We start from the raw sequence: 72,089 nt of genomic DNA on the forward strand, positions 1-72,089 counted from the left end.
TCATGCCTTTAAAAATAAAACAGTAAAAGGTGCAGTTTAGGCTTGTTAACTTTGTATTTTTTGATTTAGCATTTTGGTTCTGGTCCTTTTCATCTCTCAGATAACAATGGATTATTGAACAAAGCAACAGAATACATAGTTAAAGGTGTTCGTGGAAACCAGACAATATTCAGCTTTTTTAATTGCCTTCTGTTGTTTTTTTTTGTTGTTTTTTGGCTTGATTGGATTCAAACTACAGACCCATTATTCATCCCATCTGGAAAACACTTCAGAGGCTTTGGTGCACAATCACTGCAGACGTTTCCCCATCGGTCAGTCAATAGCGGTCGCATGCAATCTGCACTCAACATTTTAGCATGTGGCTCCCTTATTGGCATTCCCCTCAAAAGCAGCATGTGATTATGGGTGTTGACACTCAGAGGGATCAGCTATTACACCGATAATTAGTAACACTGTGCTGGATCAAATGATCCATCATGGCGATGCCTTGCAGATGAAGCTAGTGATTTATCATCATGTGCAATGTCTGATACCTGGTTTCTCAGGCTGCGGGCTGGGGACCCCAAATGAGACAGGACACTGATTGTGAAGCATTGGGGAAGGTGTGTATGTATTAATGAGATCTGACTACAGGGATGGAAAAACTGAATAACAGAACACAAACAAAACATAAATATAACATACAACATGTAACTTTGACACTAAATATAAAACACAAAACAAAACTACAATACCTCCTTGTCGTAGCAGAGTACGAAAGTACCAGACAGGGACACTGTGGAGTCTGTTCTTCTCCTGGTTTTGCAGCTGCAAAAACATCAACTGAACAGGATTGTGAAAGCAGCCAGCAAAGTCATTGGTGCCCTCTCCTCTAGAACAACAACCAACACCACATCATAAAGGACCCTCATCCTGGCCAGTTTTTACTCCTGCCATCTGGGAACTGGTATCAGAGCCTCCGTTACAGATCCAGCAGGATGCCAAACAGTTTTTTCCCCACAAGTAGTCAGGATTATAAATGGACTGTGTCCTCTCCCTGCCACGTCCCACCTCTGATCTGATCTCAGTCAACTAACTGTCTTGAACACACTATGCTCAGGCTGCAGCTTAATTGAATTAAACTATTTAATACACATCTTAGGGATAATTATGTAAATCTGATGCTTTTCACAATTTTCCAGCTCTAACATTAATTCGCTTGTAGGCCTACTATATTTTTGAAACACGGTACAGTGAATAAAACTGCCGTTGGGATTCTTTGGGGGGCTGCTGCCAAACTTTAGGCTTATTTAAACAGATTTGTTTGTTTCTGAAGAGCAGGATAAAAGTCAATCATTGAGCATCACATAGGGTTTGGAAGAGCTCCTGTGGGGTAAATGGCTGCAAGGCTTCAGATGGTCAGCTGTTTTACAGACAGCGACAGACACAGTAAGCAGAGAGCTTCAGGTCAATAGTGATAATAGCAGCAGCAGTCGGAGGTTTGTCTGTGGATGGCAGGACAGAGACAGATGTGGCTGCAGCTATAGATCCACGCTACATTATCTGCCAGGCCTCAGGCCAAACGACAGCCACTCAGGACACAATAGGAAGTACTACAGGTACACACACACACACACACAAACACACACACATTATTATTTTCAAAGTATTTATTGATTTCTTGAGTTAAAACATCCCATGAATACATTACAGGTTGAGTAGGCTATTGTGTAATTAGTGGGAAGAGAAACTATTATTTCTTTCAATTAGAATATGTTTGTACAGATTCAGCTCAAAGATAATGTGAAGATAGGCCTACGTACATAATAATAGGCTATAATAGCCTTTTTTTAAATTTACAATGTTTACTGTAAAATATTTTTTTGATTGAGATATTTTAACAAAGTTTCTGAGACATAGGCTATTACCAATAGCCTACCAGAGATGAGAGAATAAAAATCAACCCACAGTTAGACAGCCTTTAGACCCAACAACACTCAAGCATTACACTGTTTAAAGTAAGAATGAGGTTTACGCTGTTAATTAGCTGCTCCACAACCTTAATTATTTGCTTGCTCCTGTAACCATGACGATAACAGTAACAACCTTTATCATTTTTGAAAACCTTATTTTAATCTAAAACATTTTACTGGACCAAAATATGACTCTTCCAAAACACTAAATGAATTTTATCATTGTTACCATGGTGATAAAGGTCTGGGATTGTGCGAAGTCACCTTTAAATCTTTATCTGAAACATAAATACACTCCAATATGCACTAGCCCATGTCTCTATCTACACACACACAACAGAAGCTTTCACCTTTTTGAATCTCCCGCCAGGTTAACTGATAGCCTAAACACACACCTGAGTCTGTGTTTCGAGCCACGTGCCAAACAAAACAAAAACTGACAAGGGAATCAGAGGAGTGTGTCGGTTTGTGCGGTCTTAGTCTCTGTTGTCTTGAAAACAATGACAGAGCAGAGGAAGAAAGGATTTTTTTTCTTAGCAGTCCGCCCATGCCTGGAAGAAAAATCTTTTGTTTAGATTCAAAGAGATGAAGTGATTCGTCTGAAAGTTACAGATGGAGGATGAGGTGTTAACGGAAAAAGTGTTGGATTAGAGTTACGAGAAAACTGTCTCTCTTGGTGGTGGATGGATGGATGACCGACACTGTGAAGTAGGGTCTATAATCACCAAAAAAAACAGCCTGATTGAACATTTAATTATTCATTAAGAGGATTACAAGCATGATTGTGACAAAACAAGTTCAAAGGAAAAAGACATTTAACCCAGGAAAATATATTTCTTCTTTTTCTGAGTAGCCTACATCTGGTCACATGACTCAGCAGGTGATACTAAAAATGTAACTCTTAGGTTTGATCCCCATACATTATGCGTGTTAACCTCAGAGAGATGTTGCTGTGAAGGGCAGACACCCACCAGACCTGCACGCCCCTTCTGGACAATCTTTTACTGAAGAATTACAGAAACAGTTTGGCAATAAACAGTGTGTGTGTGTGTGTGTGTGTGTGTGTGTGTGTGTGTGTGTGTGTGTGTGTGTGTGTGTGTGTGTGTGTGTGTGTGTGTGTGTGTGTGTGTGTGCAGTGAACCCAGCTCTAAGAGGTCCAGACATGAGCGTATGGTAACACGGCCGACCCCTGGTGCTGTAACACTTGTAGAGCAGCGCGCTCTCCTGCAGGTCCTATTGTTCGGCTCAAATCAGGCCCGGTGGGGACCGGGCTGCAGGGGTCAGAGGGTGATATGGTCTTTAAAAACAAGAAGACCTTGTTTTCCAGATGACCCCCAATTAAATACCCCCCTCCTCCTTCTTGTTTCCTGCCCCAGCTGACCTGACAAGTCTTTGCTAAATGTGGGGGTATGAATATGCTATCACTGAGTAATAAGCTAATTAAAAATGTTCTTTTTTGTTTTAGCGTTATTTATGGTGAATTTATTTGACAGGGTGAAAAGATTATAAGCAGATAGCATACTGAAAAATATTTTTGAATGATTTTTATTTCCTTTTTCTGTGTTTATCAAAGGCTTGGGTGATTAGAATATAGGCAAAATTTTAAATAACATTACCAATATGTTCTTTTAAAAATCTTATCAGTTAGTAATGTGGTCCCTGTGAAGGATTTACCTGACTCATTTATCTGAAATGTTTGGTATAAAATATTGAATGTTATTTGGCAGAGTTTTGTAATATTGATCAAGTGAAGAAGGGGGAAAACAATGGTAATTTCTATAAGACAAAATCTCTTTGCAATTGAAAAAACAATTCTCTCTCTCTCTCTCTCTCTCTCTCTCTCTCTCTCTCTCTCTCTCTCTCTGTCTCTCTGTCTGTCTGTCTCTCTCTCTCTCTCTCTCTCTCTCTCTCTCTCTCTCTCTCTCTCACACACACACACACACACACACACACACACACACACACACACACACACACACACACACACACACACACACACACACACACACACACACACACCCTTTATCATGTCACCCATCATATGTCATGCCTGGAGGAAGAACTGAGGGGGCCTGAGGTGGAGCAGAGGAAGAGAGAGGAGTTATATGACAGCATCTATAAAAAAAAAACACAAAGTCACCATCAACCCCCATCCCCCCTCTCCTCTCCCACCCCTCAGGGGCTCAGAAACCCTGCCGCCCCACCAACCACCACCACCTCTGTCCTCTTTCTCTCTCTTAATCCCCACTCTGATCTTTGTGCTTCATCGTGCTGCTGTTTAATCCTCTGTCTGCTGCTCTCTTGTCCTCTGTGGGTCAAGGTGACAGCAGCCAACACTGGAATTTGTCTCCAGGTCCATTCAGAGTTACCTGAATGGCAGGCCAATATAGGAACTCTTAATTATTAATGTATCTTTTTCAAAATCACGGTCAGAGAACTATCTATCTTGCTAATTTATCAGCTGACTGACAAGTAGCAACACTGGCAAGTTTTGCGTGAATTTTTGGCTGAACTCTTTTGTTAGGCTTCAGTGTGAACATGAATTTTCTAACTTCTTGATGCATTAGAATATTTTCAGGTGGCCTTACATCATTAAGAGTTTGCCATTAAAGTGTTCTTAAAATATAAATAAACTTTATGAAAAAAAAGTTTCACCAAGTGCAACACATGAAGAATCAGCACAACCTCAGCTAATTATAAATTTCATTCAATCTAGTGTAATAGGAGTTAATAGCTCATAAAACCATAAATAGTGTAAGCCTAAATAGATTAAAATAAGTGAATAAAAAAAGTAGCCTATTTTTATACCCATATTCTTCAAAAGCTGCAAATTTCAACAAAAATAATCTGAAACATTTGTTTGGATTATTTCACATTTTGTTGTAGAATTTTTTGATAAGATAACTAGCCAAAGTTTATTGTTTAAAAGTAGCTCTACTTTTTCTCCTGACGCTTGCCCCCACCTGAGCCAATAGGGATGTCGAATTCAGTCATGTGACAAAGACGTAGGCCTATCCAGCAAAGAATGCGGAACAGACTGACCGTAAACACAGAGCTAAAGGAGCAGGAATGTCCCAGATACAAGGTAAGACTGCTCCAAATCTTTCACGACCACTAAAGTGCGTATATATCGGTCGAACACGCGGACGAACAGGGCTGTGTTAAACCCGCTGATTCTCTAGTTCAAGGAGAAAACGACGGCGCGTCTGTGCTCCAACAGTCGCAGAGTAATAGGCTACTACGCGGAATACACGTGTTTGGAAACGTACATGGTCCCATACATATCCTCCTTCAGGTAAAACAGGGCTCAGTGTCTTCTTTTTCTTTCGTAACCGTCGGAGTTTATCTTGTTTTTGCATTTTCCCACAGGCCCCCAGACCATTTATAACATAGCTACATGATAGAGAAGCTTCACTTCTTACATTGGCTGCAAAAGTCGCTACATCCCATCAGAGAACAGGAGGCCACCAGCAGGTAGGCTACAGTCAGGATTTCATCATGCTACATTTTTGTTTTGATGCTAATAACAAAACTGACTGTGGTGGAATTGTTGAAGTGTAGGCCTACACATGTAGCCTAGGCTACATTGCCTACCTGTGGTCAACCTGTGTGGCCACACCCACTTAACTGTAAATTACAATCAGATTATTTTTATTGCCCAGACACACGTGATTAAGCAACACTCAGATCTGCAACATAGAGACCCAGACAGTGAGGACGGTGCCGTGGCCTGTGGAATGGCCTGTTGAATGTGAGAATGTGTAATGAACGAGCAGCATTCATTATAGATCACACACATCATTTATTCATCTGCTCTGTCTGTCTGTCTGTAAACATGCCTGTGATCCACGGTGTGTGTATAGCTATGTCACTGTGTGGTTGCTTTTGTAGTTTATGTTCTTCTGTGTGTGCATTCACACATGGTCTTTCATGTCTATAAATGTATGTTGCAATCATAGGACACCACTATGTGTGTGTGCATGAAAAAAGTTATCCAGTGTGTGCAGCAGCATCTGAAAGTTGTAAATCATTTATTCAGATCTTTAAAGGTCCCATGTTGTATAAAGTGAGCTTTCCATGCTTTTTTAAAGTTATCAAATGGGTCTTGGTTCTATAATTAATACTAGTGAAGTAAAGTATTAAAGCCAGAGTCCACAGAGAAATGAACACAGCCTCTATTTAGAAACTGAGCCTTAAAACTGTAACACTGTAACTTTGTGATGTCACACGGAAGCGGTCGATGCAACTATCTGGCCTTAAAGGACAATACCAGGCAAATTCAACCTGGGGCTATAGTTTCTTAATATTTTAGGTCTTAAAGAATGAATCTGAAGATTTTATTTTCAATTTCTCCTGTTATTAAGTTGTTCTGTCTGTCTCTGCATCGCCAAACAGAGATGTAATATAAAGTCTTGCGTGAGAGTCAAGTTGACGCGCTCAGTAGGCTACTGTATGTTTACAGGTAGTCTGAAGCTCTCCTGTTTGTTTTATCAGCAAAGGAATACCAACGAAAACTTTGTGCTTCTGAGTTGATATTCCTTTGTTGATAAAACAAACTGGAGCAATCAAGAAGAAAATCTTCAGATTCATTATTTTAGTTCTAATATATTAGGAAACTATTAGCACCAGGTTGAATTTGCCTGGATTTGCCCTTTAAAGGATTTGGTTTTTCTAAGTGTTTACCTATATTTTTATTCGATCACTCAGCCAACAGACAGCCTCTCAGAAGACTCAGAGCCTCCTCTCCTCTGATTGGCTAACACAAACCTATAAGCATGAGAGAGGAGATAAAACTACACTGAGGTGGTTTTTGTTTCTTAAACCCACAAATGTGTCTTCTTATGGATCAGCACTTTAAGTGTAACCCCAGGGTGTGCAATTTGAGAACTTTAAACCTAGTTGATCTTGAATTAACCTTTTGTAGCCACCTCTTTTGGAAAGTCACTGACTGTCTCTGGACTTAATATAAAAGGAGTTTAATAATTTATGGTGAAGATTTAATTTGTTGCACAAGGGCAGATTTCTGCTGCATCTATATCAAGGATTTTGTTATTTTCTTTATTTCCAGGCTGCAGAAGCAGTTCCCTCAACAACTTGTGTTCCTACAACCTCGTGTGTATGTGTGAACTCCAGCCCCTAATGCAAACCACTGTCCATCAAAACATGAATGACTCACCATCAGGTAGGTCTCTAAGTTCTTGCGCTCTCTTGTCATACAATTCTTCTCTCAGGGCTCTCTGCTTGTCTTAATGGCCTCTAAAATGCTGATATCAACAAAACACATTAATGCTCCTGTGAGTGAGACAGCTTGATGAGTGCCGAGTGCAGATGATCTATGGATCAAATCTTAGGGAGTCTCTCACCAAGACGGCAGGATGGTAATTTGTTGTGTTCTGACATGTCCAGATATCAATATGGTGCATTATGTCTGTGCACTTCATTTCAGCCAAACACACCAGGGAGTATGAATTTGAAAAAAAAAAAAAAACCCCAAAAAAAAAACATAATTTGGAGACGGAACAGAGGTACTCAGGCATGTTTAATGGGATAATGTTGATCATATTTATTTAATAATGTTTGCATGCTAATATTTCTTAATTACCACAAAAAGTGTTTGGACATATACCAAAACGTTTACATTTATTTGAAGTCACAAAGAATCCTCAGCATTGAGTCCTCAGCCTATCAGGTGAAGGTTTGTTGCCCCAGTCATCCAGATGTGCCTGTGGGAAAGAACCATACAGACAGTTAGACATCAACTCAACGTGTAGAGTGCCACAGCTTCCAAAATGAGCATTAATATTAACACTTCAACCAGTGACAGGGTTTAGTGTGGTGCTTTCCAAAACTACAGTACTGCCTTACAAACAACAGCTTTAAAAATGACTTATGACTGAGAATAATATGAAAGTATATCAATTGAAATATTTGAAAAATGCTTTTTTGGTGATAAGACTCAAGAGACACCACTAACATCCATCACTGAATTGCTACAACCATTTGCCAGCTAGGTGTGCTGATTTTAAAACCTGGAAAAATCATCATCTAACCTCCATCCACCAACAATGCTGCTGATTACTGACAATATTCATATTTTTACTCTAGATGAAAAAGGCATCTATTGCTCAGATGAAAAAAGTTTAGTTCTAACAACAGCCCAGTACTCTAATTTATAGCATTATCAAACATATTAAAATGTTTTCACAGGAATTAAACTTGTTGAACCTGCTTACAGCTTTGATAAATGATGGTCGTAGCTTAAAGCTCAGAGAAGCAGGCACCTAAACTCATTTGCTGGCTGGTGACTGACAGGACCTGAAAAGCACCAAGTGCGGATGTTATGTACTTGACGTCAAGTCAGGGTCTTAGCTCTATAGCTTCCAAGATGGGATTGCAATTTGCTATGTTTTGACATGACAGATAACGATGTGGTGCATTATGCTCTTGCACTTAATTTTATCCGGGTGCATGTGGGAATAGAAGAAAACTGCTTAGAGCCTGTGATTGGAAAACTGATGGTGACCTGAAGGTTTGAGAAACTGGGCTGGAGAAGAAGAGAAAGAGGTCTGCTTGAGAAGGAAGTTATCATGAGACGTTATATTGTAGATGCATTTGTATGAAAAGGAGGATCAATTATGAGTCATATTTGTATGGAAATGTGTAGTAAATGGAGACTCATAAGGATCTTCAGTCAAACTGCATCCCGTCACTTTATTGCACCACATTACAAAGCAACTTTAAAACCAGGAGATTTCCTTTGTTCATTGATCCATAGTGTTTCGTGTACATTACTGTTAGGAGCCTGATTGTTGTGGTTTTTCAGGACCGCACTTCCTGGTACAGTAGTTGCTTGTTGATTAATTCTTACTTGCTCTATAGCCAAATCCTGCGATCTTTAATTCAAGACATACACGTTGTTCTGGCTTCAGAATCAAGCCTGGCACAAATGTGCCATTCATGCGCAGCAGCTGTCAGTGACAACAACTAGTTGTATGTCACCACAGAGTAACAAGATAGTATTCAGTGCTTTGCATAGCTGATCCTTTGGCCCATGTGCCATATGCTCTCCCATGGCTCCAGGTAAAGCTTAACCAGAAAGGCTGCTGTATGTGGCACAGGTTCTTGTTTCCAACACACTGTTTCCTGTCTGGAGAAGTTACTGAACCTGGGCTGTTAGACTAAAATTCTTTATTTAGAATAATAGGAATGATTGTGTACATTGTGTCTAAAGACTTACCACTAATACTTTTCTGCCATAAATCATGGTTGATATCCTACTGAAATATAACTTGTCTACTTGAAAAATAAAGAAAAGGTGTACATTTTCTTTGGTGGACTCAAGTCTGTTGGACTGAACGTCGGGCTCGGAGGAGGCAGGATGAGTGTTTTGCTGAAGTAGGCCCAGTAAACATAGAGTCTTGTAAATGAAAGCTTATTGCTTCCTTTCTTTCCTCTCCATTTTCAAGCAGGAACACGTTTTATTTTTTTAAACTGTCAAACCTGCGTTTCCTGAACTGATTACGAACAAATCCTGAACAATTGACAATGACAGTTTCTCATTTAGGAACAAAATTTCTTCTTAACTTTTCAAAATGTGGGGCGCGAGTGGCGCAGTAGGTTGAGCAGGCACCCCATGTATGTAGAGGCCATAGTCCTCACTGCAGGCGGCCCCGGTTGGAATCCCACATCGGACGGCCCCTTCCTGCATGTCATTCCCCCTCTCTCTGCCTCTCCATTTCCTGTCTCTCTCAACTGAACTATCTATCTATCTAATCTAATCTAATAAAGGCATAAAAAGCCCCCCCCCCCCCCCCCCCAAAAAAAAAAGGGTACCTACATGTTAAGCCCTAACCCACAATAAAAGCAGAAAATTGAATTGACATCATAATCACACCAAATAAAGGAAGTAGAGTGAATAATCATAGGGATGGAACGGAAAATAAATAGCTGTCTGTACAAACACACATTTTTAGAAAATGAGATGTAATATAATTATTTACAAGCACACAGTAAGAGGCAGTAAAACTGTCACACAAACAATCAATACCCTCTTATGTTCAATGATGAGCCTTCCATTAACGCCATAACAACCCTCATCACCATAACGACCCATCAACATCCAACCTCTTTCCCTCCTCTAATCAATGAGACTCCTCTCCACAGATCTCCCCCTGTCCTCTGTCATCTTTTCAATAAATAATTCAGAACGTTGATTGGCAGATGGGGATCAATTAACCAATTAAAGGCCTTGTGTGGCGTTCAGGGTTTTACCCTGTTTTCTGTCTTTCTCTGCAAGCTTTAGACACTGGGGCTGACTTTGACTGGCATGCCACAGTGTTGCCATCATCCCTGTCACCCCAGGGCACAAACTGAATGGTCCAGCAGATCAGAGACCTGTCTGCCAGTCAGCCATTTCAAATTCACTGTAATTGTGAGTCTGATTCGATCGGGTCAACAGGTGACAGAAGGTACATTTCGTAAATAATAGCAAGGATGCCCCTGCGGAGCAAAAAGCTAACAACTCTCAATTTCTTCATTCTCTCCTTTCTGTCTAAATCAAAGTTGAGCTCCATTCCAAGTTCTTGAAAAGTTGTGTAACTTGATTACATTTTTTCTCTGCTCTGGTCAACTCTGGCGGTAGAAGTCAACAAATACTTCAAAGTAAAAGCATGAATACCCAGGTGGAGCAGTCCTCAGCACAAACTTTTACTTCAGGGTAAAAGTTCTTTAAAAAGAGTCAGAGCAAAAAAAATAAGTGATCGAGTAAGAGAGAGACAGTGACCTTTGGCAGTCTGTTATAGACTTTTCGTGACCATATTCATAACTTGGAATACTTTTATGAAAATCATTTTACTTCTCCATTTGTGGACTCTTACAGACGAAAGAAATATGGACAATCAAGGACAGGAGTCGGACAGACAAGATAGGACTTTGAGACCTCTTCAAAGGTAAGGTGTCACCACTGCTTTGCTGTTTTGTATCTGATCTATAAGGCTGGTTAATTTGAAAGAGTCATTCTTATGTGCCTGATAGATTTTAAGAAGCTAACTGCGGGAGCTTGGAGGGTGTTTTCTCCCTTTGTCAAAGACCTTCTTCAATAAAGTCACGTTAAATCCTGAAACAGCCCAAAGAAAATGGAAGCTATGTGATCTGTCACTTATGCTAGCATGTTCATGGCTGGGTAGGTAGCATTAGCTCTCGGTCATCATGTACAACTGAGACACTGACACTGGAAGTGTACCTTAAGATTACTGATACACAGACCAGTTGCCCAAAATATACAACTATATTTCTGTTGCATAGCTTGGGGCAAATTACCTTTAACGATGTGTCCCGAACTGTCGTCCAACAGCAGTCTGCATTTTTATAGAAGCCAAATCTGTCTTCAGAAAGTGTTTGTATTCCAAACCCTAACTTACACAATCACCTCCCTAATCATGATATGAATTTAAAGTATTCTCCCAATCTCTCTAGTCTACTTTTCACTGTCTGTTTTAGACTTATCACTCTTATCACTCCATCAACCCAGGTTTCCATCTCTCATTCCTTGATTTTCCCTCTCTCTCTCCCTCCCTCCCTCCCTCCCTCCCTCCCTCTCTCCCTCTCTCTCTCTTTACCTTGCAGTGGATATCATTAAATATTCACAGCTCCATTCTGGCCTAATTGTCCTCAACATGGCAGAGAGCAGTGGAATGAAATTAACCCATTAGCCAGGAATCGCTTTCATCAGAGCACCATGCCCAGGAAGTGCGTACGTGTGTGTGCATGTGTACAGTTTTGTTTATGTGTGTGTGTGTGTGTGTGTGTGAGAGAGAGAGAGAGAAAGAGAGAGAGAGACGCTTTCTGTTCCAACATTGATTCATGCAAACATGTAGACATGTGCATCCACGTAAAGCATTTGAAACAAATGCATAGCGTGCAGCCGTCGTCAGTCAGACATGAATCAAGGCAGATGTGTTTTTTTCCTCTAGTTAGTTCTGTAGTATTTGTTCAGTGTCATGTGAATGCTCTCTATGCAGTGATCCCTACAATATCTGAACATAATGGAATATAGTACAAGTAAATGAACAAATCCAACTTTAACTTTTGTTTTAACAGGAGAGGTGTCAAACAGTATGTTTCCTAAATATAACACAGCTCCATTTAACTGCAAAGGGATTTGAATTTTTACAATTTCAGTGAAGTAATCTGATGTATTAGAAATACAATTTTACACATTGGCTCATGTTGCAAGTTTCACATGTAGTGCTGAAGCTGTCCACAAATAGTACCCTACAAAACAATGGAAATTAATGAATAATAGTACCTCGTTACCTTTCTTCCCTTTTTGATTCCTCCTTCTCCTTTCTGTCCATCCTCCTTGTTTCTCGGTCACCAGAAGCCTCCCACCCCATCCTCCTCACAGCTCAGGTCAATAGCCATCTATTGAATGTATTGACAGAGTAAAGTGGTCCTACTTAACAGCGCAAAGCGTCTCGCTGTCATGAGAGTCTCGAGAGGCGAAGGACGAGCGAGGACAAGGAGGAAGGGAGGGAGAGCGAGAGGGAGGGAGGGAGGAGAAGACATTCAAAGCAGATGGAGCAGATTTAGGAGGGTTGAACATGATATTAATTTGATACAGGGCCAAATTAAAAGTGGTGTGATAACAACAGCAACAGACAACTGTGTCAGCTGTAAGTTTAAGCAACTGTGGACCTTTTTTTTATTTTTTATAAATCAATATCATAGTGGCTTCTTGAATAATACCAATATTGATTTTGCTTATTTACAATTTTGACATAGTTTTTTCTGGATATTGTTACAGAACTGTTTGATTCTGTGTTAAATTATAGATTGATTGATTGATTGTCGACCTGTTTTGGAAGATAAATGGTCTAATAATTAGTTTGCCATAAAGTGACGATGTAGGAAAAGAGAAACTATGTTTATACACAAAATATTATACTTTAAATTAGACATAAAAGCAATAAGGCTGATGTGACTCACTGGGAAAATATGCTGAGTTAACTCCATCATGCCTCTGGGACTAAGCAGCTACCTGTCAGCTAATTAAGATGCCGCCTCATTTCTGCCTCATTAGTGGTAATTTCTCTTTGCCTCCCTCCTTTGTTTATTTCTCATTCTCCACCACCCTCCCTCCCCTCCCTTCCCCCCAAAAAGCCACCTCCTCCGTTTGTTTGTTTTCCTAGTTCCACTGTATCTGTTGTGGTGGAGAAATTAAATTTGATAAATGAGTCGATCTTTAAATATTAATTATGTATTAATTACATTCGCAAGGCAAAACAAACCTTGCTTAATGATTTATGAGGATCAGTCCCACTTTACTCCCGATTTCATTGTCCAATGAGAATCAGGAGAGAGGAGGGAAATGGAAGGGCTGGCAAATTAAAACAATGAAACAAAATGTGATTAGAGAATGTGCAAGAGATTGTGACTGTGTGTGTGTGTGTGTGTGTGTGTGTGTGTGTGTGTGTGTGTGTGTGTGTGTGTGTGTGTGTGTGTGTGTGTGTGTGTGTGTGTGTGTGTGTGTGTGTGTGTGTGTGTGTGTGTGCGTGCTTAAATTGTGCGAGAGCCATTTTCAGGCCACAGAAAAGCCTTGAGAAATCAAGAGAGAAAATCTTCAATTTGCAGGAGAAAAGAGAGTGACAATACACAAAGATGATGATGACTTTCTGGACAGGTTCGACCTTTGACCTGCCTCTAACATCATCTTCCTCGGGCTAATCAAGTTAAATAGTTTATGTACTCATAAGTATATCCACATTTTTCACAATCCACTGTCTATTAGTCAGTTAGTGTTTATGGAAGACTGGTCTCCTGTGAGCAGCTGATTATGACCTTTAGCTATGGTTTATTGTTAGGTGACCTCAGAGCAAAGGTGAAAGTCAGGTGTTGCGTGAAGCGTGATGGGTAGATGAAGTGGTTCACAAAATAAAAGCCTTTCACAAATATGTCAGATTTACAGTTACAGTACCTTTGCAAAAAACTGTGGCAGTAAGTAGGTGCAAGATTAGAGGAAGATAAATTATATGTAATATAACAAGCACTAAAACAAATGAGAACAAACAGTATCAAGAGCAAATTCCCCCAAACACAAGCTACACCGACAGAGCTGATGCTCATTTACAGGCTAACATAAGTCTCTCCTTCTCTCTCTCTCTCTCTCTCCCCCTTTCCCACCACCACCACACTTATCACCTGTTCCTCTGATAGTTGGCTGTCTCTTGGGTAACCTCCCACCTACACACACATACACACATACACACATACACACACTGAGCCTCCCAAAACTAATAAATATTTCAAAGGCGGAAAGTTTAGTAAACAAAGGTGTGTGTGCGTGTGTGTGTGTGTGTGCGTTGTATCGGGGCTTCTGAGGGATGCTGAGAAGAGGTGTCATCTTTGCCTTCTCCCTTCTCTTCCTCTCTGTGAAATCCGACCTCGTTGTTGTGCTGTTTTAACCAAACAAACACTGACCGCTGCTGTGTCCTGTTTCGGGCCAGCATGCAGCAGCAGCAGCAGTGGGAGGAGGAGGAGGAGGAGGAGGAGGATGAGGAGGGAGGCCTGACCCACAAACAAGAAAAAAAGAGCATCAGGAAGCCACACACTGTAGCTGTAGTAATTATGATGGAATAAAAAGGGGAGGGCTGGTGACGTCATGTAGCAACAAAGTCCACTTTAGGAATTTGTTCGGGTGTTTTGTTTTTTTTACTGTGCATGACAATGAGGATCTATGTCAATCATTTGAATTATTTAAATATGAGTAATCGCATGAGTGCCCATCGTTACTCACAATTTAGTGCAAATGAATCACATTTTATTATCTGTTCCAATTTAACCTTAAAGTGATATAAAATAAGTGTCTAGTAGTGGAAAAATATGCTGCTTTATGCAAGTAACTTGCAAAAATGATGACAACGTCCACAAACTCTCAAGGGCCTCACTGCATTTGGCATAAAAAAAATTAAAAAACTCCATCTGAGTGAGAACTGTCAGCAGAGACAGTTTATCGTGCACCTGCAGCTGATTCATTTCAGGCTACTGATTCAAACTATGAGTCTGTGAACCAAATAGATTTTGTTTGTCCCTCTCCCTAACCAAACCGTGTGTTTTGTTATTGTAACCATGACAACAAAGGTCCAGTTCGCCTCTAAGTTGAAACACTGCGACACTGTGACAACTGCTCACCTGCCAGTCTTTGAGAAAATCTTTGTCTCCCCTCCAGCAGTTTAGCAGTAATCCATTTATTAGTGGCTCATTAACACCCATGACCCTGATGATTTGGTTTCCCTTGACAACTGCAGACCTGATTGCCTTTTAATAGGTGAGAGAAACAAACAGATGATCAGCTAGGCTATATATTAACACTTGCAACCCTTTGTAAAGGGAAGAAGACACCACAACATTACATTAATCATAGACGGCTTTTGAAGGATATATTTTGTTATGTTGTATATTCAAAAGTAAAACTCCCAAGCCACAATATTATATATGCGTATTGAATTTATGTGTGTCTAAATCCATATTTATGTATTTTCCCTGGTGTTGGTGTAGCCTATATCAGTCCATATGTTCCTCTGTGTGTGTTTGTGTATGTGTGCTGCAACACTGCTCTGTCACACATTAAGTGTGTGACACAAGAAACCCCAACTCCCCACAGCAGAGGCAGAAATTATCATACCGCAGCTCAACCAGCTCCAAGTAAATAAAACATTAAAGACTCACAAATTTGGCTCACAAATTTGGAGAGTGGGAAAAATTTAAAGTGCTTAATACTTAATACACACTTTACAGTATGTTCTGCCGTATCAATATGTAATGAGGACTAACTGCCAGTCCGCTAATCCAGTTTCACTCCTCTATAGTGAAGATATGAAGCGTGACAACTTATTGTCCCAGTGTTTATTATTTTTTCACACAATTTTCAGACCAGTCATCAAAAAAAAAAGTCAGACAGGAAACACAGCAGCTCATTCCAATTCACTTGACGGGAATATGACGGGAAATCAGCCAAAAACAACAGAGAGCAGAGGTTTTCTTAGTTGGAGCATGTGTGCATGTATTGCATGTACTCAGTTTGACAGTATGAGTATATTTATAATTCTTACAAACCGTGGTTTGGTTTGTAGTTATTTCAAGTTTTAAATTAAATTGTGACAGGCCTCCTCTTACAGCAGCTCAGTCATTTTTGTGAATGAATGTGAATGAAGTGAATGATCAAATTCATTGTTTATCAGTGGAATAAAACTTCCAATTCAATAAGATATATTTCAGTACATTTATTAACTTTTAAATTTTCAATGTTTAATATAAAAAAAGAACATGTTTAAATTCTACAATAAAAAATAATGTACAGATGTAAACTACGTAGATACATATCATAAAATTGTGACAGTATTTATGAACTGTCCATATAAAATAGGGTCATTGTTCACCTTTAGTGTCATTCTTCTTAACAGCTGTTCATTCTAAAACAAATTTTAGTAATGCTAAATTTTCAGCATTTATCAGTGTAGCCTAATGTGTATTGTTCCATCATTTTTTAAACATTAAACTTCCACTTTATAAAAAATAAATAAAAATCTGAACAATATGTATCATCATTTTTCAGGCAAATTTATTACAGTTGCAGAAAATAAATAAATGTACAAAAAGACAAAGAAAATTGAAGGCAAAGGAAGGGGAGGATGAAACAGCAGCATCAGCGGTATGGCTATGTGGCTTGGTGTTTGTGTGTGTGTGTGTGTGTGTAGGGGGTCAGCTAAGTAGATAGGTGACAGCAGTGAGAGCAGGAATTGTGAAACAGTAGCCGATCCTGAACCGCTGACGGGGGCCCACACAGGATGAGAGAGACGGGGAGGGAGGGAGGGAGGGAGGGAGAGGGTTAGGGTGGAGTCCTAAAGGGGGGAGAGTGGGGGGTTTAAGGGGTCTATGAGGCTTGAGAAAAGCCTGGGGGTAAATGCTGAGAGGGAGGGTGAAGGGACACCGTATGTGGCTAAAATAGGTTGGAGGTGAAAAAGACACTGTTGATGGGTGTCCCTGCGCTGATCACAGTCACATTTACAGACTGATCAGTTAAAGAGAACGAGTCCTCCAAAGTTAACAACCACCGTGTTTCCAGCACCAAAGTGTGTTTTCTCAGTAACTGCCAAATGACAACCCTTATTGTGATGATGCTATGCTAAAGGTTTGCTTAGGTGTAAAGTCATGGCAACAATAATAACCACACTGCTCATTTTACATGTTTATGGTTTGGCTTCATGCAATAATTTGTCCACAAAAAGCAACACAAATTATCTTCAATGTTTTATTAAACACAGTAATAAACACACAACCCCCCCAATACATATACTTTTACTGTGAACATCATTCTACCCCTTGCTTTAGCACTCAATCAATTACGTACAGACACTCCTGTCTTACATCTGAACTGTCTCCAGTAGATTGTGAATTTTGCTGTAAGTGACAGACCGGAAACATTATATAAGAATGATGGACGATAATATTTATCTTTTTGTTTCCTGACAGTCACAATCACCTCTATTTAATATGAGTTTTCCATTGAGTTCATCATATCTGAAATAATTTCAGCAATGGCACAAGATCATAAAACAGATGAATATCATATACATTGATAACCAATAAGGTAAAAAAAAATGTATATAACCACCATCAAATGTGTACATAATGTTGAAGTAGATAAAAATGTATGAATAAAACTGGCATATTAGACACTTCTCATGAAAGGAAGTTACATGTCAATTTTAAAATGAATACTTTTTCTTCACTGATGACACTAGAATAGAAATATCCCACTGTGGTAACTTGTCATTGTTTTTGAATGCTAAGTGGCCAATTAATAATTAACCAGAAGAAAAAAAAAGTGATTAATAGATTAATACATTGTTAAATAACATTGCACAGGAGTCCTCCTCACACTTGCATGAGACATGTGCAGGAATCTTATCACTCAAGAAACAGAATATAAACAACAGTGAAAGGAGTGCACCCACAGAAAACAACATAACAAGTCCTCCAGACTAAACAACAAATACGTTGATTGTCATTTCTGGCAAGGGTTTTGTGATCTGATGTCGCTATCAGCACGACGTTGTCAGTGTGTCGTTTTTTGGTGAAGACGCTGTGACTGTGTAAACTGTTTATTTAAAAACATAGACTTGGTACTGTACTGTATGAATCGAGCTTGATGAAGGTCTATATAAAGAGCATACTCTGTTTTCTGTGCAACAGTAGTTGCGGTGAGGCCTGAAAGTGGTGAAGGTGGGGGTACGGCAGCGTTTTAGTAGTGGTGGTGGTGGTTTGGGGTTAGGGGGTGGGGTGGGGCTGCAGCACCGAGGATAATGGGAGCAATGGGAGCAGCCCAGGCAGCATATGGCCAGGCTGGGCTGCCTGCTGGTGCACCAGCTGTGGAACTGGTGGCCGAGATCACACAGCCACTAAAGAACCCATCATCCTTCCCTCCTCCCTCCCCGCTCCCCCTTCCTCCCTCCTCTCTCCATCTCTCTGTCACTCTCTTAGTCTCTCTCTCTTGTGAGTTCAGCTCTGTTTACTTTACGTCCATGAATAGTAACAAATACTTACAACCGAAATGGAAACAAAAATAACTGTAAATGCATCGTCCTGTTTGCATCGTATTACATAATAGATAATAAACTTTTTTTTCCTCAGTCTGTTCATACATTACTCATATTGAAACTTGGCTGACTCTATGGTTGTTTCTCCGTTTCATTTCATTTCCTGAGTTGTATTTTGCAGTTGATGAATTGTTGTGTTAAGTAAGGGTGCCACTGGAAAAAACGTTTTTCTGTTTTATGCGCCATGCCTATTTAATTGCTCTAAGGCGCTTCACATGTGACATTAACTGATCAGGACATTGACACTGAGTTCACTTAGAAGGTAGCCGCTCTCCATTAACATCCTCTTGTACTATGTATGTGTAGGTTAGTTTTGAGCTGCATGTGTCCTTCATTTGGTGGCAAAGTTGGAGAGAAACTCCAGTCATGCACTTTTTATTATATTCATACTGTCATTATTGTTTCTGTGGGATTTAATTGCTTTATAAATTCAATCAAAACTGAATAGAAATGTGTATTGTTTAATGCAGGAAACATGACTGATGAGGGGAATGAAACTATTGTACTTGTCACAATCCTCCCAAGAACAATAACAGTGTCTGTCATTCCAGCAAATCCCCCAACACTGACATTTTGTTTACATTGGAGAGGTGAAGCTCTGTTGTGATTATAAATATCCTCACACACTTCATCTTGTCAGTTGGGACAAAAAACGAAGTAAGCCGATGTTATCGTTAAGCCACAAAGTTGATAGTAGTTGTATGTTTTTCTAATATTTTAATTTGAAGAATTTGGTGATTGTATAGCTTTAGGACTCGTGACATCAATATTTGAAGTGCTGGCCTCAGACCAGCACTTGAAAAGTGGATCCCTGCCTGCAGATGAATGTTGGGTCGTTGCTGCCATGCTGAATGGAATTAGCCTCAGCTGCTAACTCCAAACTTTAGCATCTATACTGCCTGTGATAATTAAACTAAAGAATTATAATTTAATTATATAAATGAATCGGCTAAAAATACTTTTATTTAAATGACAGCTCTTAACAGTCTGACCCCACTCCACCACCCACCCACCTACCACTACTCTACCCTCTCTCAGTATCTCTCTGCCTCGCATGCCCCCAGGCAGCTCCTAATGCACAGGGACAGGAGGTTGATGGGAGAGAGAGAGAGAGAGTGTGGGTGAAGAGGGGGGTGGTTAGGGAAAGATGACTCAAGAGTCTGGTGTGTCATTTAGCATAAAAGCATCTCCCTCTCCTCTTCTGTTTCTGCATGTCCTATATTCCCAGTGTTATTTTTTTTAGTCCCCACTTCCTCCTTCACCCCCTTTCTTTTCCTCATTACTCCTCATTCATTCTCTCCCTCTCATCCTTTTCCCTGCAGTCTTCCCAATCCGTCCCTCCATCGTCTCCTCTATCCTTTTCGTTTCTGCTTCCCTTTCCCCTTCTCCTCCCTGTTTCTCCACCCTGCTCTCCTCACCCCACCCCTTCTCCCTCACTTCCTCTCTCTGTGCTCCTTTATGTCTCTATGAGGAGCGATCAGAGCTCATGGTAAAGACGATGTAATATGAATGAGGTCGTCTCTGAAGCTTCAAACCGGCAGCGGAGCGTCCCAGAAGGCCGAGGGACCGTCTTCACATGGAGAGAAAATGCTTAGAGACACTTAACGCTGGTTTCTTTTAACCCACCGCCCACCCCACCAATTATACATATTTTTACCTTTTCCTCTTTAAATAGCTATCTTTAATATTATAAATTAACCCCTATGACCGAGAAAGGCTCTAAAACATAGACCTTTCAATGTCAGTGACTATTACAACACAAAATGTGTTTCTTTAAATTAACAACAGCTATTTTTGGAGGAATCCTGCAAAGCTGCCGACAAATTCCTCCTCTGCAGTACCCACCACTTCCACAACTGGTAAATCATGAATGCAAACAACGTTAACTTTAAATATTTATAGTCTCTCAGGGGAAGTCATTGTCTTGTGGCGGCTGCAATGGGAGGGAAGGTGCCTTAATAGAGACGTGTCTATCACGACTCATATGCAAACAGCCACGGCACGATCATGTAGATTTTAATTACGGTACACAAACTGTTGTGCTCCAGATTAGCGTTTGTGAGCGTTAAATCGCGTCTGTTAATTTGGGATAAACAATTTTCATTTCAAAAATACCAGCTATCAGTCGTATGTATTATGTATCTCTACTGCTGCTTTGAGAAATGCTAACACTAGCTAACAAACAGACAGTTCTTCTGCAGTCTGAGGGGGAGCAGCTGTGGGGTTTCCCCCTGTGCAGTGTGATCAGTGCATTTTGAGAAATAAAACATTACATTTCCCAGTGAAAAGTCAGAATAACACTGGTGTTATCATTGGGAGGGGGGGGCTGCAGGGGATCCTGCCAGTGCATGAGCAGATCTCAACTGTAAGTTGGCAAATTTAAAATATTTTTCAGGGGTTGCTAAAATCAAAAGAAGCGATCACAGATGAGATATTTACCAGTGAGTGCATACAGTTTATATAAATTGAGTTCCCTAAATGGTTTGCACATCTGTTGATTTCCTCCAAACCTCGTAAATAAGAAATCGCCCTTGTACAACTTAAATTAAGGTCAAGTAAAAACATAAAAAATGCATTCCCTCTTCAATGGGAGACTGTCAGGGAGGCCGACAAAGGTGATAGTTTATTCTGGAAGGCAGGAGAATTATTTATGATGATGTTGCACTTCAAGCGGTCTGCCAATCAATAACATGTGGCCTTAATCACCCTGACAAAGTTGTATAAAACACCTCCATGCACACACACACACACACACACACATGCACCCAGACAGCTACACAGACACACATGGAGTGACATCTCCCCATAGTCTTAAGCATCCACCAAATGCTACTGTGCAAAGGATAGCTATCATTGCAGCATCAAGTATTAATCGTGTTTTAGAAAGGGAGAGAGAGGAGGAAGGAATCCCCGTCCAACTGCACCGTCCCACCAGAGAGACGGAGAGATGGAGAGATAGAGAAGGAGGAGTAGCCTACCAGTCCCACAGGCTTTCTCAGGGGCAATTTAGGAGAGTGTGTGGCTTATAAGGTGATCTGGGTTCAATTAAAGTAAAACAGTGATCATTTGACTGGCTGACTCATGTCCTAGTTTTCTTCTTCTGTGAGGTAGGATGAGAGAAGTGACAAATTGTAAAGCTGTGTGTAACAAAAAAAGGAGAAAAGAGGCAGAAATCTACCATTTGAATAATTGAAAAATAGGTGAGCGTTTAATAATTCACTGGTACAAATGAGGGGAGAAGGGGAGCAATGAATGTTTTAAACACAGGGAGGGAATCTCTGACTGACCGCTGACCTGCTAGATGGACCCACACACACACACACAGTTTCGGATATAAACAAACACATGCACAGATACTAAAACACACATTGATGACAGATCTCCAGAAGAAATAGCAATGGCGGCCCAACATCCCTCGCCCCCCAAAAAGTTTGAGCCTTGGTCAGAACCAAGCAGGAGGCCTTTCTCTCCCGTTTTCAGTCTTTATGCTAAGCTAATCTAATATCTCCCCAACTCCATGTAGGAATATCTTCTCATGGTCATGTTAGTGATTTGGCCCTTGAGCAGTGCAGTAAAGCCACAGAGAAAGTTGAATAGTTGATCTTCGTTAAAGATATATCATAATCTCACAGTAAAAGTGTTGCAGCCGTTAACAGAGTCCCTCAATCAGCAGGTTCAATTAGTTTTTTAAGTTTTTTAATTTTTACTGTTTACTGAAGCACTGTTCTGTTACCTCTGCACTGAGGTTTCTCTTTTATTTCTCTTTTCGCTGTTATTGTTTTATATGGGCACACATTCCTATCAACAACAATGCAACAGCTTTAAGACCTCAGTGTAGAGAATGAAACCGACAACACACTGCCATTATCCCTGCAGATAGCGAACTGATGCAAAGGTGATGTAAAGTTCAGATACCTGGGAAAACAGTTGCGTATCCACACACTCACTGTCACTGTCAATGCGTTGGGCTCAGTTACAGCTGCTGCTCTGTGTTTTTATGTTGCTCATTCAGATTATGCGGCGTTGCAATACACACTGTTTGTTATACAGGTGGTCCAGGAAAAACACACACACAAATGTCAGAAAGATGAGAACCCATGGGAGTCTGTCTCTCCTCGCTCTCTCTCTATTCGCTCTACTTTTTTTTAACATCCTCCACTTCGTCTTCCTTTTTTTTGCCTCCCTCTCTCTCTCCCTTTTCCTCGCTCCTCATTCACCCTTACTGCCTTCACTTATTTCTTTTCCTTCCCTCTCTCATTCACTCCCCTTCTCTCTCTCCCTCTATCTCATGTACGAACAGGATGCGAGCGCTGCACCCGTGGTTGCCAGGCAGTTACCACGGAAACATTCTGCATTATTGATGGAGAGAGCTCGTTGTGTCCCACCAAGCAGCACCCAAACTGTCCCAGCAGAGCTCACCAAGCAGCGCTGCTTTTCTTACTGACAGAGAGAGAGAGAGCATCCACCAGAGTGAAATAAATAAAACAAAAATATTAACTGTGATGTTTCTGCAGTGCTTCAGGAATCAGTCGACCAAAATGTCAATTTCACATTTTAAGCATTGTTTTTTTCTAAAACGGTCCTGTAAAAGAAATTTCAGCTTTTACTATTTGAAAAGAAATAAGAACTGATTCTGAATTATTGACAGAACTACACAGGTCAGTTCAGGTTAGCTGTAAAATAACTAAAATTACAACATGTACATTTTATATCACAGGATCACACAGAAAGTCAAAACTTTATTTCAAATCATAAACATGTTTATTTAACATGCACTTATTTATAATTTGCAATGAGAAAACAAAAAGTGAAGCAGAATAGACTAAAATTTTGCAATTAAAAAAAGGGTTATATAAATAATGACCAAACAGTGCAGATAATCAAAAAAATAGTCTCAAAAGCACATATACATAAAGAAACCGCCAATGAAAATAAGTTACCTGAGAAAATGTAAAAGACTATTTATTCTTGGAGTTGAAGTTCTGCAGGTTGAATAGAGCAGGGGAGCTCAGACACAGTGTGGGTCCAGAACATGAAGCACTTGCAAAGTAACGATCCAGAAGCAAGATCCTGAAATCAGTCCTTCTAAACAAGCTGGCAGACATTAAAAAGTAAAGACATAAGAGGGGAGTTATGTTTTTGGTTTTGGAGTTGCCACTTTACAATGTCCTGAATGTGCTGCAACAGTGCTGCAGATCATTTGTCTGTTTGTTGGCTGAGAAATTGTAGTTGGACTTTTTAAAGTTTGCTTTGATGATAGATTCTGAATTTAGATAAAAAAATGTGTTTATTTGTTATTTTGCCTAGAAAAACAGTTTCCATTGACATCGTTGAAACCAGTCAGACTGGTAGCACTTCTCGTTTCTGACACGCGGCGTGAGATGAAACGAGATCAGTTTGAACATGACACTCTGGGGGCCATGCGTGCAGCCGGAGCCTTTCAAGCCGAGCAGCCAATGGATCAGAGTCCGATAGTGGAGCAGTCGCAGTTCACAGTGAGGGAACATCACACCTGAGGGAAGTTGCCTCTCAGTTTATTTACAGATTCTTGTGACAAGAATAAGGTTCAGGGATCCTTCTCCTGGGCCTGGTAGAATGTAAAGGGTTCAAACTCTCAGCCTTTAGATGGTGAATTTTATTAATGTGACTGATAAACATTTAGGATAACCAGAGCAGGATTTTGTATGTGTTTGATGTTTAATGTGACCTGATGAAGCCAGGCATGTGTTACCTGCTCTCCTTCCTGTCACTGCTTTTAATCGTGTGCCAGTTAGTCATTTGTGAAGTGTATAGGCTTTATTCACAGAGCACGTCATCCACGCCAGCCAATCAGTAATAATTATCCATCGCTCAGTGCTTCCAGTCAACCAGCCGGACAGTCAGCCGGGCAGCAGCAGCATCACTCACCTGTTGTGCCCCAGGCGACGCCTCCCCCTGATCCCCATGATGCAGCTGTCATCCCAGCTACTCCACTGCTCACTCCCTCTCTCTCTCTCTCTCTCTTTATATCCGTCTTTGTTGTCCCCTGCACCACCTTCACATCCAACGCTCCCTCTGAATGAGGCCTATTGTGCAGCATCCATGCTGTTGCTGCAGCGTCGTCCTCCATGACCCTGTGTGCTCTGCAAACTGAAGTTTCTCTTCATAGTCCAACAGCAGCTTGTCTGGCTGTCGTGTTGTAGCACCAGAGGAGAAGTTCCTCTTTTTTTCTTTCTTCTGCCCTGATCTGAGCGAGATGTTAATCTGCATTAGAGAGCATGTGGAAAAAAAAGTGCTACATCCTTTGTATGCTGTACACATCTGGTCTTGGCAAAAGTCTGTGTCTGAAAACAGAGGATGCATCCCACAAATCCCAGTTATTTCTTGTTTGTAGTCCTTTGGTAAAGTTGAGTGAAAAAAAAGAACAACACACAAAAAAAAAGTAAAAACAACAGACGGCAAATAAAAAAATAAATATGAGGGCAAGTGTAGCGCGTCCGCAGCTGGCTGTGTTAAGGCCTCAGGGCTCCGATGGATGCTCCCTGCACGGCATCTCAGAAGAAAAAAAACAACAACAAAGAAAAAGAATGAAAAAAAGAAAAGAGAGAATGAAAGAAAGTGAGCAAGTGAGAGAGCAGGCACCTCTGCTTTGAGCAGCAAACAGGAGCTCGAGTGAGGAGGAGAGGAACGAGGCTGGAAGTTTATATGTGTTCTCTCCCCCTGAACCAGGGGACTGGCTGAATAAATAATACAATAGATATTGCTGTGATGAGGTCTCGGCGCGCCATTCATAATTATTTCATTGTAGCTGTAATGAGAGCGCCGGCCCTCCCGATGCTCCCTGTGCTGACAGGTAGGCCTCTCCAGAAACTAGGGGTGTGTATTGGCAAGGACTTCACGATACGATACGTATCACGATACTTGGGTCACGATACGATATATTGCGATATCCAAATTGTGCGATATATTGCGATATTACATAGTTCGCTGAAAAACTAAGAATGTATTATGCATCTTAAAATCCGAGTTGTAGGCCTATATTTACATTAAATGATAGTAGTAATTCATCACCAAATTAAAACTTTGTTAACATCTGTGTTTTCTAATAAGACAAACTTCTCAGTCTGTTTACCTCACTTCAATCTTTTTTGTATTGATGCAAAATGGGCAAATATATGCATCTGATAAATTGTTTGTATTTCATACTAGTTTAAATTAATTCAATACAAACATGTAGATTGCTGCACTCCTACAAATAAAAATAAAATTAAATATGTAGTTTTACATTTAAATAAAAATGTTAAATTGAAAATGAAATAACCTCATTATCTGAGACTGACATAACCTGCTGTATATTTACACTCCTGCGCTTCCACGTCCTGTCTGGCAATAAAGGCTGCAGTCACACAGACTGGCAGTGAGAGACACTCGTCCGTCACACAAACACAACAAACAGCTGTGGATTTCCCCGTGTGCTGAGCAGTGAGTGGAACCTACCGCGGCATCTCGCACCACAACAACACCAGCTCCCGTTAGCTTAGCGGCTAGCGGAGCCTGTCGGCTCTACAGTCTATGGTCAGCTCTGTAGCATTAGCTCCTCCAGCTGGGCTGCAGCGCTCGCGGTGCTCCGGTTCTACCTGGTTTCCGTGACAACGTGAACACAGCGGCTCCTCCGCTGCGCTGAGAAGCTGTGAACAGTCTGCAGTAATCCGTGTTGTTGACGAGGGAGCGGACGCTTGGTGGCATGAGTGCAGGCGCTGTTAGCGTGTGTGGATTAGCATGTAGCTCGGCACAGACGCAGCCTGGCTTGCCCCGTTTAGGTGATCTGACAAGCCGCCTGAGGTGACGCCTCAGTGGGGTTGCACCAGGTGCAGCCCCGGTCTCTCCTGGTCCTTCACGGCGTAGAAAGCCGAGCTCATCCAGCACACTGCACTGGGGTTTGCTTTGCTACGGACGAGTATCAGTCGGTGTCGGTCGCACTGTGGCACATTCTACACTTTATAAACCTGTGATTAAAACAATGATGGGGCTTTCCTGATCTCTTCCCCTGATCTCCAACAACGCCATCTACTGGGCTGAACAAGCAACTACAACTTTAGTACCCAAAAAAATAAATTCACCTTTTTTTTTCATCTCAATTTATATAATAAAATATCGATACTTGGCGTCCTTGTATCGATACAGTATCGCCGTTCAAAATATCGCGATATTGTGCCGTATCGATATTTTCTTACACCCCTACCAGAAACCAGGGCCCAGAGGCAAGATCCAGCAAACCTGCTTCACCAGTGTGGGGAAAGTACCTTGCACATTACGCCCCCTTTCCACAAATTAAAATAGTTCCCAGGTGTCAAAGAAAGTTAAAGACATATCTGATCATATACGTAAATGCACAATGCCATTTGTAAGGTTACACGTTTACGTTTTATATAATTTTATAAAATTTATGTCATATCATTATGTAAGATGCTGGACGATCTGAATTTCCCTCCTAGGGATTAATAAAGTATTTTCTATTCTATATCTGTGACATGCTTTGGTCAAAATACCCCAAGAATCAAACATCACAGCTCTCTTTTCATACTCTCGAAACAGCACTTCAGAACGGCTGGTTTTAGTGCCTGTCCCTTTAAATGCAAACAAACCACTGCTTGCCCTGCCCCACCCCTTCTACCGGTCCCATGTAGGGGTGGTATTATGCAAATTCGAGTCCTAGTTACTTCACTGGAAGACAACTGAGGGAATAGCTTGTAAAACCATGTGGATTTTAATTTAGGGAGCCTGCACATTACAGATTATTTTGTTAATTCTCACATTTTGGGGGTCGGAAGGCAACACAAACACCCAAATATACAGTGTGACAACCCCAAGTGGTTGTGTGTATGTTTGCGTGTGTGTGTGGCGCCCCTCTCTCTCTCCTGTCTGTTCCCTGCAGGTTGATTCCTCATGGGCCTCCGGTGTGCGTCCCGAGGGGTGGGCGTGGCCATGTCCGTAAAAGCCGGGTGGAGAACGCCGTCTCCCTCTCTCTCTTCCCATTCATGGCCTGGCGTCTTGCGGCTCCCCCGCTGTGGTCCTCTTGGTTTTAATGCACATACAACACCCATATCTCCAGCCATGCACCCACACGCACCACTGATATCCTTCACTACTGATACAGCTTGTATTTTGTCTTTGTTCGTGGTTATGAAATAAATATTATTGCCGGCATCTTTTCCCTCGTTGCGTTTGTTTGTCAGAAAACGGAGCCAGTTCTGACAAATGGGGGCTCGTCCGTCTTAGTTACGCTATTGTGTGTGGATTTAATGTTGCAGGTTAATAGACAGTCTTGGTTCGCCTGTGAAGGGTAGGTGATACACTGGATGCGCATTTTTTCTGGAGGTTCCCGGTAGGCAAATGTGACCGGCACTAGGATTACTTGTGTATGACAACGCCACTCTCTTTAAAGGGGAGAGACCCTGGACTACACGCAGTGTGACTAATTTACAGCAACCACTCCCCACTCAGGTTAATACCTATTAGGGCAAGGACAAGCAGAGGCTCTTGAAGTTGTACAAAAATAAAGTTTATTTTAACAATATCCCCTCAACAATAAAACCAATACTTTTGTATTTGATAAGGCATACCTAGAGTTGGACACACACATAACCAGGTGAATACTGTTATGTATTTAAAGGTTCGAAGGCACTGCACACTTCAAAGACACTGCACACTTAAAGGTTCAAAGGCACTGCACACTTAAACAGCTCAAAACACTGTATACTTAAAGGTTCAAAGGCACTGCACATTTAAACAGCTCAAAACCACTGTATACTTAAAGGTTCAAAGGCACTGCACACTTAAACAGCTCAAAACACTGTATACTTAAAGGTTCAAAGGCACTGCACATTTAAACAGCTCAAAACCACTGTATACTTAAAGGTTCGAAGGCACTGCACACTTCCAGAGCAAACATTAAATTCTACGACACCATGGAAAGGTGGATGGTCACAACTATCAAGATAAGCGCAACAAAACAAAAACAAAAGTGGAGACACTAATTATAAGGATTTCTGGGAGGAGAGAACAGTGGCTGCCCTGCCGACGTGTGTCGCCAGTTCAGCCTGCTTTGAGCTAAGCTGTAGCGCATCCAGGTAATACAGTAGATAGACTGGGACAGCTAATGCTGCTTGTCATAAAGTGCTGATGATTAATATCTTAAACTGCTACGAGGTAAGGCCTACAGGTACGAGGTACAATGCAGTTTAACCCTCATGGCACCAACAGACACACTAAAATGCACTTAAACTGCTACGAGGTAAGGCCTACAGGTACGAGGTACAATGCAGTTTAACCCTCATGGCACCAACCGACACACTCTTTTCTTCTCGGACCTGCGACGCCGGCAACAGGAGCATGGACGAGGGTGAGCTACGAGAACAAACGTGGACTTGCGAAGTCCCGCGAGATCCTAGTCTCATGTACTGTGAGGCTGCTGTTGCTAGGTTCCCCACCTGGTGACCTGGGTCCTAGCGTCCCATATGTTACATACACCCCCACTTTAAAAGGTCGCCGTCCCGGTGACATAACTCACTTTACTTAGCAGGAACATTAGTCTCGTGGCCTGTGTGCTAAAGGGTCTGGGGGCCGTTGGGCTAGGGGTTGGGGTAGACGGAATGGGTTTGAATGCTGCCCAGCTGTGGTTCGGTGGGAGCGTCGTATCATCTCTGGTCCCAACAAGAACTGGAGGGCTGTTTCTGGCCCTTCAGGAGAGGGTGGATTGCTCTCTGGGAGACCTGCAGGTTCTTCCATGGACACAAGGCCAGTCTCTGGGGGCTGGGGGTCTGGGGCTGGCTCCTGTTCGGCAATAGAGCTAACGTTACAGGGGGAGCTGATGAAACCTGACAGAAGGCTGCTGTTGCTGTCCTCATCCTCGCTAGCGTTTCCTAAGGGGGGGGTTTCATCCCTCTGTCTGGGGGGAGGGGGGGCCACTAGTGGTTCTGAGACCAGCACGCCTCTCTCAGTGATTGGTCTTAGTTCAGAGCGATGAACAGTTTTCTGCTGTTCTGGGTTGGATCGGGACTGGATCTTGTATACTGTACCGACATTATCCAGGCATTTCACCACTTGGTAGACTGTTGATTCCCAGACGTCTTGGATTTTTCTACGTCCTAGTACATGGTTCTTCCGATAGACCAGAGTGCCAACTGGAAGGATGGCTGTGGTTGTTGGAGGTTGGCGCTGCTCTCTGGCTGTGGCAGCTGCCTCCAAATGCTTTTTAGCTGCCACATACACAGAAGCCAAGTGATCTTGATGCTTGGTGACCCAGTCATCTGGTGTGATTGAAGCTGGCTCCTCATCCGCTTGCCCCAGTAGTAGGTCAACAGGTAGCTGGGGTTTCTGACCAAACATCAGTTCGTATGGTGAATGACCTGTTGACTGGTGGACTGTTGTATTGTAAGCAAACACCAGCTGGGGGAGCAATTGAGGCCATTTTCGCTTTTTCTCTCCTGGGAGGCAGCGCAAAAGATCAAAGAGGGTTCGATTAAACCTCTCGCATTGTCCATTTCCCTCCGGGTGGTAAGGGGTCGTCCTGCTTTTTGCAATCCCATACAGCTGGCAAAGGCGTTTGAGTAGTTCACCTTCAAAGTTGCGGCCTTGGTCCGAATGAATTCTTTTAGGCACTCCATAGGTGTAAAACCATTTTTCCGTGAGGATTTTAACAACAGTATGGGCCTTCTGGTCGGATGTTGGATATGCTTGAGTGAATTTGGAGAAAACGTCGGTCACGACCAGGACATGCTCTCTCCCATCACTGGCTCTTTCCAAGGTGGTAAAGTCAATGGCAACGACCTCTAAAGGTTTGGAGGCCGTCAGATGTCCCATGAACGTCCGGACTGAGGGCCGCACTGCTTTGGCAATGATGCAACGTTCACACTCTTTGCACCACTGGTCAATGTCTGAACGCATATTTGGCCAGTAGCATCTTTCTCTGACCAAGGCTGTCGTCCTTTCTGCCCCCTGGTGGCCGTGATTGTCATGTAAACTGGTCAGTACTTCTGCTTGTAATGCTTTTGGTAATAGCAGCTGGTGAACTGTCTGTCGGCTTGGGGGCATCTGTACCTCTCTGTAAAGCACATTGTCCTTTTCCTTGATTCTCCTCCATTGTCGGACAAGCTCCAAAACCTGGTTGGGTTCTCTAGACCGTTCTGCTCTGTTTGGGGGGCGTCCTCTCCTCCAGTAGGGGAGAAATGCTTTGACCACTGGGTCTGTGGCTTGCAGGGCCTGCAGATCAGCCTTCTCCCGCACCGGCGCTGCGTCCACTGCCATGACGTTACCAGTGAGCTGTGGTTGTGTGGGAGAGTACTTTTTGGGGCCAGTCATTTGTGATGGGATGTTAAAACCAGGCACGATGTCAGAAATGGAATGTACTGCTGGGGTGTTCGGTTGACGGGAAAGGGCATCAGCATTACGGTTGGCTGCTCCGGGGCGGTATTTAATGTCAAAGTTGAAACTGGCCAATTCGGATGCCCACCGTTGCTCTACAGCTGCTAGCTTGGCCGTCTGGAGGTAGCTCAGGGGGTTGTTGTCTGTGTACACGGTGAAAGCCGTCCCCAGAAGGTATTCCCTGAACTTTTCCGTGATGGCCCACTTCAAAGCAAGGAATTCTAATTTCATGGAGCTGTAGTTTGACATGTTTCGTTCACTTGGTCTAAGCCCCCGGCTGGCAAATGCGATTGGCCGACGGGCTCCATCCTGTTCTTGAGCAAGTACTGCACCCAGGCCCTGGTGGCTGGCATCCACTTCTAGGATAAAGGGCTTCTTGAAGTCGGCGTAGCCAAGGACAGGAGTAGTGACAAGCTTGTTTTTAAGTGTCTGAAATGCTTTTTCACATGACTCACTCCACTGTCCTTCCAACTTGGCACTGACCTTTGACCTTGGTTTTTTCTTGCTTCCTTCTAGCTCTCCAACCAGTCGATGAAGCGGGGCTGCATGCTTTGCGAACCCTTCTACAAAACGCCTGTAGAAGGAGGCAAAACCCAAGAAGCCGCGTAATTCAGTGACGGTGGATGGGCGCTTCCACTCTGCCACTGCTCTGGTCTTCTCTGGGTCGGTTGCCACACCAGCAGGGGAGATGATATGACCAAGGTATCGCACCTCCCGCTGAAAAAAATGGCATTTAGACATCTTCAGTTTCAGGTTATGCTGCTGGAGCCGACTCAGGACCATCTCCAACCGCTGCAGGTGTTGACTGAAGGATGTGGAGAAAATTATGATATCGTCCAAATACAGCAGCAATGACTGAAAACTCTGATCCCCGAAGATACGTTCCATTAGGCGCTGGAAAGTTCCTGGCGCATTACAAAGTCCAAATGGCATTCTGTTAAACTCGAAGAGGCCAAACGGGGTGCAGAATGCCGTCTTCTCTTTGTCTCTCTCTGACATTGGCACCTGGTTGTATCCACTTGCCAAGTCGAGCGTTGAGAACCATTTGGCACCAGTAAGAGCATCCAAAGATTCTTCAATGCGCGGCAGTGGATATGCGTCTTTCCTCGTCTTGGCGTTGAGTTGTCGATAATCGACACACAGCCGGATGTCACCACACTTTTTCTGGACAACTACGATGGGGGAGGAGTAAGGGCTGGAGCTCACTCTCACAATCCCTCGCTGTAACAGTTCTTGTATGTGGGACTTGACAAGTGAAAATTGAGATGGGGGGAGACGGCGGTACCGCTGACGAACAGGGGTGTCATCTATCAGCGGGATCTCGTGGTAGATCAGGTCAGTACAGCCCAAATCCCCATCATCCAGGCTGAATGCGTCTTGGTACTTTGTCAGCAAACTCTTGGCTGCTTGTGCATCATTAACAGGGAGATCGGGCCAATTCAGTTCACTCAGGCCAGGGAGGGGGTGGGGGGGGGAGGCCTCTACTGCCGTAGACTGGATGAATACCACCTGGCGGCCTTCGTCCTGTGTCTGCTCCTCCACCTGTACAGCCTGGGAAGAGGAATGCAGATCGGCCAAATGTAACGTCCCCAACACTGTTTTTGATCTCAGCCACTGGTCTTCCTCACCAACATTAACAACAGGGATGTTGACAGTTCCTCTGGAAACAGTGAGGAGGGCGTTAGATATGAGCAGGTTCATGGGTAACCGACCTTTTCCATAGGGCAAAGGCTCCAGCAATACAGTACCAAGGGCTGGGCCTGGGCCTTGGTTGCAGGTGGCCTGGACGAACTGTAGGGAGCCCGCTGGTATCCGGATTGCCGGTCCCGGTGGTGTCACAGCCTCCCCTACATGGCCGGTCTGCAAGAGGCGGTCCATCTGTTGGTACTCTGACAATGCACGCCCCCATTCCCTCTCAGCTTGTTTTACTAGAGGAGAAGAAAAGAGATTGTCACCATGTTCCCTGAATAATACAGAGTAGCAGCCACTGATAATGTTCATTCCCAACAGACCAGGTACTACAGTTTTCCTTTGTTGGGAAGCTGGATCAGGGGGGTCTTTTACCACCAGGATGCCCATCTGTGGGAGGGTGGTGCCGAGGACTTCAACATCTAACTCCACATACCCCAAATATGGAATATCTAATCCATTAGCTGCTGTTAATTGGAGCCAGGTACAAGATTTCAGTTGCTCATTTGTTTGTGGCATCAGATACTGTTCAAAGAAAGCCTGTGTTACAGTAGTTACCATTGATCCAGTATCAAGTAAGGACGGCACCTCTACCCCCCCTACTCTGATCTTTACTACTGGGCAGCGTCCAATTAGCCGGGATGCCAGACTTGCCTGTTTTGAACCCACAAATCCCCCTTCTGGTATCGGGTTCCCAACACCAGAGGGCGCTAGTTTTCCTGCTGCTCCACTGCATTCACTCTTACTCCCACCCATTGGCCCCGTCCCCGTGATCCCACCCCCCCAGGGAGCCCACCCATTTCAACCCGACAAAATCTAGCAATATGACCTGCCTTGTGACACCGCATGCATATTGGTTTTCCATCTGGCTGGAACTGGTATTGTTTTGGCCTGCTGCTACTGGGGGGATCCTGGGGGCTTGTATAATTAGGGGCATTGGAGGAAGAGCCTAAGTGTTTAAGAATGGCATCTAGCTGTACTTGCTGTTTACGTAAACACTCCTTCAATTCTGCCAGCTCATCACTGGACCTAGCAGCAATGGCGTTGGTGTCGACATCACCTTGACCTAATCCTGAAGCATTTGAATCACAGGAGTATGCTCGTGCTCTTTGTCCACAAGCAGGGGGCCCTCGTTTTTCCCATTTGATAGCTGCATTACGTACATCTTTGAAGGAATGGTTAGGATGTTGCCGAACCAAGTGGGCCAAGTCACGCTGTAATTTGGTGTCACGTACGTTTTCAATGAATGTGTCACGAATCACCAAATCTGAATTTGAAACCCCCCTTGGATCTTTACTTTCAAGTAGTTCCATCAAATGCAACAAAGCATGGGAAAACTCACGTATGGACTCATTATCCTGTTGCCGGCGTTGAAAAAATTGTCTCTGTAAGCTCACATATGTTTGATCACACCCAAAATTATCAAGCAGTATTGTGAAAATAGCCTCTGGTGTGGCTCTATCAGTTGGAGAGCTAAATTTTACCTCCCGCTTAGCTTCCCCATCTAGCAGATCACAAAGAAATGTTGCTTGTTCAACCAGTGTGTGCTGCACAAACAGTGACTTTCTTGCTTCTTCTACCCAGTCTTCTACAGTTAACCCATCCTGAGCTATATCTCCTGAAAACCGTGGACATTTCCTCTCTCTTGGTGCATACATGTACACCCGCCCTGTTGAATCACTACTGACATTATTAGTTACTACACGGCTAGATGGCCCAGGGGCCTCTACATTTACTGTTTCGTTTCCCCCATCTTTGAGTCTATTATTTTCTGCTTTTAGTTGCTGAACAAGTTCAGTCAAGGCTCTGATTTGTTCCTCTGATTCAGACATTTTAATTGAAAACAAAAAAAACCCAACAATCAATTCTTGGACATGGGTGAGCGAACCCCCCCAAGAATAATGTCTTTGTCCACTGTGTTTGTAAACGCTGGTGGTTCGGCGTTGCAGCTAGAGGGCGGTGTTGCAGCTAGAGTGCGGTGGATGTCCTCTGGATCTCCTCTTGGGCAACCACTGTCCTCCTCCTCCACCCCAACCCTTGCTACCTTAGTGCCTCCAAATAAATAAAAAAAACCAAAAACAAAACACACACAAAAAAAAAGCCTCCGCTATCCTGCCGACAACGCCAAATGCGACCGGCACTAGGATTACTTGTGTATGACAACGCCACTCTCTTTAAAGGGGAGAGACCCTGGACTACACGCAGTGTGACTAATTTACAGCAACCACTCCCCACTCAGGTTAATACCTATTAGGGCAAGGACAAGCAGAGGCTCTTGAAGTTGTACAAAAATAAAGTTTATTTTAACAATATCCCCTCAACAATAAAACCAATACTTTTGTATTTGATAAGGCTGATACCTAGAGTTGGACACACACATAACCAGGTGAATACTGTTATGTATTTAAAGGTTCGAAGGCACTGCACACTTCAAAGACACTGCACACTTAAAGGTTCAAAGGCACTGCACACTTAAACAGCTCAAAACACTGTATACTTAAAGGTTCAAAGGCACTGCACATTTAAACAGCTCAAAACCACTGTATACTTAAAGGTTCAAAGGCACTGCACACTTAAACAGCTCAAAACACTGTATACTTAAAGGTTCAAAGGCACTGCACATTTAAACAGCTCAAAACCACTGTATACTTAAAGGTTCGAAGGCACTGCACACTTCCAGAGCAAACATTAAATTCTACGACACCATGGAAAGGTGGATGGTCACAACTATCAAGATAAGCGCAACAAAACAAAAACAAAAGTGGAGACACTAATTATAAGGATTTCTGGGAGGAGAGAACAGTGGCTGCCCTGCCGACGTGTGTCGCCAGTTCAGCCTGCTTTGAGCTAAGCTGTAGCGCATCCAGGTAATACAGTAGATAGACTGGGACAGCTAATGCTGCTTGTCATAAAGTGCTGATGATTAATATCTTAAACTGCTACGAGGTAAGGCCTACAGGTACGAGGTACAATGCAGTTTAACCCTCATGGCACCAACAGACACACTAAAATGCACTTAAACTGCTACGAGGTAAGGCCTACAGGTACGAGGTACAATGCAGTTTAACCCTCATGGCACCAACCGACACACTCTTTTCTTCTCGGACCTGCGACGCCGGCAACAGGAGCATGGACGAGGGTGAGCTACGAGAACAAACGTGGACTTGCGAAGTCCCGCGAGATCCTAGTCTCATGTACTGTGAGGCTGCTGTTGCTAGGTTCCCCACCTGGTGACCTGGGTCCTAGCGTCCCATATGTTACACAAAGGATAGGTTTTTTTTTGTGAGTAGTGTTGTGGGGAGCGGCTAGCGTTGGTTGCGCAAGCAACCATCTCGGGGGCACTCCGTGGGGTCGCCTGTGGTGGTCCCCGCTGGTTTCGTGCTTAATCAGCCGAAGGAACAGAAAACGGAGCCAGTTCTGACAACCGTATGTTAAAAAGTGATATTTCCATAATATGTCCCCTTTTAAAAAAACAAAAAAACATTTAAGTAATTCACTTCATTACCTCCCAAAGCATTCATTTAGGTTCCACCATACATGATAACTTAGTTTACTCTTAAGTAAAAATAATTAAATCAAATTTCTCATGTTTACCTTTAAATTCAGTTCGATCAGGTGAGCTTGTTCAACACTTCTCCAGTACAGCAGGTCTTCCTCACCAGAAGCTGTTTGCCGTGTTGCCATTTAATGAAGACAACTGGGTGCGCAGGAGAAAGTTGTGCAACCTCTTTGATTTAAAGCAAAAGCAAAAGCAAACATGGATGTAATGTATCTAGGACCTCCACTCTACTGACTGTCCTTCCTGTGTTAGAGTTACTATTTGTAATTTTTGCTATCGCTTCATAGCCGATGTTAGCATTAACAGCTGTTTGCTTCCAAGTCACGAAGTGTGATGAGTTAAGCATCAAACCAAATTCTTTTACCTCACCATAGAGGTCCCTGGAAGTGGAGAGCAACAGCAATGTTAATCTTCATGTTTTTTTTCTGATGAAGTTAGCCTGCTAACCAGCTAGAATCTCTTGTCACTTTCTGATACTGAGTCAGTGGATTATAACCTCTGGAGGACTGAAGCTCTTGCTAAGACTGGTAGGTAGCTGGTCTTGCTAGTGATGGCCATGTGATGGCAAACCTTACACTGAAAGTTTCATGTCAGTTGGGTTGTGCAGAATATAATCCCCACAGAGAATGGAATGACAGGTGAAATATCGGGTCTCCACGAAAACAAACCTGGAGAAGGAGCCAGTGACAACATTGGTCAGTACAGAGAGATGTTTGGGCCCTGCAAGTGGACATGGAAAAACTGTTGCTAAGACTTGATGACTTGCTTTGCTTAGTTTGCACTGGCCTTGTCAGGCTTTGGTGTTTAGCTTGGACAAGTAAAAAGCATTGGAGGTAAAAGAAAAATACATTTCTTGTATTGTTTGTTTCTATCAGGCTCGACAGCTGGCTGTTTTCCCCTTAATAATCCACTATCTGTCACTATCTAAGCTTTGGTTGCAGACAAGCAAGAGCAACAGGTGACCTGAAACAAACAGTAGGTTGATATTGAGACAAGGTTCATGATGCACTCTGTCATTTCCCCTCATGAAAGATGTTCTAGTCAAAACATTTCCCCCATGAATCAGGCTATTGGTGCCAGAATGTCACCCACTGGAAATATCATACATACATCTCACCTTGAAAACATAAACTCAGTCACGCTGTTGTTGTTTGTGATGGCTGAAGAAGTGAAAACAAAGAATGTAGAGTTAGACCAACAGAAACGGCTGCTCTGACTGAAGGGGATGAAAGAGAAGAGGATGTTGAAGGTTCCTCAAGTTTGAAATGTATTTTCCCAGAAGTTGATGAAAGATGTGATCCTGGTACTGCATCCTGAGCAAAAGGCAAAAGTTCGCTGACAGGGGTGACTCACTATTACACTTAAAGGAGACATGCCCCCTTTCCACAAATTAAAATAGTTCCCAGGTGTCTACATATCTATGACATGCTGTGGTGGCCACACATGGTGACCACCTTTAAGTTGAGTTTGTTTTGCCTTTTCTTTGAAATAATGACACACATTTAGTTCTTTTCAAAATCACGTTTATTGGCAGGTGTTGATTAATTTGAGTGCACGCATTTTGATTGACATTCTGTTGATTTACATTCTCTTTGTTTGAGTTCGCTCACCTCACCATGTGTGTGTCCTGTTGCAGCTCCCCAGACCTGAAAGGAGGCGGCGCCATCCAAGGTGGCCTCTTATGGAAGCGGGGGCAGTGATTGGAAGAGGCCAACTTGGAGGTGCCAGCGGGGAGGCTGTTTTTTCGTTGAGATTTGAGTTAAATTATAACATATACTTAAGAACTCTAAATGTTCTCTTTGAGTGTTTATATTTAGTATGTTTAGGTTATTTCTTAGTAGTCTTTGTTTATATTATGTTTAATGGTATTATGAGTGTGATAGGTTGTTTGTCTTCCCCCACCTATTGTCTGTCGGCTAGCCATTGTCTATATAAGCCCTACCTAGTGTGTCATTTGTCAGGTCAGTTATGTTGAGTTAAGTTGCTGTTTGTTTAAGTTGACCTCAGTTTAAGTTATTAGGGCCCTCATTTAGAGTGATTATTTTTGTATTTTCATTATTATACTTTTGATGTTCTTTTGAATTGAGTTTGTTAATAAATTAACATCTTTTTGGACATTTACACCTTGAGTTCTCTGGTCTTTGCTGTTTGGTCCCTGACACATGCTTTGGACAAAATACCCAAAATCAAAGCTCTCAAAACAGCACTGTTCAGAACGGCCGCCGTACCTGTCCTTTTAGATACAAATGAACCACTGCTTGCCCCGCCCCACCCCTTCTACCAGTCCCAGGTAGGGGTGGTATTATGCAAATACAAATTCTATACATCACTGGAAGACAACTGAGGCAACAGCTCGTAAAACCATGTGGATTTCGACCTAGGGAGCCTGCACGTTACAGATTTTTTTTGTCAATTCTGACATTTTGGGGGCCGGAAGGCAACACAAACACCCAAATTTAAAGAGCCTTCAAAAAGTGATATTTCATAATATGTCCTCTTTAATGTATACTTTGTATGGCAGCCATTAATCACACATACAAAATACAAAAAGGAGAACATACTGTGCATCTGTATTTTGACAAGAACTTTTAATATTGTGCTGAGACAGTAACACTGGTATACAATATTTTAATATCACATGTGTATTTTATACTCGAAGACTGAAATGCATCTCATATTGCCATTATGTTTTTTTTTTTATTATTAATTTCGAGCACTTACCGTAGTTGGTTATTGGTATAATATCTAGTCAACATACTGTCCATGATATATTTCACCTTTGTACCAGTTTAGTTATGAATGGAACATTCATTATCTTTATTGAAATTAGCTTTGTTTTCTATTTCAGGATTTTAAGGAGGATTGTTTCTTCATAATTTACTGTGATGCATACTTCACATATATGGCCTTAGTTTTAATGACAATAGAATAAACAGTATGGGTGGGGAAAATGTGAGTCAGATAATTAAATGTACAAAATCATATACACTGTTTATTGAACAAAGATTTACACACAGCCTGCTCAGACACATGGCCAAACACAAAAACACACAGACTCCCAGTTGTGTCTCTTGTCCCTTGGGACCACTGTCTCAAGGCCTCTGGGGTCCCTGAGAGCTACATACACTTTCCCACTAAGCTCTATTCGCTCTCTCTCTCTTACTCACTACACACACACACACACACAAAGACACACAGACCACCACTATAGCTTGCCATCTCTCACATATGTATATCCTGAGGTCTGCCGAGCGAGCACCTTCCGTCCCTTAATCCTGTTAGTGGGATACGGGGGAGTCAAGGGGGACGGGGGCTTGAGGTAGTGTTAGTGTGTGCGTGAATAGTTTGGGTGTGGGGGGGGTGAAGACCAGAAATTGGGGGACAGTTATATGGGACACAAAGACCCCCACCGTCCCGCACCAGCTGGAGCCCCGTAGTATATGTGAGACCTGAATACCCCCCCTTACTACACGCACATGCAGTACATTCATTCATCCATATGTGTGTGTATATGTTAGCATATATGGTTCCATGTTGCTTAATGAGCAGGACGCTAACAAATCAAAGTTTTTGGTTCAATTCCCACAAGACCCATAGAAAAAAAGAGTCCTTCTTCCACTTTACCTGGATTTAAATGATGAGATGCAGCTCGACCTAGAAAAAACCTGTGAATTGGTCCAAAGCAAGATTTTAACATTTAAACATTATAACTCCCACAAAAACACTCGTGCACAAATGTGATATAATAGACGGTTACATTTGAATGGTGGAGGCATGGTCTAATGAAAAAGATCTAAAATGGCATTATGGTAACTCTGGGATGCAGTCTCAGTATCACCCTCTCTGTCTTGTCATTCATCCATTTGAAGGTTATTTACTTGTCGTCGTAGCGTGACTACATCAGGGAGTAGAGCTTCTTCAAATAACTTTGATTCTTCTGAGTATCACCGTCTCTCCTCCTGCTTCTCCCTCCAGTCCCAAACACCAGAGACATAAGTGAAAAAGAGACTAATTTTAATTTACAGACATACACCCGTCTAATCCTTGTTATTCCCCCCTTATCTCACTGACATGTACATACATCATTTTGTTTGTTTACCCCTTTTCCCTTTGTTTGACTGCTCTCTATTCTTGTAGTACAGCAGAGGATTTTGTTTGTATGGAAATTAGAGCTGTGGCTCTCAGGGGAAACGCTCTGAGGGCTGAGCTGTTTGATGCCTGGCCCTCCACGGCGTGTCGGGACGTCACTGTCGAGAAATGTTAAACTCAGGAGAAAGGGAAAAGCGGAGGGAGGAAGCAGCGGGCTGATGTGAAGACGCCCAGATGTTGCATTGAGAAGTCAAAGTTCATTCTGCTGCGCTGAACCATAGGAGAATAAAGTCTTTTTAGTCTATTTTATCGGCTCGGCAGCTCTCATTCTATCCCTGTCCTTCAGAGGATTATTGCCTCAGATTTTTATCTACATGAGATGAAGCTTGGTTTAATTATCAGACAGATGCGTAAAACATGAAGTGAAATTGCAGCTGGATCTTTGGTTTACAGTGATCATTTGTTGGGAAATCAGTAATGGAGGGGTTTTAAAAGTATTACCCACATTATGTGCTGGTATACGTTACAGGATCACTGGCTAATTTTAAACTCACCAGATATGATTTACATAGAAAAATCTTCTCATTGAGGAATTTTGGATCAGACACTGAGACATTGAAACTGGCAGCGGTTGGACTGATGCTGTACTGACACAGTTTAAGGTTTATTTAGCTCCACCCCCAGTCCCTCCAAACTGATGGGATTCTTTACTTTGGTTTGTGATGTTTGTGAGGTATGAAACCCCGACTGTAATCATTTCTTGAGACTGTTTGCTGCAGTTCAAGGTGGAAATCATTCAGTCATGGCATTGACTGATTATGTTGTTCATGTCCTGTATAATGTTGGACATGCTAACAAGGGGATTTATCATTTTCTTAAAGAAAACATACAGTTTTCACATTGTGAGTGAAAGATAAAAATCAACACAATATTTGTTATCATACTGAAGATCTGGAGATGGATTTCCCAAATTCAGCAATGTTTCTGATTTTCTTTTAAATGAATACTCAGCTCTTGCTAAGAGCACATATGATTTTGAAGTTTAATTTTAACCACAGGTCAGTCATGCAGCTGAGTTTCAATATTTCAGAGTCATCAACAGATTATTTGAAACCAATAGCCACTGTATAAAATAATTCAGACAACTCTACTTCTCCCAAGCTGCCTCTGACATTCGAGTTTTCAATATATTTTTTTTTTGCACATACCATGGGACATTTGGCAGTTGTTTGTGTTGAATTTGCTGCTGTATCCTACACAGTATTACCATGGGGGCAGATTCTGTGTTGTTTCCAGGCAGATCCTGTATCACCACAGTTCGTCTTTGCCTGGTTCGGTTTGGCATGACAGCGGTCCCATTGTACGCTCAGAGTAAACAGGCCAGCGGTTATAAAGCTTTTACACGCCAATCCTGCCCAACATTCCCTTTATGTGCAAGTGCTGCAGGGCTCAGATGCATAATACATGAGCACTCAGTTAATCTATTGATCCAAAATATGTCTTCCCTCTTTCTCTGTCTCATTTACTGTCTTTCTTTCTCTCATTCTGTCATATAGCCTCTATCTTTAGATGGTTTCCTCTTCTGCTCTTTTTCCATCAGCAGCGCACAAACAGGCATGACAACGGATCAGTAGACGAAGCGATGACAGGGAGAAACATACATGATGAGGTGGAGATAATGAAAGGTGTAACCATGAAAAATGCAGAAATGTTGAATAAGAGATAACCCTGTGAGAGAACAGTGGTTAGAATGAAAAGGGCACTCTGTGATGATGAACGTATACACAAGCAGGGGACAAAAACACCAGCGCCCTGCGAGAGCAGTCACAAATAAAGACCGCAAACAACCTGACATCCAAAAATGTCACAATTTATAAGATACACGCAGAGACGACATCAATGATCCTGTAAGCTACAGGCTGGACCCTTAAGAGATTCATTTGAGACAACTGATATAAAAATGGGGAAATTATTTAAAATATCTGTTAATCTTCATTAACCCACATCCTCTCTTTACTGCTTAAATAACTTTGATGGACCCAAGTTTGACTTAAAATGTTAGAATCAGTATTATATTTTCAGATGATTTTGGACATGTCCGTACAACCCAGTTGCCAGATGAGAACATTAGTATTGGAAATATTATTGCATTGTTCTGTAAAATACAAAGCTTACAGTTTTAAAATGCTCACTTCTCACAGTATTTGCACATGACACCAATAATATGGTTGAGGTGGTAGAGAGATTGTGGGTATCACCAGCGTAATATGGTTGAGGTACAGTTGGGTTTAGGCAAGTAATAGGACCGAGTTAATTAGGGAAAGATCACAGTTACAGCTGATGACCAGAGAATGTCATCGCTTCGATCGTCTCCCAAATTTGAGAGGACCTTCCTCAGCCTATTCCCCACCCTCCACCAAGTTTGCTGCAAATTAAGTGTCTGGTTCCCCTGAAGCAAGTGACAAATGATATTAGCAACTCACACAGTTGAAGCAGACACTTCTCATTCAAATGTTTCCCATAGCCACATTTTTCAATATACAATACAATATTCAATGGTCTTGTGGTACAAACACAAGTGCTTAGAAAAGGTTGTTCTCTGGTCCTTAGTGAACCTAAACTTATTAGCCGATGTGTTATTGATCAGTTGCATGGTATGGGATGTTGTGTACACAATTTTGTAATTGTGGCTTAATTATATATCAGTATGGCTTAATGAATTTAACTATACTCATATATTCTCTGAAACAGCCAGCTGCCCATGTTTATGTTCCTTTTTTGCAAACTGATATGTTAAGTTCTCCATCACCAAAAACAAGATAGTCCAGTCATTTTATGAAAAAAGGTTGAACAAATTGCAACAGAAGCAAACTCAACTGATTTTGTATCCTCAACATGTCCTGAGTGATGGAAAAAAAAGCCCTAAAGAATCCCATTAGGGGAAAGTTTCGAGCATATTTTGCTCATTGAGCGCTTAGATTGAACAACACTGACAATAGTCAGGCACAATAATAGACTTGTTTGTTCTCTCCATGGTTTCAGAGAGACAGACCTGTGAGTTAATGGATGGAACACACTCATATCCCACTGAGACTCATCCTCAGAAAACCCCTCAGTGTTCCCCAGCCATTTTACAACATGGCCGCATTGCTGAAGCCACACCAACACTGTAACATCCTGTCCTGGTTGCTCGGTTTACAGTACCACCTTCATGCATATTTTACTTTTCTCTCCACCTCTCTCTCTCTCTCTCTTTCTCTGTCGCTCTTTCTCACTCACTCCCTCTCCACAGATCCTGAAGCTGGATGACATCCCCCTGTGAAGAATATCTCAAAGCTTGAAGTCCTGACTGATACCCTAAGACCCTGGCATCTACCTGAAAACCCCCCTGGAAAAAAACAAAACATAGAAGCTTCATACCTGCAGGAAGACCTGATGAACTCACAGTAAGATGGACTCTGATCTGTAAAATTACATAACATGCTCCCTTGTCCCATGAATAATCAAAGCAACCACTGTGCACCAACAGTGATGATCCACTGATTCAGAAGCTAGTGTGTAGTGTCTATGACTGGGGCCACTTCATCAACCATGAAAACATTCTCCAACAATTACTTGTCAGGTGTTGCTCATGTTTGTGAGTGTATTATCTGCCTTGAATCAAGGCACACAATAGCAAACTAATATCATTTAGCACACTTCACAAAGAAAGAATGATGACATTTCCATCATATACTCTTTCAACACAAACTTGATTCTCCAGTGGTGGAAAATAAGTTGGATGTTTTGTTTCGACATGCTGACCAGTTGAGCTCTGGTCTGGTCAACCCATCACCCGTCACTTTCTCATATCGAGTCACTGTTGTGTCCTGTCTGCCCTGAAGAAGCAGCAACTGCTCAGAGAACATTTTATAACCTTTTGTACCGCAACCACAACAATGGCCGAAGCTCTCATCAAGACTGGTAAGTAGACAGCTCTTAATGCTGGCTATATAGCAATAGTAAAACTTTTAGATAGCTCACTGAAAGCTTAGTGCTACTAAAAGACATTAACTGATAAAGTTGTTTAAAGAGATATGAGAAGTCAAACAAATGAAATTGTTTTTCTGTACTACAACCCTTAATATTGATTTTAATAGCTACTGCAATTTACAGTATGTAAACACATGAATTTATAATGTCATTAGAAAGACTGTGGATGAAATTATTAATCTTATTGAAGCAAAAAATGAAATCATGTGTATTTAGTTGGTTGATGGTGCTAGCTGTCCATGATAACATTCTGCTAACAAAACTTGTATTGGAGATGATTGTCGGGTTTTTTAGCTTCTTCAAGTTCTTGTTTTCTTTCAGTTTCTAGGTTCTTCAGGTTCCTCTGCCATCGTGAAGATCTACTGATGATACATGGACGACTTTAGTGTCTACATGATCGTAAGTCAAGGCCCAGTCAAGCAGAAGGACAGTCTACCGCAGACTCCCGCTCCATTTCGTCTAAGTCGACAAAGAGATGAGAGGCGAAGCCCTTTTTCCAAACCTGCAGGCGCAGGTAAAGTGCTGAGGATCTCTCCCCGAGCAAACCAACTAACCTTTTCTTCCAGCCTCGTGTCTTTAATTTGTACTGGCAGACAATGAAATATTTACAAGGAACCCTACAGGCAATTACATTAAAAGTGTGCGGTTAGACACTGTCTACCCTTTGGCGGGCCCCCTCGGTGAGAAGCTGAGGCTGATTTGGTGAATGGTCGCAAAGTTTACAACGTCAGATTTTACTCACTATCAATAATTCAGAGCTGGAAGAAGCAGAGAGGGGGAGGAAAGGAGGACAAGAGTGAACGGAAAAAACAGGGGAAGGAGAGGAGGAGGTGAGGGCGGGAGAGAGGAGCGACGTGAGGAGGTGTGCGTTAAGATTGTGGTGGATGTCGGCGGAAGGCTGCACTTCAGTGTCCATTTGCTAAATGTGGCAGAAATACGCAGTGTGGCAGCCATGTTCTGCTCGCTGAAAGCTTCGCCGGACTTTGATCCCTCAGAGTCCACCCTGTTTTCTAAACACACACAGTTAGACATCCACCCATGCATAGCTTGACATAACCTACACACACATGCACATTTTGTTCACCATCTGTCTTTCATGTCCATCTAAAATACACTCAAGAACATACACCACTTTCCTGACAATACAAACATACACATAAAAAGAAAAAAAAACTTGTATCACTCCCCCTTATTGAGCACTTGTAAGAAAAAAACGAGGAAAACATTGGTTTGATGTTTAGAACCCAAAACAGTGACGTGAAAGCTCTGATGGATAGATTAAATACAACTAGCAAGATATGTACATATTTATAGAATAAACATGTCATGTGCAGAGGTGGACCAAGGACACAGCCCGAGTTGTAAAATATTGCTCCAATACAAGTTATGTATTGGATGTTAAAAAAATTAAAAAAGTATTGGTATAGTGTTGGAATGTCACTCCACTGCACTTTTATTCTCCAAATTATGAAATAAAAGTCTGTTTGACTGAAACGACCCACTGAAGTGACTAGAACTTGCAGAATAATGAGCTACTACTGTAGGATATCACACAAAGACTGTAGAGATGGACATAAAAACACAACTGTATCAACAAAAGAAGCTCACAATGACTTCAAGGGTCTGAAAGTTTACGTAGAATTACAGTAATCGAACATTTAAGTAAAACCTTCAAAACCTGGACTTCAGGTCATCTCATGATCTCATAATGTACAGTATCATGAATGACAGGTTCAAACATGGCTGACAGTGGAGGAATCATCTCACCTCTTATAATAAACACACTTTATAGCCTGTCACATTTTCAAAATAAAATACATTCACAAACTAAAAGTTTCAAAATAAGATATGTCCAAGAAATGCAACAGTTAAATGTAGGCTACAATATTTGTCTTTAAGTGTTGTAAAATAAAAGTAATAAGTTTCCCCCCACAAAAAAAATATAATACTTACTTATTTACTTAATACACTTGAGAACAGTGCTCAAGTAAATCTACTTTGTCAGTATCCACCTCTGGTCATGTGACATGTATAGTTTTGATGGTTTTCTCAAATTAGACTCATTTGTATTTTCTGTTTTAACCTGAAGTCATCAATAGCGTTGCCAAGTAAAGAAACCACACAGGTGCAACTGACTGTGAAGACAAATTTCTCAGCTGAAGGGTCAAGATGGAGTCAGGAAAAGGTCTAAGTGACTGTGTGAGAGGGTTCATTACGGGGCCACGGGTGGTGGATGTTTCAGTCATGACGACAAGTGTTAAGTGACATCAAATTTACATGCGTGTGAAAGGTAAAAGCCTGAATGTGTAATCCCAGCAGAGACAGGATCAAGTGGCTCTGATACATGAGTCTCCTTCACATGGTTTGAATGCACGCATGGCCTTACGGTGAAGACCATTTCATTTCTGTGCTTATGGTAGTGGGCTGTCCCAAGATGGCAAGGCTCACTGATGGACGGATGAGTATGAAAATGATGTGAATCAATCATTCTGCAGCTTTCAGTCATCCAATCTGACCCCAGTTCAACATCAGAGGAGATGTTGGAGTGGCATGTTGGCTAACTCCATTCCCCAAACACCAATCTAGGGAATATCTTACGCTGAAAATTAGAATCAATAAAGTGTAGTCTTTCTTACAGTGGACAGCAAGTCACACACAGTGCAATTCTGAGGAAACAGCACAAGTAATGCAATACGATGCAAATGATCAATTTAGCAAAATTAGAAGACTGAGGAAAATCCACTTCCTGTTCTCCTGATTGTTTCTTTCTCGCTCTCTATTGCTTCCTCTCCATCCTTTCATCCCGTCTCCTCCCTCCCACCCCAGCTGGACTCCCTCCGTCTTGCCCTGTCCGGTGTCGCCTTCCCAGAGGAGCGTCCCGCTTGCAGTCGTCCCAGTGGAGGTGGGTGATGTTTATTTGATGAGCGGGTGCTGGATGGAGGAGAGGGAGGGGGAAGAGGAGGAGGAGGAGGAGGAGGGACGGGGGGTGGACTTCTCTGGAGGGGCCGAGGTTACAGCAGGGACAATGGGCCTTGCTCAGGTTTCCTGCTGGCCGTCACCGACACTGCTGCTCTTTTTGTGGGCGAGTGCTGGTGATTGGAGGCTGGAGTTTCAGCCAGGACGGCAGAGCAGGGGGCAGAGTTACAGCAGGGACAGTCCACACTCAGGCCAATATATCCAATATATCATCACTCAGATAAACGATACTAAGCCGACCACCTCTTGAGTCATAATCGCACTGTGTGTGAAATGGAAGTTGAAACGATGATTTTAAGCTGCTGAAATAAGTTTGTTTTTTATAGACAGGAGAGTTTACTCCAATAATACCCTGATCTCAGGTTGGACGTCCTACGTCATATTTTCAAACATGACAAGTTAAGATGTAGACAGTAAACAACACAGAGGATTCCAGGGGTTTATTATAGCTAATAAACACAGACAAACAAGAGAGAAATGTGCCAGAAGACTATTTGATCTCTTGAAACTTGCTGTTCTCTTAACATTTATTAATATCTTTCTCAGTTTCTCTGTTGCTTTATATCTCTCTCTAAAAAAAAAGTCACCTCATTCATTTGCTCATAATCACCAGTTAAAACGTAGATAATTAAACCGTTTCATCAACATGAGATAAGTATTTGATTGGCAGCTCCCATTGCTTTAATTTGCTCCACAAAAAAGTCCATAAAGCTGCAAAAGAGCCAGTGTGAAGTGTGTTAATAATTTGTCTTTGATGATATACCTGCAGTGCTGACAAGACTCTGTCATAATTAAACTGTGGTGTGTTTATTTCATTAAATACACACAGTGAGCACATAGGGGTTTATGTCAGGGCCCAGCGATCAGGTGAGAGAACTCTTCAGTCACACGGTGTCGACTAAAAACACATCAAATCATTATTAAACTAATAAAAGATGGAAATTTGTTAAACTCTGTTGCAGGTTTGAATGGGACAGTATGGTTCAATTTACAAAGAGGCTTAACACTTTGAATGTCTCTTGCTAATTTATAATAATAGATTATTTTAGTAATATCTCAATGTTAGTGTCGTTCAGTTATTCAGTTCAAGGTAGAAATTGTATTTTTTTATATAATTACTTTGTGAATAGAGAAACAAAACTGTTTTCAAAAACAATTAAAACAAGATGCAAATGAACAGAGAATTTATTTAACACCGGAGTCTTTACAAATTATATTTACTCTATTAAGAGAAACTATCACTGCTTTTACCCCTGAGTTAATTATTAATATCACATTCACTTAACATATGAAGACGTGTTTCTTTATGTTAATGGAATATCAGGAAATAGGTGTTTTTTCATCTTTATTAATTATTCATATTTGATCTATTTAATATTCAACACATAGTTCTTCTGTTTTAACAAGATAGATATTAAATTAAAAAATAATACTGTTATTGGATCAGTATAACTTTATTGTTATGCAATACGTTTATTTTAATGATTTTTAAACAACTTTTATAAAGTAGGAGCTCTATTATTATTACAATAGTATTAAAAAAGTATTATGGACTATTATTATTCCTGCTGCCACGCAGTCTTATAAAAAGAGGAATTATTTTACTTGGAGACCTCGCGGCCTGTCAACCCCTCCATCACCCTTTGACCCTCCCCCTGCGTAAACGCCTTTAAGTGATTATCACGATAATTATTCGTCTTATCGCCTCATGTCTGCCCGCCGGAAATCCCCCCTGTGATGGACAAGCTGCTGCCCCGATGACCCCACGTGGTTGCTTTGTATTCCACCGTCCCCCTTGGTTCGTACCTGGACCCGTGTATCCTGTAATTGAGAGGTGTGTTTGTGTTTGTGTGTCTGGTGTGGCTGTGTGTGTGTGTGATGGGGGGCATCCTTGCTACATGCAGCCACAAAGTAAATGAAGCATGATTAATTAATGTATTAATTGCCGAGAAAGTGAATGGGGTTCATGCCGAGGAATTCCTGCGCATCTTACCACGTGCCATTAATTAGTAATCGGTACAACTGTGTGTATGTGTGCGTGTGTGCGCGATAGAACAGGTTCACATTCATAATCAAACCTCTGTTGTTGTCTTGTTACTCCGTGCAAAACCAAAAAACGAATAAACCGATTGATCATTTTATAAATGACCAGCCAATCAATTGATTATTAATTGATTTGCTGTTTGTAAATATGAAGGACTGAGTAGTGTGTGTGTGTGTGTGGGTGTGTCCCTGGTGAATTGAAAATAATATTCCGCACATCTGCTCTTCAGTATATGAGCTTATAGCAACATATTGCTATAATAATAATAAAAATGTGTGTGTGTGTGTGTTTGTTGTGTGTGTGCTCTGCAACACACTCTAAAAAAGCTGTGTTGACATCTCGGCTTATGATCCCGCCAGCGGCTGCAGAACAAAAAACAACCCAAAGCCTCAAATATCCCTTTAAATAAAGCTTTAAATAATTTATCTGCTCTGAGTGTTTGAAGATTAAACTCCATCATTTCCCTGTGAGACTCGTTGACATTTACATTTGACGGATTTCCAACCAGAAAATCTACAATTATTCACTGTTTACTGCTCATATTTTAGGGAAATAATAGTTAAGCAGCATTTAGATAATTACAGGAGTGAAACAAAGAAGGATGTGTCTGTGTCAGATTCTCAATGATACAGATTTATTAAGATTATTTTAATATCGAGCTCTTTCATTTCTTCTTCTTCTGCTGCTGCTGCTGTTGTCGTGGGTTCTTGGTGAATCTCATGCTGCAGGTGTAAGTTTTTTTTTTTTTTTTTTTTTTAACAGTGCAGCCAGACAGCATCCTCCTTCTTCGTTGCTCTTTTACAGTGAGCCCAGGCACGCTTAGGGGCGTGACCACAGAAGGCTCTCGCCATGTGATTGGAGGAGGCGTCCAGATGGATGGAGGGTGAATCCACCAATAAGGATGAGCCTGCGCGGCAGTGGCTCCAATATAGGCGCTGGAGGCAAGGAGCATCTTTATTATAGGATTTACAGGCGAAGAGGAGGCGAAGAACCGCAGGAGCGCAGGAGTTACCTCTCCACTTCTTCTCCTTCTTGTGTTTTTTTTTTAAAAATCCGACGCCACCTGCGACCCCGACTTTTCATCCAAAAACCTTCTGCGCGTGGCAGGTGTTTGTTGCCGTTTCCTCTCTGAGGCGTTTCTCTGTAGAAAACGACGAAGACGGAAAAAAACCAACTTCTGCAATCATGATGTCAATGAACAGCAAGCAGCCTTTCATGCACCCCATGCTGCACGAGCCCAAATACACTCCTCTGCACTCCAGTTCAGAGGCCATCCGCAGGGCCTGCCTGCCAACACCGTCGGTGAGTCCAACCAAATCATTCAGACTTCCTGAAGCCCTGTCGCTTCCCAGCAAAAAAAAAAAAAAAAAAAAAACTTCCACAACTTCACATTTCTGGAAACAGTGCAGGGAAAATTACACCGGATTTAGACACTTAACTTGGTTTTATTAGATCATTCTCATAACTTTTACAAAGACGAGCCTGGATATGAGAAGTTATATCGCAGCTATTGCGCACAGGCGCACAGGAATCATTGACTTTTAACTGAAACAAGAGATTTACTATATTCTATCTAGTTACTAAAATATTATGATTCAAACAGTACATTTTTGGATACACGTGAAAATAAAACGGTGTAACTCTTAAAATGACAGTGTTTAAAAAGAGACCAAGCAGCACAGAACACAAGACCCTCTGACTTGGATAACAAACTGCTCGTTAAGACGCTCAAATTTTGTCTTTGAGAATAAAAAACTCTCATGTATTCAGACAAGTGTGTGTGATGCTGTAAAATAAATAGTGAAGGAAGATAAAAGATGGAGGAGGAGGAGGAGGAGTAGAGGCGGGCTGTGGACTCTCTGAGCGCGTGTTATCTCATATTGTCCCATTCATATTCAAAACTCACACTCGTCTCATTTCATTGTCCGCAGAAATTATTCAAGAGATCGTAAATATTAATTTTAAATGAATATCCATCCGCGCCGACACACTTTCTCAGACGTTGGACAGAGGCAGAAATGTCCAAGTGGTGCTGGATTAAACAGTTTCAAATGTGTGAGAGAGTTTAAGTTTATTTCAAATTTTCCTAAAATAAAAGTACAATTGTGGCCTGCGTGTTGAAGCTGCAAAAAACACGTTTATCTGCTGAACGCATGCAGATGTAACCTGAAAATGTTTCTGATTTATATTCCAGTTTTTAAAAGTTTGACTGATGGTCCAACCTCCACATGAATCTTGGACTTTTGAATATGATGCAAAATAATACAACACAATGACACAACTTGGTGACAGATATGAATAACTCGACACAAATTCAATCTTAGTGAGAAAAGAAACTCCAATTCAGGAAATGAAAATTATTCGTTCTTGAGGATGATTATGTGAAACTGAAAGTCGTGATGAAAAATTAATTGGTTGATTTGGTGATTGGTGATTACATAAAAGTCAGTCGATCGATTCCTGTCAGATTTCCGCCTCTAACCGGCCTGACTCTGCTCCTCTCGCAGCTTCAGGGCAACATCTTCGCCGGCTTCGATGAGCAGCTGCTGCAGAGAGCCGAGGCTCTGGCCGCCGTGGACATCGTGGCCCAGAAGAGCCACCCGTTCAAACCAGACGCGACCTACCACACCATGACCACCATGACCAGTATGACCTGCACCCCGACCTCCTCCTCCGGGCACCTGCACCATCCGTCCGTGCTCACCTCCCACCACCACCCGGGCCACCACCAGCCGTCGCAGGGTCTGGAGGGCGACCTGCTGGACCACCTCACACCCGGCATCTCCCTGGGAGGCATGTCCGGCTCGGACGTCTGCTCCTCGGCCTCGCACACGGCTCACGCCCACATGTCGGCCATCAACCACATGCAGCACCACCACCACCACCCACAGTCCATGAACATGCACCCACACGCGCTGGGGTCCCACGGCTCCTTGGGGGTCACCGGCGGGGAGGCGGAGCCAGATCCCCGGGAACTGGAGTCGTTCGCCGAGAGGTTCAAACAAAGGCGGATCAAACTCGGAGTGACCCAGGCGGACGTGGGCTCGGCCCTGGCCAACCTTAAGATCCCCGGGGTCGGATGTCTGAGCCAGAGTACCATCTGCAGGTTCGAGTCCCTGACCCTGTCGCACAACAACATGGTGGCCCTGAAGCCGATCCTGGAGGCCTGGCTGGAGGAGGCGGAGCGGGCGCAGAGGGAGAAGATGTCCAAGCCGGAGATCTTCAACGCCGGCGACAAGAAGAGGAAACGCACGTCTATCGCGGCCCCGGAGAAGCGCTCCCTGGAGGCTTATTTCGCCGTGCAGCCGAGGCCCTCGTCGGAGAAGATCGCCGCCATCGCCGAGAAATTGGACCTGAAAAAGAACGTGGTCCGGGTTTGGTTTTGCAATCAGAGGCAAAAGCAGAAACGGATGAAGTTTTCTGCGACGCACTAAGACCAGCGGGGAGGGAGGGAGGGGGAACCAGCGGCTCTCTGCCCCGTTCACACAAAGACAAATCAGAGAAAAGCTGCTGCTACACACTGTCAGAAAATAAAGGTACACCGTTGTGCCTTTTGTTACTGGGGGCCCCCACAGTCAGGGGCCCAAAGGTGCGCACTTAGAAAAAAAAGAATCCAATTTAACAAGTCATTTAATCTCTTATCGAGTCTTATTCCTCATATAAAAGTTTCTGCATCCAACACTTCAGATTCTGCATCACCTCATTGGCTGAATTATAGTTCTTTCCTGAAGAATAAAATATGTCACATTACATCCTGACAGATGAGGGACTAAATGTCTTGTTAAGAGTCGTTGCAGTGTTGTCCACCTTGTAAAGGAGCAGCATTCACAGCCGTTTTTTTTTTTTTTTTTGCACCAGTGCCTGATTCCAGTTGTGGAAACGATGATTTCACAGAAAGTATTCGAAACACAGGCCGCGAGTTTGTTGTTTTTTTTTGTTTCTTTTGCTTGTGAAGCAGATGCAAAAAAAAAAAAAAAAAAAAAAAAAAACTCTTCCTCTGGGGGTGTTTCACTTGTATTGTAGAGACACTGATGTGGGACACCTGACGACCATCACTCAGTATAAACCGGAACTCTTTATTTTTTTGTCATCATTATTATGATTTTAAACTGTGTTGGGAAGGTTCAGCCTCACAGAAAACACAAAACAACTGGATTCAACGGTGTACCTTTTTTTTTTTTTTTGTTCTGACAGTGAAGATCAGAAGCACCGGGACTGGGAGAAAGACTGAGACCCTGTTCAAAAAAATGAAAAACTCTGTGCTTCTCCACAGTGTAGGGCCCATGATCTCTGAGGGGAGACGATGGTCACCATAGCGGGCAGGGAAAGAGGAGTGCCCAGTCCCATTCATTCATATGGCAATTATTGTACAAAAAAATAAGAATAATAATGACGGGAATCGAGGAATAATTGTTATCCTCTTTAGTTGGAATAGCTTTTTTATATTTATCATTGTACATATTTGTGAATACGTTGCACCTCCGTGTGTGGAAAAAGCTCATTGAAATGTATTGAATTCTCGCTGTCTTTCCTCCCAGGTGTTTGTTTCTGTAGGGAACTGGATGTTTGTTTTTTTTGTTTTTTTTTGTTTGTTTGTCTATTTGTTATTTTTAGGGGAGGGAGAGGGAGGGGTGGGGGTATTTACGGACCACACGTCGGTCTATGGCGAATATACGAGGCACAATAACTCTAGTGTAATCCATTGCATGGTTTACTCGTAAGGGGTGTGTGTGTGTGCGCGCGCGCGCGACGGGAGGGGGAGGGGCAGGGTGGGGAGGGGAGGGGTGTTTTCTGTGCGTCTTATCCCAAAATATCGAACTTACCCCCCTCCCCTCTACTCCCCCCTCCCGAGGTGAATGCATTGCAATAAGAATAAACACGAACACACGCACGAGTACACACATTCACACGGTATATAGCTGTGTGTCTACCTCATTACGCAAGTGTTGGCACGTTCATGGTGAAAAAAAAGAGATACACACAAACACGCTAAAAGAAGAAAAAACTAGAAAAAAGAGGAGTATGGTCATTTCTTTTTTTGTTTGTTTGTTTTTTGTTAGTTTGTTTTTAATTATTATTATTTTTTGTTTCTTCCTCCACTGGTTTAATGGTGAATTAGGCCTAGAAGACTCACTGATGTGTAAAACCTGTTGTATTTTCAAGTTCACTGCAATGATGCTTTGACAATCAAATTATTATTATTATTATTATTATTATTATTATAGGTTATTGATCTCCCCCTGTTGTGTCCTCATGAAAAGGAATCTTTTAGCATATTGTTATTATTATTGTTATTATTGTTCTGATCACTGACACCTTTGTGGAGCGCACTTTGTAGATATTCTGATGAAGGGAAATAGATCGGCCTTATTTATACATATTTTTTCACCACTTCTGAGAAAAAATACGTTAAGTTCCTTTTTGTTTTGTTTTGTTTTATTATCTCTTATTTATTTAAAATTAATTTATTTTGGAGAAGAAAAAAAAACATATTTCATTTGTGAAAGTGTGCTTTAAATGTGTCTGTAAAGCGACAGAAGCTGAAATAAACCGTGCACGTTTTACTTCATCCTCTGACAGCCTTTCTTTGGAGAGTTAAAAAAAACGAAATGGAAAAAAGAGACAAGGTTTATGAGTTAAGAGTTATTTTTAAACACAGTGAAAAAAAAAAATCTTTAAACTGCATTTTTAAAGGAACATGTCGTCAGATGAAAGCTGGTGTTTGTCGATAGAGGTGTTAATCGTCTTTAACGGAGATGAATTTAAAGGAGAGGTGGATTTAATGGAGAGGTGCAACATGAGCTGTGAGCAGCATCGTCTCTTTGGATACTGTGTGTGTGTGTGTGTGTGTGTGTGTGTGGAGCAGCTGCTGCTGTGTAACAGGAGAAGCCTGGAGGTGAAGGAGGTCCGTCTGAAAGCTGCTTCCCAGCGGTGATGAATAGGATTTGATACTTGAGTGACTCTCATATTGATCAACCTCGCCGGCTCTGAAGACTACACGGCTCTATAGCACATCAAGGCAGAACGCGGGGAGGCCTCGTATCTGATGCTTTTAGCTCCAACAAACGTTTCTCTGAGGCACAAAATACCGACTAGGCTCAGTGGGCGGAACCAGTGAAAACTGCCACTGTCTTTTTTTTCTTTCTTTTTTTTAAGTTAGAGAACTTGCGAAGTGAAGAAGAAGAAGAAAGTCTGACCCAATTAGTAATACAGAAAAACTCCAGTCAACTTCTGCATGTATAGAACACTTGATGTGGATGAGCAGAGTGAGTTGGACATGGTTACATCAGCTCCTCTGTCACAGCGGCTTTTACTCAAACAGCTGAAGTTTAGGACCTGAAGAAAAAAAAATATTAACACAAGACGGAAGCCTAACAGGGTCATCCTGGGGTCAAGGGTCACCCTGAGAAAATCTTGACCAAAAGCAAAAAACTTACTTTTTGTAAATTAACAATCTAAGTCTTGTTTAAAGTGAGCTTCACCCAGCCAGGAATATCATTTTGAAATACTTATTACTAACTTAATTATCTTAAACTAGACTAGAATCAACTTCTAAATCATTAGCGTGAGACTAATGGCAGAAATGAAAGGGCTCAAAGTAAATGTTTCTCACTGGCTGAATATTAATGTCAACTCCCTCTTCCCATCTTCTTTTTAACAAAGTCAGAGAATCAAACTTTTTCAGGTTAATACCCTGCACTGTTGTTTCAGTTACTAACCATTATACAGAAAACCTGAAACACGTGACTCCGACTGGATCTTCAGATGTTTCTACCCAAAAAAACAAACAAAAAAACAGTTAATGCACCTCTCACTTTCTGAAATTTTCAATTTCATTCATTCATTCATTTATTAACCGTCAGATCAAAGTTCAGTTGCACAACAGATGGCCTGAGTTTCTCTGGAAAATCTGTGAATTTCTAAAGAAACACAATATAAGTCCCAATTAACACAAATCAGTTAATTATACTAATAATAATGATAATGATTATAATTTAATTCATACAACACTTTTCAAGCCACTTTATGTTACAAATTAGGTAAAAACACAAAAGAAATGAGTGCTATGGAATATAAAGCTGAATCAAAAGTGTCTCACCTTCAGAGTAAAAGCATATCAGTAACTTTGCATGAATTTACTGCACAGCCCCAGACAAGAACTCTTATTTATAAAAAACACAAAACCCTGTGTTAACAACATGGCTTCGCTGAAAAGCTGACTGTACACATATTTCAATTTAAACATCAACCACTTTATTGTTGAGATAAAAAAAAAAAACTCTTTCTCTCCCTTTGCATCACAGGCAGCATCTGCATATTTCATATTTATGAGTATTAGTGTTTTCTTGCCTCTCTGCAGCTCAGCAGGTGGTTTGAACCCGTAAACTCGTCATTAATGAATAATAAATATCAGCTGTTATGATACTATTGATTTTGCCTGTGTTTGTTAAGAAGCTGCTTTTCTCTGTCGTACAACAGCAGCTTGGGCCCCGAGCCCCTGTGAGAAACCCAATAAAGACCTGTTAAGCAGCTTGGGGCCCGGGGACTACTGGTGGAGGACCCAGCAAAAAGTGTAACACTCAAATTTCAGGTTTTCTGACGTGATATTTGCACAATAAGGGGATATAGTGGTAATAATATAAATTTCTCTCTCTCTTCACAGTTGTGTTGTAACGAGCGCCTTTTACAGTTACAGTGCATTGACCCTTCAAAGAACTGTAATGCAAGAATTTCATCATTCCTGGTTTTAATGAAGAGCTTTAGGTCTCCTCCTGAAAGTGCTGTTTCCGGGATGCAGATAATAACTGTGTAAAAAGAAATACACTCCTCTTGATCTGTTAAAAGTAATGTTTAATAAGTAAACCTTCATGGTGTCCTTCAGTTGATCTGTTATGTTAATTCAGTTAAAATGACTAAGAGTCGTTTATAAGCCAATGAGGAATTCCTCAGTAAATAAACTAAAATACTAATAAGGTAAAATGAAGCAACATGTATGACAATACGTAATGATGACAACTTCAGTAGTAATGAAGGGCATAGTTTTGGTCCTTACATAACAACCTCACCATGGCTTTTCAAAGCTGTCAATTCAGTTCAATTCAACACTTTATTTCAGACACAGAGGCGGTCCATAAAACAATAAAAACACACAAAAATAAAAATAGACATATATTCAAAATATCAAATATTTACATAAGCTAAAACACCAATGCCTCCAAAGCCTTGAGGTGAACCTAACCTTACTCAGGGCAGGATTTGCCAGCGCAGAAATGATGCTGCAGGACATGTAGACGCACCGACACTCACAAACATTTGGCTAGCACTGCTCCCTATAGGCACGTTAAGCAGCATCCTCAAGCCATCATTAAATGCCACCTTGGGTCTCTGCATACTGCTCCGTTTGTGTCAGCTCACATTTACATTTAAATACAAACTATAACATACCAAAGACAAACAGAAAGTAAATTAAAAAGAGGAAAAACAGCCAACATTTTTGTGTATTTGCATCTAACATCAACATGTTTACATTCAGCAGGCCTAATAAGCAGTTCATATTTCCCCTTGACTCCCCTTGCATCAGTATTAACAATCTAATGATGAAAGGCTGGTGGATGTGAGATAATACACACTACAGGTGGCCACTATAACACTGTGTGTGATGAAAGAACTCCACGCGTCTCTCTACAATACAGAAAGTGACAGCATGCCAGTAATAAAAATTAGATAATTTTTTATGCACTGTTAAAAAATAAACCCAAAAACTTTAGTGTGTATTCTGAAAGTATTCGACTTAATTTAACAGACATTTGAAAAAATAACTTGAGTATATGAAATCCTCTAATCTGACTCTTCCCTGATGTCTAATGTGTTTTACCAGTTTATCGTTTTCACATTTTTAGTTCAGCGAGGTAAGAGATTATCAAAAAAACAACAACAACAAAAAAACACACTCCTGACTTGTGCGTTTGTCAATATTTACAGATATTTTTTTTCTTGCCCAGCAGACAGTGGCTGGCATGTTGGTCTATAACAAAGAATGTAGTACATGGCTTCATCAAAGTTTAATCTTGCAGCGGCTCTCCAGTTGAAGCCTATAAATTATATATAATTGACCGTGTAATCAATGTGAACAGTGTATCAAGTTTTCCTGAGACAAAGTGACTGAATGCAAATTATTACACTGAATAAAAAGGAAAGCCGAGCTTTAATATCACCACAGAGTTCTTCAGTGCTCAGGGTAGAAGTTAATTATCTATTATTTAAAGTCACTTTATTTTTATATTTTTTTTTTACATAGATATTTATTGTAATGAGATGTTGGTTTTATTTTGAAGATTGTATTATTTCCTGTGAGAAAAAAGTAAAACAAAAACAGATAGAATTTTATCAAGTTTTATCAAGTGTGATTGGTGTTGTGAACGATTTTGCTAGAGAAAGGGGGAAAAAAACAATGAAGTTGAAAGAGAAATAAGTGCATTATAATTTATAAAGCACCCAATCGGAAGTTATCTAATTCCCACCACCTTAAAGCACCTGTATAGTCTCAAACAGTTGGTTTAATAATTAAGCATTACAACCAAATGACTCTTTTGGTTGGTGTTTTCCATGTGATCCGTCCTCCTGCAGACTCCACCCCAGCTGCTGATGCTGTTGTTGTTGTGGATGAGCAGATAAAAGAGCTTCTCCCAGGACGACCGTAGTTAATTGTTTGATTTAAATAATTAAGAAACGGGAGGCCTCATTTTCCTCTGCTGTGTTTTTTTTTTCCTGTGTTGGATCCAAACAATCACAAATCAGATGTGCAGCTTTTCCATACACACACACACACACACACACACACACACACACACACACACACACACACACACACACACACACACACACACACACACACACACTGTCTCTTGTTTTCCCATCTTCAAACATTAGTCAGCCACCGTGCTCATGTCTTGATGGTTACCAAGGGGAAGTTATGCGATGTGTGCAGCAGCCTCTTACGTGCAGGACTACATTCAGCACACGACCAGTTACATGTCCATAACTATTGTTATAAACCAATGAAAACACTGGTGTTACTGGGTGTACGGTGCAGGTTGGCCATTACCGGAGTCATTCATGTGTCAGCAGCCTGATGGCCACAATCCAGACTGGCACTGACCTCTTTTCAACCATTTTCTGTTAAGTAGGGAGACGTGTTTTTCTGAAGCAGTTAGCGTGACTGATGTGTCCAACGTCTCAACATCCCCTTTCAAAATGACCCTGATGGTTTTCTGATCTGCTGCTTCTCTGGCTACAGCTCAGCTGAGTCTAGACAAACTGAAATGTGAAGACCACAGTCGTAACACAGATGGGACGTGGTCTCCAGTCTCCTTGTCAGACAGTTTGTACCGCCTCCCAGATGCTGTGGGAACATAATAACTGAGACATCAGTCACACTGTTTGGATCTAGTGTCCCTCAGTCAGCACAGGAGCTAGTGTCCCTGTGGGTCTCTCAAAGGTGTGGCGCTTCCTAACTGTCATGGTCTGGGAAGGCCAAATCGGATTGAGACAATCTCTTTTATGGAAGATTTTCATTGTACGTTATATTTCGGGAACCATCAAGGATCCGTTTGAATCCTTCTTTGACCTGGAAAAGAAGGACGCATTTGACAGATTCTTTGAAGCAAGATAGACAAGTCATCTTCAAATGCAGCCTCTAAACATGGCAGTTATTTTACCATGTTAAAGTAAAATGTGACACATGTCAGCCATCCATCCTGAACTTACTGTTTGACTGTTGCAGGTGGCACTGACTCATCCCTTAAGTGTCACAGGAGGCAGGAGATCTCTCTGTCTAATCATTGCAGCATCACAGTCTTTAATAGCAGCTGATTCGCAAGGATGTGTTTTATGGTTTCAGTTGTTGTAGTTGAGACCAGGGTTTGAAAGTCTAACATAGTCCATTCATTCTCTTCCTTCTTTTCCCCTTCATCATGAACTCTTCTCATTTCAGATCCTGCAGATCCCTCCTGTCCTGCAGCAACCTCAACCCCTCCCACTCACTCACCCACCCACCTATTCCTCATTCCCCAGTGTCACCCCCTTGGATATATTCTGGCCCATTTCCACCCAGTTTCTGCTAGATTTTCCGCCGTCAATACCAAGCACAGAGTCCTCTCTCACGTGCAACAGGAGAACCCAGATTAAACACAGATGTCCTGTTCTTGTCATAACCAAAAACATTAAAGTTACACGGTCCAAAAGATGATAAATATGTTTGAGCTTCAGGTGTAAGAGAAGCTGCAAGACTCCTCTTCAGATGTGAAGTGGACCAGTTTGGTGTTTGACTCATGAAGCAGCAGTGTAAGAAACCAGTCACCACCTGCAGCTCTGCAGTTAGGTGGGAATGAAGAAATTCTGCCGTATAGCAAATGTTGATCTCTCAAAACAGCAGGTGGACGACTCTAAGGTGTAACATTTTCACATGGAAAGAAAAAACAAGGAAATCTTATCCAGTTTTGGATCAGAACAGAAAATGGGATATGCTGTGATGGGATGTCTGTGGGTGATGTTTTTAAAGAGTGGTTTTGAAGCTCAGAGCGGGCTGCTCCACCGTCGCCATCTTGGCAGTGCTTGACTCTGCAGCCCTTGACTTCTATCTTATCCAGAAACAAGAGTTGAGGCATATTTAGGGCTGACACTTGGGTGGATGTCGGTTTGAGGGAACCCACCAGTCCTTCAAAGAAGCCACAGAACTTAAAGCATTAATAAAAATGTAAACAGGTGACTTATATAACCAGTCATCATGGAGGGTTAGGGTTTAAATTAGCCGCAGAGACCAACATGTTTTTAAATACCAGGCTGTAAACATGTTTATTTCTGCTGTGAGGATCCTGCTGGGTATTTTAACATGGGAGTCTATGGGGATCGACTCGCTTTTGGAGCCAGCGTCTAGTGGTCATCTGAAGAACTGCACTTCTTCACACCTGCATGTTGGAGGTGGAGGTTCAGGAAGTAGCAGCTTGGTTGCAAACAAAGGTCTCTTATGTCAGAGTCCTGGTCATCCTGTGCTCTGTCTGCCCAACCAATAACCAGGGAACATGACGTGATTGAGGTGTGTGAAGTGATTTGTTCATTGCTGGTGATTCCAGTTTTCTCTCTGTGAATCAATCATCTAAAGATGGAGTTTCTTCTGCATCTATATTTGAATTTGTCTCTTGTTGTTGGCAGATTCCCCACCGGTGTCTATACCAGGCAGCAGAGCTTCATTTGGACAAGTTGAATCTGCTCCATCTCTTCGTTTCTCTGCTCACTGGGCGCAAATACCTTCCAGGCACTGATACAGAAATAGAGTACACTGGCTTTAAAATGGGCTTCAATGCTACACTCCAGACCCACCACCATCCCCCTGTGCACAAACCATTCTGGTTTTGAAAACATGCAACTCAGTCTCATGCAGCACCAAGGGGAAGATATGAGAATCAAGTCAACTGGAAAGTGGTCTGCACGGTGTTTCTGGTCCCTCACCGGCTCATGGTGGAGCTGCCACTGCCATGGTGATAGTGCGCAGGCCGCCCCGAGGAGGGCTGAATCTATATAAATGAGCAGTGGATGCTGTTAATTCCACTCTCTTTCAGATTACTCCATCCACTCCTCTCCAGCTTGTGTTTTCCATGAAGCGAGGAAGCGCATTTTCATAAATAGACCTTGGCCGAGCGCTGCAGAGATGAAATTTTAATGAAGCTCCGAGTCTTGAGTGCAGCGCTGGGGCCTTGGAGAATCAGCCCTGTGTTACATTACTATGGCTTTCTCTCTCTCTCTCTCTCTCTCTCTCTCTCTCTCTCTCTCTCTCTCTCTCTCTCTCAAACACACACACTAATGCAAACATACCCCCCAACCCCCTCGCACCCCACCACTCACATACACACACACACACACACACAGCCCTGTTGCAGTGGTGCATGGGGCAGCCGGTTGCATCTTGACAGCATGGCTGGAACGGGATCAGACTGAGGGGAGGCTGTGGTGTGTTGGGGATTAAGAAAAAAAGTAGCTGTGTGTAGAAGGGAAAGGGGCTTATGTGGGGGTCTAATTTGTGTGTGTCTCTCTGTGTGTGTATGTGTGTTTGTTTCTTTTTTGGCCAGTTTTTTATTTTTATTTTTCATATCTTGAGAGGGATCGACCCCCGTTAGCGTTGGTTATGGAGTTAAAAACCAAGTTCATGCTGGCAGCCAAGAACACACACGCACACACACACACACACACACACGCACACACACTGCTGCTGTCGACACAGTGGAAGTGTTCAATTCTGTCGATGCAATATTTATCAGCGACGTTCGTAGATAAATCTTTCGTTTCAGCTCATCTGAAAGGGTGCTCATTTTTTTTAGAGACAGCGCACACACACACGCACGCACGCACGCACACACAAGTGTGTTCTTGCCCACACTTGTAAAACGCTGATCACATGAGCTACAAATGAAATCCAGAGTACATTAAGAATAACCCTACACTCCTTCACCCCAGGCTTGGAGAGGAGCACCTGTGAGGTCAAAGGTCAGACTGGCACAAAGCAGGTGGGGGGTCAGTCTCTGCTTCAAAGACACTACAGTGTCTCAATCCTAAAGTAAGTATATTTCCTAAAATACTTCCTCTAAGTAAAAGCTTGGAGGCCAGTGTGTGTGTGTGTGGAGGGGATGAGAGAGAGAGAGAGTGAGAGTGGTGTGGCTGACGACATTATGCATATGAGACGGTAATTAAAACATGGCGGTCGTAATTAGGAACATTGTATAACTAATCAGGCCTAATGAGCATCGGGGCGGGAAAGGCGGTGATCAAACGGCCCAGTTATGAGGCTTAATGGGCGGAGAGCAGGATGACAGTCCCACCGTTCACTCAGCAACAACCGCTCCACTCTTATTGTTGGAAAAATAACTAGTAACAAAAACACAGAGGGAGAAAAAACAGCTTCTAACAGAGCACTATTATTATTATTATTATTATTATTATTATTATAGGTGTATGTGATGGTGATGGAGACAAAACTGTTGAAGGGAACCGCTGAATAAATTCCAGACGCAATGAAAAATGCAATGGCATGAATTATAAAAGCCATAACAATATCGTAGCAGCGATATCAATATTTACACAACAGAAAGCCCAGATCTTGGGAAAACCCTTCCTCTTTACTGAAGAAGAGGAAGAAACAAGAGGAGGGTGACAGGTTTATAAAACCCAAAGGCCACTTCTCCCATATCTCTAAATTAGCCTAATAAATAATAATAATAATTCCGATCACAAATAGGCTAGACCTTACATTTACATGTGTATATGACCAGGCCTATATAATGAGATTATTTTGTTATTATTTATCATGAGTTGCTACCTGCGGGACGCTGTGACCGTTTGTCACTTGATATTCAGTAAGAAATTTAACTTGAGCTCTTATTTATGAGCAGGTATTTCCCGCTTTAGCCTCTGACTCGTTTGTGTCAAGCTTCACGTTAAATATGCGATTTCAATTCTTATCAATAATGTAGCGCACAGCCGCCATTTAAATATTCATTTGCGTTTACACTCAGTTTATAGAGACACTGGTCTGTATTTGCTGTGTGGAGTTAACATGAGTCATATATACGCTCCTAAAATAAAATAAAATAAATAATAACGATGAAAAAAAGCTGCTCTGCTGCAGACGTTTCATCTCCTCTCTCAACCTGTAACTGCATCTTTATTTAATGTGCGCGAGAGGAGTGCGGCCTCCGCGCTTTAGGTGCACGCGTGCACAACACACACAGCCTTTATGATAAATACAGTACACGCACTAATATAGCCTACGGCCTGCTGGGTATTACAGTATTGACAGGAAACACCAGAGGAATTAGATAGGATCAAATCAGATAAACATGATTATAATTAATTATTTTTAAGTGAAAAAAATATATTTAAAAAATGTTGATGAACGAGAAGCAAAAATATTTAGCCGCTTAGGCAACAAATAGAAATAAAACAATTAGCAAAGGCCATTTTAGAAAATAAATTAAAAACACACTTTAAATCAGCATCATAACATTTAATAATAATAAAACAATATTATTATGGTATTTATGTTCTAATCTTCATGGCCTCAACTGTAGTTAATATTTATTAATGTCTTGGTTTTCAGTCATTCAACATGTCCTGTTAGTCGTGCACAGAGAAATGTTTCCTCTTTCACGCACACTCGTGAACACGCACATGCACGCGCAAAGCGCACCCCGGAATTATTTATACTGCAGCCGCCGCCGCCGCTGGATGCTGGATGCTGATCATCAGCGCATCGATACACTAAACAGGAATCCGCGGGGAAAGTTAATGACAGAGCCCGCGGGGGCTGCGGCTCCGCGGAACCGTCAGAGCCGCTGCGGAAACACTAGAGCCGGGAGCCGGGGAAGAGAGGGCGAGCAGGCCCATGGAATATACAAATACTATGTAGGGTGGCCTACAACTCCAGATATGGATGTTTAGGAAAAGCGAACATCTGCAGGTGGTGATAGACTCGCTGAAGATGCTGATTTAACCATTCCATCAAGACTATGAAGCCAGAAAAGCTTTTGTTTGTTTTGATATCGATCAGATTTACTGTATGTTTAATGTATAGAATTTAAAATAAAAAACTGCCTTCTCCTCACCCTACATCTTCCTGGAACCCCCCACCCAAAAAGAAAAAAAAACCGTCCAGCTGCACCCATCCAACACGCTATTTTCAAAACTGACTGGAAGAAACAAGATATAAATACGAATTTCCACTTAATTCAGAGAAATGTGTTCAAAGAGACGCGCTGCTACGGGCTCCACTAATCATGTCTCATCAATAATGCATTTTAAAACTGACAGGATGCCCGAAACGCAGAGCGGCTACAACATGAAGCCCCGTTCCTCGGACGGACACCGGCTAAACTTCAGCGTTTAGTTACAGTACAATTTTAATGAAATTAAATTTATTGACGGCGGAGAGCAGAGTTCTGGTTTCAGCTTGATGAAAAGCTCTCATACTGTAAAAAGGTTTTAAGCCTGTGTTGCTGCAACATGCACATAGTTTATTTATAGTATAGAGTAAAAGAAATGCATCATCCTCACGGGGCAATGAGCCTCCAAATACAAGTGACAAGTGAAGGTGCCTATATGGGTTTTATAATAAATCTATTAGAAATAGATACGTCACTTTAATTAGTTTAGTTCTTTTCTGTCTTGTTAACATGTTTCAAATATGTGTCCAGGAAATTAAAATAAGACCTCCATGTATTTCACATCATTATTGACAGCTGGGGGATGCAGACGCTCTCAGGTAGGCCTGCAAGGTATGTGCATAATGAGCGTGTACAGTAAATATGAGCCGGTGAGGCGCAGGTTGCTCATATGGCATAATGCAAAAAGCAAATCATTACCAATGCAGACATCCTGGTAAATAAAGTTGTGTTATACGAGGGCAGAAAACATAAATTTGAAGTTGTTTTTGCGTTCATCTGTGGTTGTTTCAAATCCTTCCTTTGCCACTCCAGAGTATTGCTGCTGGACCTCTGCATTTTTCAGCACAAACACCACACACCAATGCAAAATAGGCTGGAGAAAAAATTATCAAATAAAAACTTGAATTGGGCTGCTGGGCCACTTTGATTAAAAAGCAAACTCATCTTCCCAGCAGTCCCTTTCAAATGAAGCAGACTGACAGAAACAAACTGACAGAGAAACCAATAATTGGTGTGTGTGGAGGCTGGATGGATATGTGGGTATGAGGGTGTGTGTGTATGGTTGGTTGGGGCTTGTGTTTGGGGATTCGCTCCTTGTGGACTGAGTTGCTTTATTTCTCTGCCCTATATATCTGTCCGCCTTCAATCTTTCTCCCTCTTCCCTCTCTGCTCTGGAGGCTGCTGCCGCTGCTGCTGCTGCAGCAGCTACTGCTGCTGAAGGGATGTATGAAGCGCTACTTTCTTGTCTAGGTGATGAATAATGCAGGGCTCGGAGGCCAGCAAGTTTCCAGTTAAATACCAATTTGCTTAACCAGTGTTTCCAGCTTCTGCCAGCTCCACTCAGTATAGCAGGGACCCACACCGGCCTTTGGTAATTAAAGAAAATATCTATATCTGTAGGTGGGGTGGGGGTGTTGGGTGGAAAAATCCGCGGGTCCCTGCATGTGGTCAGTGAAGGGTCGTCCTGCGTAAACTCTCCGCGCCTCATTTTATTCATGAGGCTGAAATGTAAAGAGGAGAAAATCACAGAGTAGCAGGTGGAAAGAAGCTGTACAGATGTTTGTTGTTTGAAGGTGTGAAAATGGTCCTCAGTGAAAAGTAGAGACTTTTTTTCATCCATAAATTACAAACAGAAAAAGTTCCTTCACATTTCAGCACCTTTTATTAGCAGATGCACTTTTCTTCTCAGACAGAATCTGATTCTAATTGAACTTAATCAGGATTTGAGCAACTGGAATAACAGAGCTATAGATCTAGACTTATGTAGACATGTGGAAGTATGTATTATGCATTATTTACTGTCATATTTGAAGTTTTGCTATTGACATGATTACTTTTTTGTAATGACAAATAACTCGTATTATTACCTCAGAATCAAAGGTGAGAGTTGTTCTTGTTAATTGGTTAAGGAGTTGCTAACAGTTCTTAATAAACAAACTGGTAACCTGTCTTGTATTATGTGCTTGACTCCTCCAGGCAGAATGTCCGCTGTGAGCAGCAGCTCTAATAGACTAAGGGAGGACTGGACTGATTTGACACCAGTAGAGCGACGATGGCGATGCTGAACCACACACATACAAACCTGAGAAAGGTAAACCGTTTGATTTGATCAGTTCTTAGACTTTGGTCAGGCCTACAAACTCACTATAGTTTTACCATCAGCCTTCCAAGAGAGCACTGCGTCCCATGAGGGTCCAGACACACACCGACTCCCCCAGGACCAGGGAGACATGAATACACTTGGGACGTCCTGATGCCAAACTTACCACATGGAAGACCAAACAGACTGCAGGGATGTTGCATGGCAGGTGGACTGTGTTGCTGCTGCAGCAACCTGATCATACGTAACCACCTCGTTCACTGAACAGAAAACATCTGAAATACACTTTAATGTATTAATTTCAACCCGTCTCCATCCTCAGCAACCATAAAGGTTGTTTCACAATCATCTATTAACACAATTAACATTAACGCAAAGGAGTATCTTCTGAAATGTCACACCTGCGTGACGAACTATGATTGTCATGGTTACCATTACTATCAACACATCTCTGTGCTGTTATACCGATGGTACTAAAATAACAGACATGGTTTCGTCAGATTAAGGCACAAAAGCTCCTTGGTTGGTTGGGTTTAAAAAAGGCTCAATATTTCGGTTAAAATAAGTACTGTACACAACATTTGACTGTCATGGTTGTCATGGTTACTATAACAATGACATCATTATTCAAAGCAATTACTCACATGCAGGTTTCATGGGGGATTCAAACCTGTTTTTGTCCACCCACTTAACGATTTTATCGTTACGTCAATACTGTTGTTCCTCTGCTTCTGTCATAAGTACTACACCCACTAGATGTTGCCTAAAAATAAAACGTAGCACTGGGTCATAATGTAAGCATAATAAGAGCACTGTCTCATTTATTTAGACACCAGATTCCTAACAGGCGGCCACTAGTATTCGTCACTTATTTTTCTCGACAAAGTAGCAAAATTGTGTTTGTGTTTAAATGTTTGTTTTTAATCATATGACACATGATGAGAGAGAGATGTAGCTGGAACACATCACTTTCCACCTCCCGTCAGAAGGAGGTAGAGGTTGGGTTTGGATTTGACTTGATATCTGTGGGTCCAGTTCGGATACCCCGGGCCACAGGAGGCTGCTTTTCTGTCAGTGTTGTTGTTGTTGTTGTTGTTGTTTTTTATGTCAACTCTCTCTGCAGAAGAGACGTCAATCTCAATCACACAACCAAAGTAAAATGGATTCCTTATACATAACAGGGAGGCCTCCACTCTCCATGTGACCTCACCTCATGTGACTCTACATGCGGATCAAACAGATGCCATTACAGGGGGCAGAGTGAGGTCAGCTTCCCCACAGCTACTGGTTCACAAACAAGCAGCGGGAGCCTGAGTGTCAGGTCGGACGTCAAGCGGAGTCCCCGCTGAGTCCCGAGCAGCTCCGCTTCCTTCCGGCTGAGGATTAGAGCTGGAACATGGCTCTGCACCACGAGTGACGACTGCCCGTGACCCCCAGGCCGTCCTGTCACCACCATCCCCTTCCCCCTCCCTCCCTTTTCAGTAATCAGCTCACTGGGGCAAGATGCAGAACAGATTCAGTCCTCCTCCTCGCCAACCTCCAGAAAGTAAACACTGCCTCTCCGTTCCCTCGCCAATTGTTATTCATAGAGCAGATAAATATTTAATTCCATCTAAGGATACCTTTTGTTAACAGAATTACCGTACAAGCCTTGCAGCCCATAAATCCCTCAATGAATTCAAATTCTGTTCGTTCTCCATTCGTGTGCGGGTTCAGTCCGTATGCTGCTCAACATGTGTGTGTGTGTGTGTGTGTGTGTGATGGTGGTGTTAGGAGGAAGAGGGGCAGCAGAAAGAAGATGAGGATGAGGTCGAGGGAGAAGAAGAAAAAGGTAGGATGAGGAGTTGGTGATGTGGTGAGGCAGCAATAATTTGATGAGGAGAAAGCTGGAGAAGGAGGAAGATGAGGCAGAGAAGGAAGTGGACTAGAGAAAGGTGGGAGAATGAAGATGAGGGGATGTGTGAAAGAGTTAAAGCGGGAGTTTTACAACATGAAGAAGAACAGCAGGAAAAAAAGTGATGAATGGGAACAGAAGATGAAGTAGGAAGTGGTGCAGAGGAGGAACATGTGGAAGAAGGAAAGGGGGATGAAGGAGAAAGGATGTAAGAAGGTGTGCATGAGGAGGAGCAAAAATAAAAAGAGAGGCGGAACTAAAGGAGGTGAAGAAGGAAGAAGAGGAAGTAATGAGAAAGAAGAAGGTAAAATAGTTTTGGGAGTTGAACAAGGAGGAAAGAAAAGGAGAAAAGGAAATATGAGAGGAGAGGGAGGGAGAAGAAGGAAGTAGGAGGAAAATGATAGAGAAGAATGATGAAAGCAAAAAATAAAAATTAGAAGGCAAAGAGAAGTGGGAAAAGGAAGGTAGAGCAAGAGGAGGATGAAGAGTTGGAGGAAGAGTTAAGTAATGCAAAGAGCTTGAAGAAGGGGAGGTAAAGGACGGACAGAAGGAAATGGAGGAAGATGAAGGTTTGGAATGATTGGAAGGTGTTGAGAAAAGGGAAGTTGGGAGGAGAAGTGAGGAGGAGAGATACAAAAAAGGGTAATCTGACAGGTGAGATTAGTGATGAGAAGGAAGGAGAAAACGAGAGTAGAGTTGAGGTAAATGACTAGAGGAAAGATGAAGGGGATGGAGGAATAAGAATGGGTCCCTGAAGAAGTGCAAGCGGAGGAGGTGAAATGAGAGAAATGTGAGGGAGGAATTGCACATACAGGAAAAGATGGATGGAATGAGGAGAGGAGAAAAGCAGAAAGAGGAGTATGGGCTGACAAAGGAGGTGCAGGATTGGAGTCAAGGATGTGGTGAAGGAAAAATAAAGAAGACAAAGTACACAATGGAGGGAGGAGGCACAAATATAGAAAAAAGGAAAGAGAAGGAAAAGGAAGAGAAATAAGAAAAGGAGTAAGAGGAGGCTGGAGTGGAGATGGAGGCGCAGTGGGCTTCATTGATCTGGAGCATGAAACAGCTCCCTTACTTCTTTGTATTCCTTTTGAGCCATAAATAATGGATTGATGAGTTCTGATGAGAAGATTAACATGAGGGAGCAGCTAATGAGCGCGCTGACTGGAAACGATCTGACGGACGATCAGCCGCTCTGATCGCCACGAATCCCAAACAACAAGAAGTGGAAGGCGATTGATTCCAAATAGAAGTCAGCGGCTTTTGATTCCTGACGAAGAGGGCGAGGGAACGAGTCGATAATTTCTCCCCAGATTTTCTTTTTCTTTTTTAATTTTCTACCTGAGCTTCATCTCAGTCGACACATTTGTTTGGCCAGCCACTGGAGATTAAGACCTGTTGAGGGGCCACTGCCTGAGACAGCCTGAAGACTGTTGGCTCGTGATTAAACTTTAATCAGCCTCGCTTGGTGTTAATAATATTCTTTCCCCCCTCTTTTTTTTAATGAAATCCTTTTTTATATATATATATATATAATTCCCCTAAGCAGGACTGAACGGATGGTGGGGAAGAGGCTACGCGTTTCTCATGGAGTAAAAAGGTTTCAATTGGGCCTCTTTGATAGCTTTTAATAATATCCCCATGGTTGATGGATGAAATCAAATAGAATGATGAGTCTTTGATTTATATCCTGAGCATCAAACCAACGTGTATGTGTGTATGACGGCGCTGGAGGAGCCCGTCCGACTCGTTCCTCTGGTAAAAAATAATATCCTCTGCCTGATCCAGGAGCTTTTGAATTAGCACGATCACAAAGATTTCATCCAGCACCACATGTGCTGCAGCTGTTCATCAGCCTGTTCAAGGCCAACAAGAACTGTTTCACACTTACATCGTTTGGCAGATGATGCAGTTGTATTTACTGCAACAGTAACTTCTTCTATAGCCATGACATCATTTCTAAGTTTGATGATGTCGAACAAATCAACGCAGCAGCTGAGATATGTGACCATGTCGACACTGATGGAGATATTTACATTGAAAATTTTGATATGAATATACCTCTCTGGGTGTTTTTCAAATAGTGCATACAATCAATACAATCAGCTTTTAATGCAGTACCTGTCAAGCAGTGAGGGGAATCTTGTTTTATAGGGGCAGAGATCTTGATCAGAACCAGTAGGCAGCCATCTGCCTCAGGTTTAAATCAATGTTAATGACCAACTGGCTTTTTGCTGAGGTAGCTAAGCTGGTGGTAACACAAAAACACAAAACTCTGTCATCTCTGCAACGCCCAATGATAAAAATAACAGTATATTTTAATATTTAGGTTTATTTTTGTGTGTTTTTTGTTTTGTTTTTATTCATATTTATGCAATGACAATAAGATTTGAACTTTTTGCAACAACAGTCATGGTTTTACTGCACAGTCCACCTTAAAAATTCTGTTTAATACACTTATTGGGAATTCACATATCAAATATGTACAGCAGGGTATATATATTATGGTAGATTCAATATTAATAGCTTTTATTGGCCCATTTTAATATATGCTGCCAAATGCATGATGGTCACTTAATGGAGTAAGGCAGGGGGGTCTAAGTGTAAAGAATGTCCACTTTAAAGGGTGAGTGGGTTTTTTGCTCATTTCAGGACCTGATGTTGTCCTGAATTATTAAATATTAAGAAATTCTCAATTAAAACAAGGAAGCGCAGCAGTGTGTTATGATGTTCCTCAAACATTAAAGTCTTAGACTAAATGCTGAAATTAACAAAATCGCATGTACATTTTTTTGCAGTGTACTAGCAGCGCGAGGATGTTCCCTCAACCAGGAAGGATCTGCTGACTGTGCATCATTAGAAAAGTCCCATTTCACCCTCTGAACTGTAAGTGCAGCCATGTTTTTATGCCATATATTTCTCAGAAGGCGTGTTGAGTTAAAATATTTAAATGATAATCCTCAAAGTTTTGGTTTTATTTAAAAAA

General features: G+C 42.0%; 1 protein-coding gene and 1 long non-coding RNA gene across 2 annotated transcripts; both read left to right on the forward strand.

The window, feature by feature from the left end:
- Nucleotides 1-7,018: 7,018 nt before the first annotated feature.
- On the forward strand, nt 7,019-43,744 carry LOC310997197. The gene is made up of 3 exons (XR_014595932.1): nt 7,019-7,134; nt 10,831-10,900; nt 43,639-43,744. It is a non-coding gene; the product is annotated as an uncharacterized lncRNA (long non-coding RNA).
- A 6,834-nt stretch (nt 43,745-50,578) lies between these two features.
- Nucleotides 50,579-52,832, forward strand: pou4f4 (POU class 4 homeobox 4; the record flags this gene model as incomplete). Its single annotated transcript, XM_083986549.1, has 2 exons — nt 50,579-50,700; nt 51,906-52,832. The coding sequence occupies exons 1-2, from the start codon at nt 50,584-50,586 to the stop codon at nt 52,830-52,832; spliced, it is 1,044 nt and encodes a 347-aa protein (XP_083842675.1). The 5' UTR covers nt 50,579-50,583.
- Between the last annotated feature and the right edge of the window lie 19,257 nt (nt 52,833-72,089).

This window comes from Trachurus trachurus (genome assembly GCF_905171665.1).
Source record: "Trachurus trachurus genome assembly, chromosome: 14".
Taxonomy (NCBI): domain Eukaryota; kingdom Metazoa; phylum Chordata; class Actinopteri; order Carangiformes; family Carangidae; genus Trachurus; species Trachurus trachurus.